This window comes from Miscanthus floridulus, chromosome 8 (genome assembly GCF_019320115.1).
Source record: "Miscanthus floridulus cultivar M001 chromosome 8, ASM1932011v1, whole genome shotgun sequence".
Lineage (NCBI taxonomy): Eukaryota > Viridiplantae > Streptophyta > Magnoliopsida > Poales > Poaceae > Miscanthus > Miscanthus floridulus.
In genome coordinates, this window is record NC_089587.1 from 62,644,311 (window position 1) to 62,715,578 (window position 71,268).

Here is a 71,268-nt window from a genome sequence, read left to right on the forward strand (position 1 = left end):
GGAACTGACAACAGGAAATGCTCTGTATACCTGAAAGTTCGTCTTTAATCTGGCAGATGGAAAGGACATATTTCCACTTGTTTTGGTTGGAGGGGTCCTTGAAGGAAATAAAAAGTGGGATATCAGTGGTGAGGTTATAAAATGTATTTCCAAGGTCTTCCCGGGCACTGATCCTATTTGGCCTGAGGTTAGTATACACATTACTATTCTTGTTCTAAACTTTATGTCTCTGTTGCACACATCCATGCTGGTTTCTGGGTTCAAAAGATTTGGGATGGTCTCACTTTTTATATCAGAAGACATGGTTTTTTCTCTGAGTTATTTGATATGATAAAATGGCATATGCCAGTAACATAGTTTCAGATTAAATGTGCATACATTTCTCTCGCCAAGAAAGCAGTGATATATCCATTTGAAAACATGGGGAAAAAATTAGTCCCAAGAAAATTGGTATAGGCATTAGTCATTTTTTTTTAAAAAAACATGGATGAACTATCATCCATTAGGAAGCTAACCTAAATGTCATGAAATTTCAGGTGGAACCAGCAATCGGTGCTGCCTTGCTAGCCAGGAGCCATCATCGCAAAGGATTGAAATTAGAGAATGGAAGTTGATTCTCAGCATTTAAGGGTTTCAACTGTATATTTAGGAGTTGGCCAACCAAAGGAGAAATTTGGTCCCAAGGATACATTCAAAGGCATGAAGGCTTTCCCAGCAAGTAATAAATCACGGATGGATGCAAACATAAGGTGTTTATAAAACATATTTCTGATGTAATTAGTTAGTGTGTCGAAAGAATTGTTCAATAGACCTCTGATTCTAACTCTCGGTGATTGTTGTATGTGTGCTGTTTGCGTTTGGGGGTAACATGTATGTGTGTACCATGGATAATAAATCTTCAAATGTGCAATTTTTTTAACTATACATTGTACTTGGCCTGATGGTGATGGCCTCTATAAACGTGTGCAGCTGAATGTCCAGTCCAGCATTTCTTTGCTGTTGGGGACACGTAGAGCTCCCTTCGTAACAAGGGAGTCAGGCAGGCTCCTCGTGATCCACTTGGCTCGAGCAAAAACAAGTCGGCTGCTACCAAGTAAAAGGTTTCATTTGTTTGCTATATGAATGATTATATTGAAGGGACGAGCTTGCACAAATTTGATTCAAATCAAATCACATGAATCCTGGTAACTGAGGTTGTCCATTCATCCAATCAGGATAGTAAATATTATGAATCGTCTGCATTATGACCTACTAGCATTTCAATACAAATGTTACTTTGGTGGCAAGTTTGACAACTGCCGAGGTTGAAAGTCTGAATTCAGTTAATAGCAAGGATCAAAGGATAGCAACTCCAAATCAAATCATCACAGCTGGCCAGACTAATGTTTGGATTCATCTGCCATTGTGCCAGGAAAAAAAAAGATCATCTGAAAACTCAGCCTCTCTAACATCCTCTTTGCTACCAATGCCGCTCAATACAGTACGTCACTGTTACAAGAGTTCACCTTTGCAACCCAGCATAGCAGGTTGCAAAGCCCATGGCATCAAAATCCAAACACAAGAACTAATAGCTACGGTTGGGCCATTTACAAATTGTTCAAAAGCTACCAAGACTACTACTGCCTGCAAAAGGGAGCAATCCACTCTGCATTACCTAGTCCTTGAGTCGGAACCAAAAGCTCGCTGCCACCTATAATTCTAACAAAGTTATCTCAAATCACTGGAAGCCTGCTGTCAAGCCTACAATTCTACATGTCAAGCCGACCAGAAGCATTTTACTTTGCCATGCTAATATGTTTCTTAATCATGTGCAAGGTCTCCATAACCTGCAAGAAAGAGATCAGTACAGTACAGTTAATGATATGATACATATCATATGATACGATATGATAATGATATGATATGGTTATGACATGATAACGATATGATATGATATGACTATTAACTTAATTATAAACAATGTCAATCTACGCATGATGGTTGAATGCTTCCTTGTATGATGTTCGGGTGAGATTTGGGTTGTCTCATTGCCTAGACTTATGTATAGGACACCTAGTCGATCGTCTAATAGAGTTTAATGCATGTCTAGCCTTCATGTCTAGATGGTCTTTGACTAAAGTTGACTGTCTAGACGGTATAACCGTCTAGCCCAAAATCTAGAGGCTAAACTAGTCGTTATCCCATGACTAGTGTCGAGACGTCATCTAGACGGTCTAGACTTATGTGTCTAGGTGAACACCGCCATTGATTAAACTTCTTTTGAAACGAACGGTAGGAGCTCTGCCTCTCAATTAAGGAAGGAGTAAAAGAGTTTTATGTACAGGTTATAGATCAACCGCAAGAGAAAACAGAGAAAGGCCAACAAGAGTGGCAAATATTAGCAGAAACCCGGGTAGAATACAAACTTCAGCTTGCTAGCCTTCTCTTTCGAGAGCCCTTTTTCTTTGTGCAATGTCTTCCTTGATTCTTTAAGCAACCTGCAAGGCCGATTCCTAGGCGTTGCTGAAAATTCTTCGATTTCTCTCCTTCCAAAGATTCCAGCATATGCAAATGACCAAGCCGTTGAAAGCGCCTTCTTTCTTCTTTTGTGACCTTGGTCACGGTCTCCTCCCACCATGAACTCAAGCGAGTGGGGTCTTGGCCAAACTGAGTCAGCTGGGTGTCAAAGTGCTCCCAGTTTAGGATTTGGTTCCATACCACCTTGGCGGATTTGGTTCCATACCACCTTGGCGAACGGGTAAAGTAGGGAAAGGTGTAGGCACGTTTCTAAGGGGCCATTGCACAGTGCAGCAGCGATCTTGGTGAGGCCATCCTCTTTTCTGTAGGTTCTCCGCCGTTAGTATTTTTTCCTGCACAAGAATCCATGCAAAGACTTTGCATTTATTTTTCGCCTAAGCCTTCCAAATGAGGTCGCTTTTGAAGATGACATAGGATCCTTTGAACTGAATCCTATACGCGGAGTGAGTGGAATAGGAACCATTTTCAGTCCATCGCCAAATAATGGAGTCTTGTACGCCCGGTTGCAGGTGGACGGCTTGGATTCTTATCCAAAGGAAGACAAATTCTGTAATACCCTCGGTGTTACACCCTAAATCAATTACTAAAACATGTCATGAGTATCGTGTTTATGTGTTAATGCATATGATGGAATGTGTACATAAATTTCTTATAACTTAAAATGATCAATAAAAATGTTAATCGAAAGTTAATTCAATAGTTCAGGTATATCAAGTAGGGTTTAAAACCAATTTTTATTAAGTAAAAATACTATAGAACATATGTGTGATACTTAAATAAAGTTTGAAGTACAAACTTGGTAGATGACAGTGAAATACTTGCTGTCAAAAAATAATATTACTAGCTAATATTTCTACTAGCCTAGAAATTGCAAATTAAAATCAAATTCAGCTCAAAACTTAGAAAAAATCCAAGTTGTCAACAGCTAGACATTGCTATGTTTAGCAAATTATTTTGAGAGATTGGGTTAAAGGGTGGTGCGGTGTTATAGCTCGATTTGGTAGTCTTATATGCCATCTTGAGCATGGTGAAGATGGTTTAGGTCCAGAAGCAACCGTTTAGTTTTTATGGGCGCTTTAAAATTCGTGCACAACACGGTTTCGGGCTGGTTGGCCAGCCACGACTGCTCTGGCCTAGGCTATGGCCTGGCCGCCGCTGGCTCCTGGTGCGCGGAGCCGCCGCTGCTGCTTACGTAGGCGGGCGGTTGAAAGGTCCTTGTTTGGTTTTGGTAATTGAGTGACAACCTAGGTGGACTAATTGTGTTTATGTGAGATACACAGGTGATTAGTCCACAGGTACATGTGTGTGAGCAACATATGTCATGAAGGTGAAAATGGCTTGGAGATGTTGCAAAGATCACACATGTGATGATGAAGGAGCTTAAATGCACATGAGACATGACATTGAGTCATGTGATCAAGGTGGAGAAGATCAAGACAAGACTTGGCTTGATGGACCGGTTGCAAGCGTGAAGGGCAAGTCGAAGGCTTTGGAGTGATGGACCGCGTGGCGGTGAAGCTTGAGCAAGACTTGGCGCCGATGGACGATGGCAACGGTGAAGAGCAAGTAGAGTCAAGATCAATGAACCAATATGATCATGTGATGATATGAAGTGGATCATATCATTGTTGATCGTGTTGGTGCATGTGTTGCATCGACGTTGAAGGAGATGGAATGGAATGCGCAAGGCAAAGGTATAACCTAGGGCATTTCATTTCACCGGTCATAGGTGTGTAGAGAAGTTTATGACCGGGTTTAGGATAGATGGCCGTACTATCAAGAGGGGCAAACTTGTTTGCATATCGGTCATCTAGTGCCACTCGAGTGATCTAACTTTGCATTGTCGCTAGGATCGAGTGGCGTGGCGAGTTGAGTGGCTAACATCCTTTGAGAAATGATTGTGAAAATGCTAACACACATACACATTGTGGTGTACACTTGGTGGTGTTGGCACATTTACAAAGGCGGTGGTGTTTGTAGGGGTGAGATGGGTTTGGGTCCCTCTCTCCCTCCCGCCGAGCTTGTGAGGCGGGATTCGGCGCTTTCGGGAAAATGGAATGTCTATTTTCTATTGCGTCGGATGCAAATTCTTGTGGTTAGCACACTTGAGCAAGGGTGAAGAAAATGGAGAAGATGCTGGCGTCGGTCAACTGACCGGACGCTGGATCTAAATGCACCGGACGCTGGCAGGCTGCGTCCGGTCGCACTGACGTGGAGTGTAGTAGTCGCTGGAGTGTGACCGGACGCTGGCTGCGTCCGATCGCGTTCGACCGGACGCGTCCGGTCATGCTCGGGAGCTTACTGGAAACGACCGGACGCTGGGGGTTCAGCGTCCGGTCAGTTGAAGCTGGAGCGTCCGGTCAGGTCAAGTGACCGTTGGAACCGGGACACGTGGTCGTCTGTGGGCGACCGGACGCTGAGGTCCAGCGTCCGGTCAACACGACCGGAGCGTCCGGTCGTCCCGACCGTTGCCCAGTGAAGGGGTAACGGCTAGTTTAGCCCTTGGGGCTATAAATAGAAGTGGCCCTCGGCCATGGCTGGTGTGGAGCACCTTGGGGGACTTTGTGTCCATGCTTGAGAGTGCTTAGGAGCCCTCCATCACACATATACTTGATAGTGATCATTCGATTGTGTGAGTGAGCGATTCTAGTGCGATTGCATCGTGAGGTTGCATCGAGTGGCACTAGGTGATCGAGTTGCAAGCCGGTGGTGCTTGTTACTCTTGGAGGTTGCCACCTCCTAGACGGCTTGGTGGTGGTCTCCGTCGAAGCGCGCAAGAAGCTTGTGCGGCGCTCCGGAGAAGTGCTTGTGAGGGGCATTGTGCTCGCCCCGCGGGAGCCGCAAAGAGCAACTCTAGTAAAGCGTGTCATTGAGCTACCCTCACTCAAGGAGTGGGTTCTTGCGGCGCCCGACGTGCGGGCTTAGCGGGTGATGCTAATTAGCCGCCGAACCACCAAGTGAGCGGTCGACACAACGGGGACTAGCGTGTTGGCAAACACGTGAACCTCGGGAGAAAAATCATCGTGTCAACCTTGTTCTTCCCGTTGGTTTGCATCCCCATTACACAAGCTTGCAATTACTTTTATACATATTAAGCTTGTGTAGTTGCTCTTGTAATTAGATAGCTTGTGTAGCTTGCTAATTACCTTCTTGCTTGTGTAGCATAGAAGTAGCTCCCTTGCGTGGCTAATTTGGTTTTAGTAACCTTGTTAGTCACATTGCTTAGTTTGTGTAACTAAGTATTTACGCTCTCTAATTAGGCATTGGTTGCCTTGTTATTGAGCATTGCTAGTGAGCTTAGTTAGCTTTGTGCTTTTGCTTACTAGCATGTGTAGGAGCTCCCTTGTTGCTTAAAGTACTAGTGGCATAGGTTTGTGTGACCTTGCTCCTAGAATTGTTTAGGAGAGCTCTAGCTAGCCCAGCACCTTTGTTGCATAATTGTTATCTTTGCAAGGTGCTAGTGAACATATATAGTGGGGTATAGTCTTGGCTAGACCGATAGTTTTAATTCCGCATTTATATCGGTTAGCCGACGCGATTAAGTTTTAGAAAAGACTATTCACCCCCCCCCCTCTAGTCGCCATCTCGACCCTTCAAGTGGTATCAGAGCCCGGTCTCTCATTTGTGGTCTTCACCGACCCGAGAGGATGGCGAACTTTGGGCTAGAGGTTGTTTGTGACACACACATTTTTGATGGCACAAACTATGCACGGTGGAAACGTCATATGCTTGATCATTTCCGTGAATTGGGTCCCAAGGCATGGTGGATCATTGTTGTTGGTTTTTCTCGTGATGCTTTGGATAAGGACAACCTAACCCAAGCACAAGAGGATTGCTTACAACTTGATCATCGTGCTCTTTATTATCTAATACGTGCTTTACATGATGATATTTTTAGACGTGTGTGGGACTTGGAAAGTGCTCATGAAATGTGGCTAGCACTCCAAGCCTTTTACGGTGACTCCTCCACATGGGATGATGGCAAATTCAAGAAGGAGGATGAGCCCAAGAAGGAGGCGCATGAGTGTGTTGAGCATAACCACAATTTGGTGATTGTGGAAGATTGCTCCACCTCATTGTCAAGTGAGGATGATGATGATCAATCCACTACAAGCTCACTTGACAAGGTTGATGATTATGCCACAAGTGTTGCAAGTGATGATGCTACCCCATGCACACTTGATGGTGATGATGGTTCATGCTCAAACCATGATGATGCTACTACAAGCCCATCCACTACACCACATTGTCTCATGTCACAAGGTGACACCAAGGTATCAAATGATAATGTGGTTGATCATGTTGATTCATATGATGAGCTTATTAGTAGACTTGCTAGCATGACCATGTCTTTAGAAAATGAGAAAGCTAAAACAATGAAATTAGAAAATGAAAACTCATTTCTAAAGAACTCTTGTGAAGAACATAAGAAGTTAAATAATGCTTATAAATCTTCACTTGATGAGCTTAAATTGAATCATGAGACACTACTTGCATCTCATGATGAATTATTAGAAAAACAAGCGTCTCTCATTAAAATATTTACAAAGAAACTTAAAAATAATGAGAGCTCATCACATGGGTCAATTGATCAATCACATACTATTGCTAACCCTTGTGATGTAGGCAAGAAGCATGTATCCACCTCTTGCGATGATTTATTAGATATGCCATGCTCTTCACATATAGATGCTTGTTCTACTCCTATGTCTTGTGAGACTAACCTTTTGAAGGAGAACAATGAGCTCAAAAATGAAGTGAAGAAATTGAGCAACAAGTTAGAGAGGTGCTACAACTCAAAAGTCACCTTTGAGCATATGTTGAAAACTCAAAGAAACTATGGTGACAAGTGTGGCATTGGCTTCAACAAGAGCAAGATCAAGGGCAAAAGATGGGGCAAGAGAAGATATGAAAGAGAGATGAAGAAGCAAGAACAAGAGAAGCTCTCTCATTTCATGTGCTTCAAGTGCCATGAAGTGGGACATCTCGCAAATGGTTGCCCCAATGAAGAAAAGCTCAAGTTGAAGAAAGAAGAAGAGAGGCTAAAGCATGTCAAGTGCTTCAAGTGCCGCACTTGGGGTCATCTTACCCCAATGTGCCCAACCAAGAAATTGGTGAAGCAACAAGTGAAGCCTCAACCAAAGCCACAAGTTGAGCAAGAGAAGACACCCCAAGAGCAAATCAAGATCAACCAACATGATGGTGATGATTTGATGATCAAGAAGAAGAAAACAAGAAGGGGTGGAAAGGCAAGGCATCCAATGCAAACTCAAGATGCCAAGATGATGAGCAAGAATGAAGTTGAGAAGAAAGTCTATGCTCACATCAAGTGCTTCAAGTGTGGAAGTACGGGACACTTTGCCTCTAAGTGTCCTAACAAGCTTGAGAAGAAGGCTCAAGCAATCCATGAGAGGCAAGGCAATGAGAAGCACCACATGAGCAAAGAAGAGAAGGCTCAAGCAAAGAGAAAGTGCTACTCATGCCGGGAAAGGGGACACATGGCACATTCATGTCCCCTAGGTAAAATTTCTAAGCCTATTTCAATTGATAATCATGATATGCTTAGAAAGGATGGCAATGGTACCTCATTGGTTGCAATTGCAAAGCATCCCGCTATTCATACTAAGGCATTGCCTAAGTATGTTGCTCCTAACTTGAGAGGACCCAAAGTTGTTTGGGTACCATCAAAAAGTGGATGATTGATTGTAGGTACCATCGGCATTGGAGGCTTGGTTCAAATGATATTCATCTTGTTGATCATATAGTTGAGCCAAGTATTTCTAAGTGATGATCATTATCCCAATGCCATGACAAATTGAATGAAGTCCAAATGTGCTATAACATACAAGTGTAAATTTCAAGTTGTTGGTAATTCCTTGGATATATTTGATGGCTTGCAAATAATTAAGATAAAACTTGCTAGTTGGATGATCATGAGCTAACCAAGGTATATCTCTAGTTGATCATTTCATTTGGGTGCATATGAGTTGATTGAATTAGATAAATATGCAATATTGCTTGCTATGAGATGTTTGAATGGATAATTGCTTAGTAATCAAGTTTGAATTGATTTGTGTTGGATAAATTCATGAGATAACATTTAGTAAGTGGTTTGAATGGATATATGTCTTATGGAAGTATTCAAACAAGTTAGTATCAAGTTTGATTCATATTTGGTCAAGAATAGCTCAATTGCTTGAAATCTATCCTATATTCAAAATCTGAGCTAGCTGTGATCATAGCCATGTTTGAGTATTGAAAACTTATTGGATTGGCATGAAAATTGGTGTACATGCTCTAGATTTATGGTATGAGATGCTGTATAAATTTCATGGAAATTAGATAAGAAATGCTTCGGTTTTGGAGTGGTTCTTGTCAGCTATAGTGCAGCAGTTTTCAGCATGTAGCAGTGGTGGAAGAATTAAAATTTGGCAGTCCATATGAGATCAAATGAAGCTAAAATTTTTATGGCTGCTAGATAACTTAGTGAAGCTCATCTCCACCAAATTTCATGGTATTTGGATTTGTACTTTGAGAAATATGCTTAGTTCTTTGGAGAGTACAGAATCTGCCATAAAAGTGACAAGTATTGGATTGATCTAGAGTCACTTTGATTGAAAGGTCCTCAAGTTGGAAATATGTTTACAAGTGTTTGAGGCACCTAAGTTTGGTTTTGAGATGATCTAGTAACATGGTAAACAAAAGAGTACAAGGCCATTTGATTGTGGAGTGTGTTTTGCACATATTTGGTACTCAAATTAGAAGATCAAGATCAAACTCAAGATGAAAATGAAGTTTAAGTTCTAGTTGTGATTGGAGATCATTTGGTAGAAAGAAAAGGACTTAAACAAGTAGAAAGAAAAGGACTTAAAAAAGGAATCAAGTTTACTCATCAAGATAAGTCCATCACTTGGATCAATCAATCAAATCATTTCAAGTGAGTATCAAGAATGGTTCTTGGAGAGAGGTCACTTCTCCCTAGTGTAGGGGCTTGCCGCCTATGTGTAGGTAAACCAAGTGTGGTACTTGGAAGGCTAACATGGAAGTGGTGATCCGAGGAACATTTGAGATGCTTAGTTGAAGCAATCAAAAGGATTGATCAAGAAAAGCAAGCAACACCCAAAAGAGAGCTAGTCATGATATTTCAAGTGGTATTCTCAAATTGATGCTCTTATGCAAGCAAAGATCAAAAGATAAAGCAAGTCAACCACAACAAGAAAGTACATTTGATCATAAGTGGTACTCATTTCATATGGGTGAAGAATGAGATTCAAATTGGTATCTATTGGTCTTCACCAAGCTTATAATTGGACTTCACATTGCTATTGGAGTAATGAATTGGAATCTATGTGACTATCCTCTACTCCAACATAGCAAAGGTATCATTGTAATGTGCATGATCATTTCATCCCTTACTAGTATGCGGTTAGTGCATATAGTACATGCTTCATAGGATCATGCATTACAAATGAAATGTTTTGAAATTCATATCCTACCACTATTGCTTGAATGATTACTTGATCTAGTGGTTAGTACATGAATTTGTTCATGAGCTAGTAAACCCAAGTACTTGACTTAAATTGGATTGCTAACAAGTGACAAGTACAACATTGGCAAGATAACCCTTGCAAGAGGTGTGAAGAAGCTTGTCATTGGTTCAAACCGAACTTGGAAGCTTAGGCAAATCATTTTAGCTCAAGTCAATCATAGAAGCTCATGATAGTGATCAGAGTACAAGCGCAAGACAACAATGCAAATGGATATCTAGTTTATATGTTTCAAATGGTATCTAGACCCAAGTATTTTATCAAGAATCTACAAATGATGTCTAGATCAACTCACAAGTGATATCCTATAAGTGGTACTCATGAAAATAGCAAATATTCAAGAAATGGTCTTTATTGATAAATCAAACAAGTGGTTCCATACTAGAAGATTCTTTCAAATGATATTCACTTCCTACAAGTGGTATCTATACATAGTAGATGATGGTTCCACAAGTGATCCTCAACTTTAAGTGATCATCAAATAAAGAATGCATCCCTCACCTACAAGAACTTAAGTGTATAAAATGGATGACCCATGCATAAGAATGATAAGATACAAGTAGTACAAGTTGCAAATTCTAAATGGTATCTACATGTGGTGTCATTCCAATATTCAAGTAATGTCCATCAAAAATACAAGTCTCAACCATCTACCCCAAAGAGCATACCTTTGCATCAATAAGAAGCACACCTTTTATGGAAATTGATGACAAAGGGGGAGAAGTTGTACAAAGATATGAAAGCTTGTATGAATGGGGGAGAGATTGTACAATGGGAGAAATGAGATATGAAAGTTTAGGAGGTTGGACATGGACAAAGAGGGAGCAACATTGAAGAAAAGAGATGGATCAAAATTCTTGGACAAGAGAAGCACACAAGTAGGGGGAGCAAGCTCATGAACTTTGATTGATTGCATTTGATATGTGCATAATCATGTGCTTGCTTGCATTGCATAAGCTTTAAGATTCAATATGCATGCTTGTGTGGTGTATGCTAGTTGTAAAACTTAAATGATGATTTGATAACTAGCATGCATAGGATGATAGGTAGACACTTGGTATGCTTTTCAAGTAATGCTAGTACCTTGCTTTTAATGTTGATCTCACAAGGTATTTAGTGTTTTATTATCAAGTGATATCTAGCTAACCATGGTGCTAAGGATGAACTTAAAAGGTGCAACTCTAATTGGTACACGCTTCAAAGGTTTATTCTATACACCTTAGCATCATTTTGTAGTATTTACTCTCCCACAATTTCAATCTATGCATATGTGCAAGCTTCAAATTAAAATACTCTAGCACATATGTAGGGGGAGCTAATACTACAATTTCGGGTTTATGGTACTTGTCCAAAATCATTTTGACATGGTAAAATTGCTTGGGCAAGCAACATGAATCCAAAAGAGCTTAATTTATATATCTTTGTAGAGTTGTCATCAATTACCAAAAAGGGGGAGATTGAAAGGTCCTTGTTTGGTTTTGGTAATTGAGTGACAACCTAGGTGGACTAATTGTGTTTATGTGAGATACACAGGTGATTAGTCCACAGGTACATGTGTGTGAGCAACATATGTCATGAAGGTGAAAATGGCTTGGAGATGTTGCAAAGATCACACATGTGATGATGAAGGAGCTTAAATGCACATGAGACATGACATTGAGTCATGTGATCAAGGTGGAGAAGATCAAGACAAGACTTGGCTTGATGGACCGGTTGCAAGCGTGAAGGGCAAGTCGAAGGCTTTGGAGTGATGGACCGCGTGGCGGTGAAGCTTGAGCAAGACTTGGCGCCGATGGACGATGGCAACGGTGAAGAGCAAGTAGAGTCAAGATCAATGAACCAATATGATCATGTGATGATATGAAGTGGATCATATCATTGTTGATCGTGTTGGTGCATGTGTTGCATCGACGTTGAAGGAGATGGAATGGAATGCGCAAGGCAAAGGTATAACCTAGGGCATTTCATTTCACCGGTCATAGGTGTGTAGAGAAGTTTATGACCGGGTTTAGGATAGATGGCCGTACTATCAAGAGGGGCAAACTTGTTTGCATATCGGTCATCTAGTGCCACTCGAGTGATCTAACTTTGCATTGTCGCTAGGATCGAGTGGCGTGGCGAGTTGAGTGGCTAACATCCTTTGAGAAATGATTGTGAAAATGCTAACACACATACACATTGTGGTGTACACTTGGTGGTGTTGGCACATTTACAAAGGCGGTGGTGTTTGTAGGGGTGAGATGGGTTTGGGTCCCTCTCTCCCTCCCGCCGAGCTTGTGAGGCGGGATTCGGCGCTTTCGGGAAAATGGAATGTCTATTTTCTATTGCGTCGGATGCAAATTCTTGTGGTTAGCACACTTGAGCAAGGGTGAAGAAAATGGAGAAGATGCTGGCGTCGGTCAACTGACCGGACGCTGGATCTAAATGCACCGGACGCTGGCAGGCTGCGTCCGGTCGCACTGACGTGGAGTGTAGTAGTCGCTGGAGTGTGACCGGACGCTGGCTGCGTCCGATCGCGTTCGACCGGACGCGTCCGGTCATGCTCGGGAGCTTACTGGAAACGACCGGACGCTGGGGGTTCAGCGTCCGGTCAGTTGAAGCTGGAGCGTCCGGTCAGGTCAAGTGACCGTTGGAACCGGGACACGTGGTCGTCTGTGGGCGACCGGACGCTGAGGTCCAGCGTCCGGTCAACACGACCGGAGCGTCCGGTCGTCCCGACCGTTGCCCAGTGAAGGGGTAACGGCTAGTTTAGCCCTTGGGGCTATAAATAGAAGTGGCCCTCGGCCATGGCTGGTGTGGAGCACCTTGGGGGACTTTGTGTCCATGCTTGAGAGTGCTTAGGAGCCCTCCATCACACATATACTTGATAGTGATCATTCGATTGTGTGAGTGAGCGATTCTAGTGCGATTGCATCGTGAGGTTGCATCGAGTGGCACTAGGTGATCGAGTTGCAAGCCGGTGGTGCTTGTTACTCTTGGAGGTTGCCACCTCCTAGACGGCTTGGTGGTGGTCTCCGTCGAAGCGCGCAAGAAGCTTGTGCGGCGCTCCGGAGAAGTGCTTGTGAGGGGCATTGTGCTCGCCCCGCGGGAGCCGCAAAGAGCAACTCTAGTAAAGCGTGTCATTGAGCTACCCTCACTCAAGGAGTGGGTTCTTGCGGCGCCCGACGTGCGGGCTTAGCGGGTGATGCTAATTAGCCGCCGAACCACCAAGTGAGCGGTCGACACAACGGGGACTAGCGTGTTGGCAAACACGTGAACCTCGGGAGAAAAATCATCGTGTCAACCTTGTTCTTCCCGTTGGTTTGCATCCCCATTACACAAGCTTGCAATTACTTTTATACATATTAAGCTTGTGTAGTTGCTCTTGTAATTAGATAGCTTGTGTAGCTTGCTAATTACCTTCTTGCTTGTGTAGCATAGAAGTAGCTCCCTTGCGTGGCTAATTTGGTTTTAGTAACCTTGTTAGTCACATTGCTTAGTTTGTGTAACTAAGTATTTACGCTCTCTAATTAGGCATTGGTTGCCTTGTTATTGAGCATTGCTAGTGAGCTTAGTTAGCTTTGTGCTTTTGCTTACTAGCATGTGTAGGAGCTCCCTTGTTGCTTAAAGTACTAGTGGCATAGGTTTGTGTGACCTTGCTCCTAGAATTGTTTAGGAGAGCTCTAGCTAGCCCAGCACCTTTGTTGCATAATTGTTATCTTTGCAAGGTGCTAGTGAACATATATAGTGGGGTATAGTCTTGGCTAGACCGATAGTTTTAATTCCGCATTTATATCGGTTAGCCGACGCGATTAAGTTTTAGAAAAGACTATTCACCCCCCCCCCTCTAGTCGCCATCTCGACCCTTCAGCGGTGCTACCGCCGGCCTCGCCGCGCTGTCGCACTACCGTTCCACACCGCGACGCAGACGCTGCCGGTGCCGTCACCTAGCCATCATGTCTATGCCTCCCTGTGCATCTCTACGCTGCTACTGGCCCAGTGCGTTGCTGCCACTGCGGCGCGCGGGCCACTTCGGTCGCGAACGCGCGCGCCTGTCTGCTAGCGCTTGCGCATGGGCCTCCACGATCACGTCGATTGCGTCCCACCAAGGCGAGGACGAGCCGAGCCTACCTATCGCGCCCCATCTCTCTCTTTCTCCCTCTGCTACTGTCGTCAAGCCGCACCATCAAATTACCCTACCAACAATCACCTCCATTCAATTCGTCGCATTCACGGCTTCACCATCATGTCCTCTCGCTGCCTGACCCTACCCAGCCTTGAAGCGCGCACGGCCAAGCTCTAATTTTGGAGTTTCCCTATTGCCGTGCCGATAAGGCCACGTCCGGCCGTGGATATGGGCAGCCCTCCTACCGTCTCTCCCGAGCTAATTCACTTGCACCACCAGCTTCATCTCGCCTCCCTCTCCACCTTACGCACGTCAAAGGAACCGCTACCGCCTCCCCGTCGTCACTGATGTGACCGTGCCGCCACGGTGCGCCACCGCATGGCTCCGCCGCACGTGGTCAGCCCTCCTTCATCATCCACCGCCCCAACTGTCACCTCGGCCTGGTTCAGGGTAGCCTCCTGATGCTCACGCGCTAACCAATTAGGCCTATAGCTACCCCAGTCCACCAAAACATTGGCGACGAAGTTGTGGATGACCGCGCGTCGCTGCAGCCTTCCCTAGCTAGTCATGTCACCCTGCACCGCCGCTTAGCATAGCCGCTCAGGTCAAAGATGGTGATCGACTCGTTTGGTAGGCCCATGTGGGTCCTAGGTGTTCGGCGTAGGCGCTCAGTGCCACCGCTCACCATGCCACCATGTACTGAGTTGCCAGGGGTGCACGCGGGTGAATTAGGAAAAGGACAGGGGGTTCTGAGAGAGGAGAAAATAGTGTTAGTACTTCATTGTAAATTAGGAGGAGTTTGAGGTCTCTTTTGCAAAGTCGTCAACGTGCGCGGGATTCCCCGACGCGGGCCATCTCCACGTGGGCCGCTCCTATGGGCCACCGCGCGCACGCGCTGTGTCGCGTGGGCCATGCGGGAGAATTCATTTTTCTTTTTCATAAAGAATTAGAAATAGTTTTCTAATTTAATTTTTGAGCTGTTCTTTAGTAAATCATATAAAATCATGTGTGTGTCCAAAATTATGAAATAAATTTTGTTAGGTTCCTAAAATTGTGCTCTATCTATTAGTGTATTTAGTTCATATATGTACATGTTAATACCAGGAGCTATTAAATCAATTGAAATTATGTAATATTGTTAAGAGAATTATTGTAGGATTCTTGTGATAAATTGGTGATAGCTTTAGTCCTAAAATTTTTATAGTAGCTTCATGGTATTATTATGTGCTCACTGTAATTTTTGTAGCTTTAGAATAGACTAAACATTAGGATAGTTAAATGCTCTTTGTTTCACATATACATTAAATTATTAGTAGAAATAAAGATATATCCTTCATTTATAAAGCTAGGTGTTTGTTAGTTGAATCCAACACTTTGCTTGGTAAAGATGATAGTTAGCTTAGTATCTTAGTCATTAGAGTTGGTGTTCCTAAATGCTAAGTGTTGCGTCATCATCGCATGCATGTAGAGAACGAGTTGGCGGAGATCGTGACCACCGGCGATCATGAGTTCGAGGAGATCATTGAGGAGTACGAGGAGAAGATTCTCATGCAGGAGGTCCTAGAGCCATCATTGACTAACTTAGCTGACACCACGCCTACCCAAGGCAAGCCCCGATGCATAACCCTTATTTTTTATAATCACTGAATATATATATGTGATGTGTATTTACATTACAGGAATTTTATGAAAAACACATGCATAGACATAACTGTCCTATGAGTCCGACTAGTACAGGTTCGAGTAGTTGTTATGCTTAGGTTTTCGGTAGCATGAGTAACCTGCCATTACTCACAATAGGTGATTATTATAATTACTCTTATGATAAAATGATGAAAGGAAAAATAGAGACAGGGCAGGGATATGGTATGGATATTGGTGGGTGTAACCGGTTGTGTCCCCCGTCCAACAGGGCTTAGCTTGGTTACACTATTTTCCTTGTTCGTGTCGATTAAGGACCGTTCATTGCTGTGGATGGTAGTCAGGTTACAGACTTATTATCCGTAGCACATACTTGCTTATGGGAGCGGGAAGGCTCGTTACACTCTTGTTGTGGGTTCCAGCTCTTTCCGGACCGACTGATCGGAGGCAAGGAAAGGTGGAGGTCTAAGCACCATACTAAGACAGGGTCTCAAGTGTAGGGGCTTGGAGTCCAAGTTTGGACGGGGACCTAGACCCCGTGACAGTAGTGGAATAGGTTGGTCTTGTTTGTGCCCGGTGTACAAACGAGGCATGTGTTTTGGGGTACCCAGCTGGGATACATTGGTTCGTGAATCGCCGTTTCCATGAGACGGTACGACTTGGCTATGGTCTAGCACTGTAGTAAGAACTGTAAGATGAAAGATAGTAAAATAGTTCTGATGGCTCAACCCTTGCTTGAAAGTAGAACTGGTGCTTACCTAGAAGGGTTAGCTAATGAAGTAATCATGACTGCTAATAAAACTTGACTGTAAAGATGAACTATTAGTAATGCTTTTCGCAAATAAAATGAAAACAACAAACCCATATTGTCTATCATATTCCTCGGAGTCGGGAAACTATTCTCACTAGTCGGGTAAGTCCTACGAGTACATTATGTACTCAGGGTTTATTTTACCCCTGTTACAGGTGTAGCTTGAGAAGTAGTTCTTGTGTGGAGGATTCTTCTAGTGGGCATAGATGGATCCTTGAATCATTTTTTGCTAGATGCTTATTTTTATTTTGCTGTTTAATTATCGCACTCTGAACTTTGGTATTATAATAAATAATTTCTAAGAACTCTTGTTGTATAAAATGGACTAAGTATTATAAGCTCATACTTATTATTGGATTCTAGATGTAAAACGTGGATTGTTTTGAGTTCTCCCTTGGGTGTGCTCGACGGAACTATCCGATGTAGCTCCCTTTCGAGGTGCTTAGTGTCTAGTGGAAGACAAGCGCCTTCGAAAGTGTATTATTTCAGACGGTTCTGCCACAGGTGATATCAGAGCCAATAATAAGTCTACAAGTTTAAAAACTCTTTTCAAACCTAAAATTTGACCAACAAAAGCTTTGCGAAAAATATGATGCGATAAATTACGTAAATAAATATAAGCCCTAGTAATATGGTCTATCTAGGATAGTGGCACTGGTTTTATCTAATCAATCTTCTATAGGTACACTAACTTACGCTGCGTAAGAATCGTTTAGTGTACGGAAAGTGAGTGTGCGCTGTGCCAAAAATTATATACGAATGTCGCTGATGTTGACTAGGCCCGATCTTCCGAAAGGTATGATAGCGTCGATTGGTGGAGACTCGACGTTCACGATCTAGGCTTCAAACCAAGACTGATTTGGACCCCCGCAACCATTACACCACTGCTTCGTTGGTTATCAACCACGCGAACACGATTGACCTCGCCGAGAAGGCTTTCCTACAAGCGAATCAAGAACATAAGCAAGAACAGGATAAACGTAATCTAAAATTACAAATAAATATGAGGCTTATGAAAATAAGGAGTTCAAGTCTTTATTTGAAAGGACTAATCGCCACAGGCAAACAAGATCAAGAACTGGGGCCCTGGTTCACAGCAAGCGACCTTGGTGGCGACAGTTGTAGCAAAACAACGTTTGTTTCACGAGGAAATCAAGAACTAAACAAAACCTAAACCATAAGGAGAGTGACGGCTAGTATTTATAGAGTCTTGGATGTCACCCCCTAGACGCGCCCCCTAATGGGCCCAAACACGATACACGGTCCAACAGATCAAAAGACGGTGTCGTAACACCCTGATAGATTCTGGATGCTGACTTGTTTCGACGATTCCCGTTGATTCTGAAGGCCTTTTGATGTGAGACCAATTGGGTTGGCTTTCTTATCCAATTAGCTTTCCATCCATATGTGGATCATCGAAAACGGAGTCTAGATGCATCTTGGGTGACCAGTTTAAGGCAGACTAGTCCTAGAGGCCGAGGCAGACTCAAACTTGAGTTGTTTTGGGCCTCCACCTCAAGGACTCAAACCGAATTAGCCTCGGGCCTCTTTCTTGACTTAGACACCCTTGTTGGCCTCCTACCCCTCCATACCATATGCCAAACATGGTCATATGCAGGGGTGTCATGTCCTCATCAGCCGCTATATTCTAGCTCGAGCGAACGAATAGGTCAATCCATGCATCATGAAAAGAGAATCTTGCTTAAACTAAACTCCCCCACATGTATATTTTTTGGGTAGTAAATTGATAGGATAATGAATAAAGAGAAATGCTCTAACTCTTAAGGAAAAGTCTTGCTAGTAACCATTTATTAGGCCTTATCATCTCTTTAGCCTTTTGTTTCTAAATATGGAGGCCTTGTCCTTAATGGTGGGTTCCTATCCGTTTATAGATGAACCTAAGGTCTGGTCGTGGGAGCACTAGTGCTAGGACGGGCTGTGGTCTTGGTGAAGACCAGGGCGAAAATGGTCATGGCAATGTCAACGGGGAGAGCCACGAGGCTCCATTCCTTGGTCCTTCTTCGCTACCACCACCACCTCCGATGACCCATGCCGAGATGATGGATGAGATGTTGCCTGCCCATCACGAGTTGGTCCGTGCCTTGGTGATGCTGGCATAGGCTATTGGTGGCTTCACCCGTGGAGGCCTCGGTGGCAATGGCGAGGACAGGGGTGGTGCCCGTGGTCCTGAGAGACCCTATTCCTATCTGGATTTCTTAGGGACACACCCACCCACGTTCACGCTGACTGCTGAGCCTCTGGACACGGAGCATTGGCTTCATATTCTGAAGCAAAAGTTTTAGCTGCTCAATGTGACTGATGAGCAGAAGGTGCGCTTTGCCGCACATCAACTTCTAGATTCTGCCAGTGCTTGGTGGAAATTTTTCAACGCCATGCATCCTATGAACCACCATGTGACTTGGTGAGAGTTTACCACTACTTTCTGTCAGTACTATATTCCTGCTAGTTTGCTGAACAGGAAGTTGTCCGAGTTCCTAGAGCTGAAGCAAGGAAACATGACTATGATAGAGTATGTGAACAAGTTCAACCATCTTGCATAGTATGCTAGGACTCCAATAGATACTAATGAGAAGAAGATGGACCATTTCAATCACGGTCTCTCTTGCATCTTACAAGAGAAGCGGTATACAGGGGGCTATCAGACCTTTGGTGCTTTGATGAATGCTACCATTGCTATGGAGGGACTTCAGCGTGACTCTCAGGTTGAGTGGAAGCACAAGAGGTTGATCACTGGATCTTCTAGTCACCCATAGTCTTAAAGGTATAGGTTGTGAGGAGGGTGTCCTATCACTCTCTGGGTGGATAGTCGTCTCGCCAGACTCAGCAGACTCACTAGGCACCTCCCACTCAGTATCGTGCACCTACTTAGCAGGTGCAACAGCTTCAGGGACAGCAAGTTCCACCTCATCAGGGATAGGGGAACAAGCCAGGTGCTTGTTTCAAGTGTGGCAAGGAAGGCCACTATGCTCGTGAGTGCCCTAGAACCATCTTACTCAGTCTTCTCAGCCTTCAGCCAACTCTCGTTTGGTCAAGAGGACTATCATCAGGAAGAAGGTGCCCGTGAGCCGCTCAGGATAGGTTAACTTCACCGAGGTTGACGAGATTCCACAGGGAGAGCCCGTGATGGCTGGTATGTTCACCATTGATTCCCACCCAACATATAATTATTTGATTCTAGTGCATCACATTCATTCATAAGTATGCGGTTTACACAAAGGCACAATATATCTATTATGGCTATTCCTATTGCCTATAGAATCAGAGCTCTGGGTGCGCAGTTGTGCGTTAAAACTTGGACGAACATGGTGAGACTAGTGCTAGCAACTCACTCTTATCATCTCCAGTTCATGTTGTTGCCTAGGCAATGCATAGATGTAATTCTGGGAATGATCTGGTTGAGAAATTATGGGGTAGTCCTGAACCTTAGGCAGAGAATTGTTGAGTTGAAGCTTACTTCTTCTGACGATAGAATGTCTCTCCTTATGCTTTAGTCCCCACCTTGCCAGTCGTTGCTTATACTAAAGTTTCTCCTGATCTTGCTTCTATTCCTGTGGTTTGTGAGTTTCCAAATATCTTTTCTAAAGATCTACCTGGGTTACCTTCGGATAGGGATTTGGAGTTTTCTATTGAGCTAGAACCTGGTACTGCTCCTATTTCACGGTGTCCCTACCGCATGGTTCCAAAGGAACTAGCTAAGATGATGAAATAGTTGGAAGAATTGTTGAAGAAGGGATTCATCTGTCCTAGTTATTCACCATGGGGTTGTCTAGCTATTTTTGTGAACAAGGATGGCACTCTTTTGGATGTGTGTGGATTAATGCCCTCTCAATACGGTAACCATTAAGAACAAGTATCATTTACCTCATATTGATACTTTTTTTTATCAGTTGACAGGGGCAAAAGTGTTTTCAAAGATTGATCTTTGTTCTGGGTATCACCAAATTAAGATCCGGCCACAGGATATACCAAAGATAACTTTCTTTACTAGATATGGCCTTTATGAATACCTAGTTATATCTTTTGGTCTCACCAATGCTCTTGCATTCTTCATGTACCTCATAAACTCAGTATTTATGCTAGAGTTGGATAAGTTTGTAGTGGTGTTCATTGATAATATTTTGATATACTCCAAGAACAATGAAGAGCATACACATCATCTTCGGATAGTATTGACTTGGTTAAGGGAACACAAGTTGTATGCTAAATTCAGCAAGTGTGAGTTTTGGTTGGATCGAGTACAGTTTTTAGGACATATCGTGACACCTGAAGGCATCTCTGTGGATCCTGGTAAGATGCAGGACGTGTTAAATTAGAAATCTCCAAAGTCAGTGCATCAGATTCGTCAGTTCCTTGGTCTTGCTGGGTATTATCGGCGCTTAATCTCTGATTTTTTCTAAAATAGCTCAACCAATGACCAAGTTGCTTCCAAAGGATGTGAAGTTTGTATGAAGTCTAGTTTGTAAAGAAGCTTTCCAAGCCCTGAAGAAGTTTCTTACCTCTATGCCTGTTCTTGCCCAACCAGATATTGATAGACCGTTTGATGTGTATTGTGATGCCTCTAGGATTGGACTAGGATGTGTGCTTATGCAAGGCGGATGTATGATCGCTTATGCTTCACATCAGTTGAAAAAGCACGAGTTGAATTATCCCACCCATGATTTAGAGCTGGCTGCAGTGGTACACGCTCTAAAAATTTAGAGACATTACCTGTTGGGAAATAAAGTACACATTTTTACGGTCACAAGAGCCTTAAATATATTTTCACTCAATCTGAATTGAATATGAGGCAATGGAGGTGGCTCGAGTTAATCAAGGATTACAATTTAGAAGTTTATTATTACCCTAGAAAAGCTAATGTGGTAGCTGATGCCTTAAGTCAGAAGTCGCATCAAGTTGAAGAAGAATCTTTGTCTCTAAACCATTATGAGGTGTTAGCCCATATTGCTCTAGTCTCGGATCTACTTGAGCAAATTATTATAGAGCAAAGGCAAGATGTTTTGGAAATTCTGCATATCAAGAAGTTAATTGCCGAAGGGCGTGGTCCTTATTTTAGTGTTGATGATCAAGGTGTGGTGAAGTTCAAGAACCGATTGGTGGTTCCCTAAATTGATGAGCTTAGGAGAAAAATTTTGGATGAAGCTCACAATTCTAAATTATCCATTCATTCGGGAAGTAACAAGATGTATTATGATTTGCGTCACTTGTATTGGTGGCCAAATATGAAACAGGACATTACCAAATACATCTCAGAATGTGACATTTGTGGAAGGGTTAAGGCAGACCTTATGCGTACGCCTGGATTTTTACAGTCTTTACCTATCCCTGTTTGAAAAAGGGAGGATATTTCCATGGACTTTGTTGTGGGTTTGCCTCGCATGGCAGAGGGGTATGACTCTATTTGGGTCATTGTGGATCGCCTTACCAAGGTCGCTCATTTTCTCCTGGTGGATACAAGGTATTCAACCAAGAAGTATGCCAAATTGTATTTTGATCGGGTTGTGACCCTACATGAAGTTCCTCTTACCATTGTTTCCGATAGAGGGTCAGTCTTTGTCTCTCGTTTCTGGGAGCAACTCTAGAAATGTCTTGGTACTCGTCTCCTTAGAAGTTCAGCTTATCATCCGCAAACTGACGGTCAAATAGAAAGAGTCAATCAGGTACTTGAGGATATGTTGAGGGCTTGTGTCATCTCTTTTCAAGAAAAGTGGGACGAATGCTTGATTCTAGTTGAGTTTTCTTATAACAATAGCTATCAAGAAATTATTCGTATGGCACCTTTTGAGGCCCTGTATAGCAAGAAATATAGAACACCTCTTAACTAGGTTGAAGTGGGTGATCATGGTTATTTTGGACCTAATTTTATCAAGGAAGCTCGAGAGCAAGTTAGTGTTATTCATAGTCATTTGAAGGCAGCTCAGAATCGTCAGAAAACTTATGCGGACAAGCGAAGAAGGCCCTTACAGTTTGAAGTTGGTGATCATGTGTACCTAAAGGTATCCCTGATGAGAGGTGTACATCGGTTCAGAGTCCGTGGAAAGTTAGCTCCTCGTTATATCGGACCTTATAAAGTTTTAGAACGATGTGGTTCGATTGCCTATTGTCTCTAACTTCTGGGTATTTTGTCAGCAGTACATAATGTCTTTCATGTTTTCCAATTAAAAAAGTGTTTATGAGTTCCTAAGAAAGTGGTGGAAATTAAAGGACTCCCTCTCCAACCTGATCTTTCTTATATTGAGCATCCTGTCAAAATCTTGGATGAAAAAGAGAGAGTTACTAGAAATAAAGTGGTGAAAGTTTATGAAGTCCAGTGACAAAATCATTCGGCGGACGAAGCAACTTGGGAGCAGGAGAGTTATATTCTGGATCATTATTCCCATCTTCTCCCCGGTGTGCCGAGGTAGTAGTTGATATTAAAAGCTCACTCTTACCCTTTTTCCTATACTAGGCACTCACACGAAAATCTCGGGACGAGATTTTATTTAAGGGGGGAGAGTTTTAACACCCTCGGTGTTACACCCTAAATCAATTACTAAAACATGTCATGAGCATCGTGTTTATGTGTTAATGCATGTGATAGAGTGTGTAGATAAATTTCTTGTAACTTAAAATGATCAATAAAAATGTTAAACGAAAGTTGATTCAATAGTTCACGTATATCAAGTAGGGTTTAAAACCTATTTTTATTAAGCAAAAATACTATAGAACATGTGTGTGATACTTAAATAAAGTTTAAAGTACAAACTTTGTAGATGACAGTGAAATACTTGATGTTGAAAAATGATATTACTAGCTAATATTTCTACTAGCCTAGAAATTACAAATTAAAATCAAATTCAGCTTAAAACTTAGAAAAATTTCCAAGTTGTCAACAGCTAGACATTGCTATGTTTAGCAAATTATTTTGAGAGATTGGGTTAACGGATGGTGCGGTGTTATAGCTCAATTTGGTAGTCTCATATGCCATCTTGAGCATGGTGAAGATGGTTTAGGTCTAAAAGCAACTGTTTAGTTTTTATGGGCGCTTTAAAATTTGTGCACGACACGGTTTTGGGCTGGTTGGCCGCGTGGGCGCGATCACCACGCTCGGGCGTTTGGCATCGCCACGCTGACTGTCCCACGCGTGCGCTGCCGCGCGTGGCTGGCCACGGCTGCTCTGGCCTAGGCTGTGGCCTGGCTGCCGCTGCTTGCGCAGCCGGGCGGTGGTGCCGCCAGCCTCGTCGCGCTGCCGCACTACCGTTCCACGCCGCGACACAGCTGTTGCCGATGCCGTTGCCTCGCCATCATGCCCGTGCCTCCCTCTGCATCTCTGCGCTGCTGCGGGCCCAGTGCGTTGCCGCCTCTGTCGCATCGATAAAATGATGAAAGAAAAAATAGAGACAGGGTAGGGACATGGTATGGATATTGGTGGGTGTAACAGGTTGTGTCCCCGAGGCCAACGGGGCGTAGCTTGGTTACACTGTTTTTTTCTGTTCATGTCGATTAAGGACCATCCATTGTTGTGGATGGTAGTCATATCACAGACTTATTATCCTGAGCACATACTTGCTTATGGGAGAGGGAAGGCTCGTTACGCTCTTGTTGTGGGTTCCAGCTCTTTTTTAACCAACTAATTGGAGGCGGGGAAAGATGGAGGTCTAAGCACCATACTGAGACCGAGTCTCAAGTGTGGGGGCTTGGAGTCTAAGTTTGGACGGAGACATAGACCCCGTGACAGGAGTGGAATTGGTTGGTCTTGTCTGTGCCTAGGGTATAAATGGGGCATGTGTTTTGGGGTACCCAGCTGGGATACATTGGTTCACGAATCGTCGTTTCCATGAGACAGTATGACTTGGCTATGGTCTAGCACCATAGTAAGAACTGTAAGATGAAAAATGGTAAAATGGTTCTGATGGCTCAACCTTTGCTTAAAGTATAACAGGTGCTTACCTAGAAGGGTTAGCTAATGAAGTAATTATGACTGCTAATAAAACTTGACTGTAAGGATGAACTATTAGTAAAGTTTTTCGTAAACAAAAAGAAAACAACAAACCCATATTGCCTATCATATTTCTTAGAGTCGGGAAACTATTCTCACTAGTCTGGTAAGTCTTGTGAGTACATTGTGTACTCAGAATTTATTTTACCCCTGTTGCAGGTGTAGCTTGAGGAGTAGCTCTAGTATGGAGGATTCTTCTAGTGGGCACAGACGGATCCTTGAATCGTTTCCGCTAAATGCTTATTTTTATTCTGTTGTTTAATTATCGCACTCTGAACTCTAGTATTGTAATAAAAAATTTCTAAGAACTCTTGTTGTATGAAATGGACTAAGTTTTGTAAGCTCGTACTCGTTATTGGATTCTGATGTAGCTCCCTTTTGAGGTGCTTAGTGTCTAGTGGAAGACGAGCGCCTCCGGAAGCGTGTTATTTCTGATAGTTCTGCCATAAATTCCTGCATGTGCTCGGTGGTGCTGACACGGTTTCTTAGATAGTGCATCCATATGCTGTTGTCAAGCTCCTGCTGCACTGATCTGTTTTTCCTTGCAACCAACTTGAACAAGTGCGGGGCGAGGTTTTTGGGGGCCTCGCCTTCAAGCCAGTTATCGTGCTAGAAATGAGCCTTGGCTCCATCACCATTCGTGATCGTGGTTGAGGCTTTAAAGAGGAGGCGGTCATCCTTATTGCAGGGGAGTTCAGAGCCTGCCCATGGTTTGAAGTCATCGGTCCAGTCTTGCCAAAGCCACCGAAGGCGTAGAGCTCTTCCAAATTTCTCCGGGTCGGGGATTCCTAGCCCGCCTAAATCCTTTGGTCTAGTCACTGTTGGCCAATTGACTAGGCAATGCCCGCCTTTTGCATTTTTCTCTCCCTTCCAGAGAAAAGATCTCCTGATTTTGTCAATTTTCTTCTTAGCCCATGCAACTAACGGGAATACTGTGAGATGATAAGTCGGTATGGATGAGAGTACTGAGGAGACCAACGTGAGGCAACCCGCTTTGTTGGGCCATTTTCCTTTCCAACCGGGGATCCTTTGGCCGATGTGCTCAATGAGCGGTTGTACATGGACCTTCTGGAGCGTCCTTGTGTGGAGCTGCAAGCCTAGGTATCGACAGGGGAAGGTGCTTCTGACCCCAGAGAAAGAGGAGAGTACTTGCTCCAGGTCAACTTCATCGCATCTAATCGGGTGTATGGAGCTTTTTTTGCAGGTTTATGTGTAGTCCTAAGGAGGTGCCAAATATTTGGAGAATCTCTTTGAGCGCTTCCAGGTCGTCCTTTGATGGATTTGTGAATATGACCGCGTCGTCCGCGTACATGGAGATTCTCCATCTAGCAGCCGATGGTGGAAGCGGGGAAAGGATCCCATGCTCGGTTGCAAGGTCGAGCAGACGCTACAGGGGGGTCCATGGCGTGGGGGAGAGCAGGTTGCCCTGACGAACCCCTCTGCCGTGGCTGAAAGTTGGGCCACGCTGTCCATTGAGTAGAGCCGCCGACGTGGCCGTGCGAAAAAGGATAGAGATCCATTCCCGTCACCTCTGGCCAAAGCCCAGTGCCTGCATGACCTCCAGAAGGTTGCTCCAATTCACCATGTCAAATGCCTTGTGGATGTCGAGCTTCAGGAAGAGGGCCGGCAATTTTAGCTTGTGCAATTTTCTGACCGTGTTTTGCACATAAAGGAAATTATCATGTATGCTCCGCTTTTTAATGAACGCATTTTGGCAATTTGAGACCATGGAGTTTAGCTTAGGCGCCAATCGATTAGCTAAAAGCTTGGAGAAGATCTTCGCAATGCTGTGGATGAGGCTAATAGGTCCGTAGTCTGATTAAACTTCTTTTGTCAAGGTGGAGAAGAGTCATGGATGTCACGGGCCTCCAGGAATAATCAAATAAACCATTTCAGATTTGTGATGAAACATTTAGGGGGTATTTTGTTTGAGGCGAGAATTATTCATCATTTTCTCACTTCTCATTTTCTTTTTGTTAGTGAAATAAATTGCATGAGGGATAGGGTGATTCACTAAAATTCATAGAATGAATTCACTACCTCATCTTGGACAGAATGGTCCCTCAAACCTAGCATCCTCTTAGAAACTTGCAAAATTTATTCACCATACATTTAGAACCCGGAGATGAAGATATTTCAGTTTTCAAAAAACAAACTCACATTTACGTCTTCTCTCACTGTCTCGCTCTTTTTTTAAAAACGAACAGCTGCCTCGCATCTTAACTCCAACCAGGTAAAAGCTAAGCACCTTTTTCACAGGCCTAAAAAATTAGAGTGGAATTGAACCAAAATTTGGTTCAAAAATGGATCTTTGCCTAAAAAAGCTACAAGTTGCTGGGTAGTTGAATTGCTGCTAAAATTTCCCTCTTCAGCTCCTCTCTTTTGATTTTCCCTGTCGTGGTTACTGGAAATGGCTGCCTCCACTGATAATAAGACCTTGGCACCTTAAATCTGTTACACAAAAAAAAAAATTTGAGGACTGTGATGGTAGCCCCATTGGTAAGAAATATTTGCTCTCAAACAGATGCGCATTCAGTTTCCAAATGCTAATATGTTCTCATGGGAAGAATATATGAGAAGATTACCTGCTCAGTTTTTTCATCCTGCAGTGGTCATGAAGGATCTGAGGAGACACTTCCATGCCTTTGCCTTGGTGTTCAGTTCTTGCATCAACCCACTTCCAGCCATCCCTGATGCTAACACAAGCAATAACTTTCTCCCCGAGACGACTATCTGGTATACCGACTACCACAACTCTTGCTACTCCTGGGTGCTGAGATAGTACCAGTTCAACCTGAACAATTCCAGGTGTTATATATTTTGTCAAAATCAGATGTCATTGTTAAAGGACTGAAGAATATGTAGAGTTTGGAGTAGTTATGGAACAAGTACCTCTTCCGGGTAAACATTTTCACCTCCAGTTTTGATGCGGCCCTTTTGCCGCCCCATGATCCACAGATTACCGGCTTTGTCCATCCATCCAGTGTCTCCAGTGTCAAGCCATCCGTTCCTGACACAATCCGATGAATCCACCTTGTTGTTTGCCCAGTACCCAACCATGGTATGCAAGCCTCTAGTTAAGATGTTCCCAGCTAGTGAAGAACTGGTGTTATCACCATCCATGCCGATTTGTATCTCTACATGCGGTGCTGGTTTGCCAACGCAAATGCCTCCATGATGGCTGCCTAGTTGGTTCTTGGGTTTTTGAAGTTTTGGTATGTTGAGAGCCATGAACGTCAGAGATGAGCAGGCCTCAGTCATCCCTGTTCCAAATTATAAGGTATTAAAATTCAGTATATGCATTTCCAAAGTGGCTAAATCGCGATGCCAGAGGGAATAACTAGCATGATTTTAGAGTACATTATAAAACTGTACTGTTCAGCCAATGCAATATTTCCCTCTTCATAGAGATGTTAGTTTGCATACAATAAACTAATCCTCATGACACTGCAGTGCTAAGTGGCAAAGAACGCATACCATAAGCTGAGAAAATGGCAGCATGAGGAAACAATTGTGAAGCTCCATTTATCAGGTCAAGAGACAGCCCACCACCCCCATTCAGAATCTTGGTCACTGTCTTCCCACAGTCTGATACCATCTCTTTTCTGATTGAAAACGGGACAAATGTTAGCCAGTTACCAACAGGTGTGCACTCCTAGGATTTCAGAAAACTGGAGCACTACTATCTCATACCGAGCATAGGACAACAGGTCAGCCATGATCGCAGGGACAGTGATGAAAGAAGTCACTCCTTGTTCCTGGATGGCGTCAAAGGCTGATTTGGCGTCGAATTTCGGTATCAGGACATGGCAACCTCCGGCCATCAGGATAGCCATGCATGAGGATATCCCTCCGATATGGCATAGAGGTGCTGTATGCAGGTAAACCTGCAGACCAACAAAGGCAAAATATTGAAGTCTAGTCATACACTTACTGTTTCTCCTGAATTGAAATCGAATTGCAGAGTCGTGAACATGACATAAAAATTTTGTTGGCGTTTTATCAAATCTGTCAACGACGTCAACATGGCAACACTGTTTTCAGGGGTAAGCTGTAATATAACGGCATGTGCTTGGATCCTGAAAGCATACATCATCCTCACCGTAGCCAACAATGGCAATTTTCGCAAGGGACTGAATGATCAGCGACGTATGGCTTATCGCTACACCCTTTGGCCGCCCAGTGGTTCCTGAATCCGAATATATACCGTAAGGTTATCAGCTATTTTGTACCCAAGTTTCTGAATCCAAATTTTCTGTAATAGGCAGAAAATTTGCAGAACACAATCCAAGATAAGGTAATACTGATTTACCAGATGTGAAGCATATTAGAGCAACATCCGCTGGAGCCGACATGGGTTCCGTCGCCGGAGCTCCTCTCAGGCTCCTCTTGATGTGGGCAACGGATTCAACTGAACCAATATGCCAAGACAAAAATAACCACGTGCAAATGCTACTACTAGATGTGTGCACAATCTCTTGTAAGGTCCACACTGTTCGATCAATCCAAAAAGGGAAAGAGTTTTCCTTCCTGGTCCAGCAAGAACCTTACAATCTGCAGCAGCATGGCTAGTACTGCAAGGATCGCCCAGGAGGATGTACAGGCCAATCGATGGAAACCTGTCGCTCTCCGTCAGTCGAAGCGCCCAAGAGGTGAACGCGCCGTCGAAGACGAACGCCGACGGCTGCACGAGCTCCACCGCCTGCACCGCCTCCTCGAAGCTCTGGATCACAATTCACAAGGGAGACGAAACCTTTACACTCCTCTGAATCAAAGACAATAAAACTGGAGAAGTACAAGTACGTACCCAGCGGTAGTTGAGAGGGGCGATGATCGCTCCGGCGTACGTGACGGCAAGGAACAGTTGGACGTACTCGACGCTGCACATATATGCCAGGCACAGCAATGGCTCAGCGAAAGCAACAACATTTCTGCCGCTCCGGCTGACCGGCTCCCTGCACGTACGGTACGTAGGTACCTGTTGAGGGCGACGGCGGCGACGACATGGCCCGGGCGCACCCCGCGGTCGACGAGGCCGGCGGCGAGGCTCCGCACGCCGTCGACGAACTCCGCGCCGGAGAGCCGTCGGCCGCCTGGGCCGGCAGCGGCGATGGTGGTGTCGCCGCGGCAGGCGAGGATCCTGCCGAGGCACTGCGCAATGTGGCCCTGGCAGTGGCGTGGCGGTGGCATCGCCGTCGGGCCGAATGCAACGGAAGGTCCGGTCAGAGACTGACTTTGAGTGCATGCAGGTTTGACGCGCGCGGCAAAGGAGGAAGGAGGAAGATAACACGAGGGGGGGGGGGGGGGTGCGTTACGGCCACATATTGCAATGCAGCGCTGACGACTGAGGAGATAGATAGGAAGGCTGTGCTGACCTCTGACTGCCACCAAATGGATAGCAGGATAGGCATGTCATCAGTATATGTTTAGTGAAAAAAATGTGAGAGAAAGTCATTTGTTTAGAATTTCAGGTGCCTTTTGTTTAGAATTTTTAGGCCATGTGCTTTCAACTTGCACCGTAGAACTTGCGGAGTTGCGGTGCCGTTTCACCTGGGTCTTGTTTCACACTAGGGGAGGCATAAAAAAACTAGAATTTGACGTTATGACCTATAAAATTTGCCGTTATGACCTATAAATAGATGCATCAGACTGACTCCAACAAAGAGGACCCAAAAGCAAGACGCATTCCCCGGTTTACATCGCGCACAGTGAAAGCGTCCGTGACCCATAAACTTCGTTCTCCAACCGTCGGGCGCAACAGGGCGTCCTCTTCCCTTCTTCCTCTCGCGAGCGCCGCCGCATCTTCCCTTCCTCCTCTCGCAGGCCCGCCTCCGGTAGCAGCAGCTCCGAGGCCTCCCTGACGGGATTTGGTGCTGGGGCGCCCCCGTCCCCGCGGCCCCCCACGCGCCCAACAACGACGACGTCGGGCACCGCCACCGCAGCCGGCGCTGCCACCTCCGGCGCGGGAGCGCCCCTGGGGACGTCCTCCCCGTCCACGCCGTCGATGGCGCCGGGCCCCTGCGCCACGGCCACCACCTCCAGCAGCAGCTCCATCGAGCCCGCCCCAGCGGGATCCGGCTCTGGAGCGCCTCCGCAGGCGGCGTGGATCTGGGCGGAGCTCCAGCGTGACGGCCAGGCGCGGAGGCAGGTGTGGCGGCGGCCCCCTCTCTACGACGCCCATCGCGCCTCTTGCGGCGGCGTCGCTCCTCCAGTCGCGGCGAGCGCGGCTCCTCCACTCCCGGCGCGCGCCTCCTCCACTACCGGCGGTCGCGGCTCCTCCACTCCTCCAGCCGCGATCACGGCTCCTCCACCGCCGGCGGTCGCGGCGAGCGCGGCTCCTCCACTGCCGTCTTCCCCGCTCCAAAGCTCCGACCCAGGCCGCCGTCTCCGCCCGCCGTCTTGTCCGTGGGCCCGCGCAAGATTTTGCGTCGTCTCTCGTCGACGGCGCTTTTTTGCCTTCTGGATGGCGTCGTACCCAAAATAGGTCCTTTGAATGGGTCTTCTGTTGGAGGATGATTCTGGCAAGGCAAAGCACTGTGTAATACCGATTTTGCGTTTGGGTTCCTTCATTGGAGACAGTCTCATTCGTTGATGCAACCATGAGACCCAAATACAACAGGCACAGGAAAAAACGTCACAACCCAAAAGTCAGCCTCTCCAACAACCGCAAACGTAAAATCCCCAAATCCGCCGAAGGTCGCCGCCTCGTCCGTCCTCGCCTCCACGCGCGCTCCTCCTCCAACACCGGCGGCGGGCGCGGGCGAGCTCCGCCTCGGCGCGGAGGACCCCGGATCCCCGCTCCCCGACGGCCGCACCCCGCTCCCCGCCTCGCCGCGCGCTCCTCCTCCAACACCGGCGGCGGGCGCGGGCGAGCTCCGCCTCTGCGCGAGCGAGCTCCGCCTCGGCCACGGCGCGGAGCTCTTCCTCTGCGCAGGCCTGGGCGAGCTCCGCCTCGGCGCGGGCGAGCTCGGCGATTTGCGTAGCAATGCAAGAGGGGACACTTTTTTGCCTAGCGTTTAGGGGAGCAGGCAAAATACGTCGGGTGTATGTTGGAGAACGTTTTCAGGAAGGCAAAGAACTGTGCCGGACGCAAAAATGAGTCTGGGTCTCCTCATTGGAGAGGGTCTGCTCTTGCAAAAGATTCAGCGCAATTATGTGCTAACTCTACTCAAAAGATTAGAGCATCGATTTACCATCTTCTGCCTCCAATCTGAGGACAACATATGCAAATACCCGCACAATAAACGCTCCGAAACCACAAAGGGCTATAGTGACACAACACAGGTGCTTAACATTAAGGAGATAACATTGTCGATTACACACTAGGTGGACACCAACATTCATAAGCAAAAGCCAAAACTTGCAGCAGATTGACGATAAGAGCAGCTCAGTCGTCGAACAGGCTGAAGCCCATTTCCTCGTCCGACTCCTCTTCAGGCTCTGGAGCCTTCTCTTCCTCCTTGGGAGCAGCCGCAGCACCAGAGTCCGCACCGGCAACCGGGGCAGCAACAGCAAACTTGCTCGGGTCCTGCAAACGAATCACAAAATTAGAACAGCTTAAAACATCAGCTTTCAAGACATTTCCACACTATCATGACCTAATGATACAGTACATATGGGCAAATAAACGTAGATATGCATCGTGATTAAAGCAGATTTATACAAGGGCTTAAATTGCTCAAAATAATTGCCATAGCACAAGCGAACATATATCACCTTGAGGTACTCCTTGATCTTGTCAGCATGTGGGTACGAGTAGTCCGTCTCCACCGCAACAGCAAGCACATTCTTGTACCCATTGATGAACATATGGGGCACAGCAGCAAGGGTCGGGTATGAGATTGCCAGGGACAGAGAGGCAACCATGGAGACACCAGTGGCAAATTTCTCAATCAGGTCCTCCTCAGAAAGGTCAAGCACCTCAGGGCTGAACACAGACCCATCCTCATAGACACTGGTGACCTGAAGACCGTATGAGAAGGGGCGGATACCCAGCTTGGCGAGCAGGGCGGACTCGGATGAGCCCACCTTGTCACCCTTCTTGATCAGCTCCACAGGGGTGATAATTTCCACAGTACCCTTGTTAATCTTGGTGGGGATGTTAAGCACCTGAAACAAATGACAAGTGAGACATTGCCATTATGTGCTTGAATTTAACTGTAGCACAGATGTATTGCTTCCAAGCTTACCTGGAAGAAAGAGGTCTGGGAGGGATCCAGTCCAGTGTTGCCAGGGGGCACAACAACATCAACTGGAGCAACCAGACCAACACGGGCAGGGGCCCCAACCTGTAGAAACAACACAAGAATTGCCATTACTATTCGATCTATATAGCTTGGCATTGATACTGTATCTGTTACAGAAACAATACTAAACAACATCAAAGAAGCATTGAAACACGTACTTCATAATGTCTAACAACAAAGACAGGATATGGGACATGAAAAAACTGACTTGTCATACCTCTATCAGAGATTCTTACTCAATCCTTAAAGCAATAACAGACATAAATGTGAATTTAAATTTAGTCTGGCAAGTTCAACAAGTGATATCACAATACAGTACAAGCTTTTACAGCTAAGTTACCAACAGAATGTGAAATGATACTATGAATATAAAATCTTCAAAACATCCTAACACAAACAATTTGCAAGTATATTCAACGTAAGAGAATAGCTTAACTGACCACCATCTACAGGTGCCACAGACTACACGTACTATCAGTGAGCTAGGTGCTGTACCAAAATAAAATCAGGTGACTAACCCAAGTAACACCCAGAGTTATATCCTGACTATTCGATGTGAATTTAGAATTTTAGATCTACTATATATGTGACCCTCCACACCTAAGGCACACATACGAGACAATTTGCATAAAAGAATAAATTTTGTGCTGTGAGCCATCGAGTTACTACTCCGAGCAAATTACCATGCAGTGATGAGCAGCAAATGGTAGTACATCTCGCAAGCTATTCAAAAATAATGACCGCATTGACAGGTAACAGCAAACAGGTGACTAACCCAAGTAACACCCAGAGTTATATCCTGACTACTCGATGTGAATTTAGATCTACTATATATGTGACATCCCTCCACACGTACAGCACACATACGAGACAATTTGCATAAAAAAATATTTTTTTTTGCTGTGAGCCATCGAGTTACTACTCCGAGCAAATTAGCATGCAGTGACGAGCAGCAAATCGTAGTACATCTCGCAAGCTATTCAAAAATAATGACCGCATTGACAGGTAACAGCAAACAACAGGTGCCGGAAAAACTTCAAAGTATTCACCTTGTACTTGGCGACCTCCTCGCGCACCTCCTTAAGGTCTCCCTTGGTGAAGATGAGGCCGACGTTGCCGACGAGGAGGTCCATGAGCGGGTCAAAGGTGTGGTTGCCGGTCTTCTCGGCGTAGACCTTGATGCAGCGCCTGATGAGTGTGTTCTTCCCCATGAGCACCACCGAGTCGCCCCTGAGGCCCCGGCGGATGTCCTGGAGCTGCTTGGAGCCGACGTTGTCGGCGAGGGCGATGAGCACCTTGGTGTACTCATCGAGCAAGCTGCACAGCTTCTTGTCGTACGCGATCTTCTTCTCCGCCTTGGTCCGCTTGATCGCCATCGCTGCAGAGGAACGCTAACCCTAGCGGGGGAACGGATCTGTGGCGGGGGGAGGTGGGGGTACAAGGAGGAGGACCAAGCCTTCGTGAAGGGCAAGGCGGACGGCTTGCGGCGGCGGCGGCGTCGCTTTAACCTAGCTGATAAGCGGCGGCGGCCGTGGCTTTTATAGGGGTTGGAGGAGCAGGGGCGCTAGGGCTTCCTCCTTCCGTGGCGGCAAAGATGGGCCTGCCTGTTGTTGGGCTCCTGTGGTCGTAGCTCGGCCGGCCTTCTTTTGCATATAAGCCAAGCCCAAGCGAGGTGACGCGAAGGCCCAGTGACAGACAAGCTAAAAAAAACAAATAGTGACAGACGGATAAAAAAAATGTTAATTAAGGTATGTACAATCCACAAACGCTTAAATGTGCTCTTATTAACAAAAGAGAATAATCGCGTAAGAGCCTTAATCTACAAATGAAAGAAAAAAAAAAGCTAAACTTGCGTGCTAATACTTATCCATTCTTAAAACTGTCACTTTTCAAACTACAAAAATCTCCAAGCGCCGGTTGCTTGTTTGAGCAGCGATGCCTGTGCCAAGCGCCTCCCCAAATTTACACGGTGGCAAAAAAAAAAAAAAAGGAACAAAATGCAGAATCGCTGATTAGCGCCGCCTCAAGTGCCTGTGTTGTATCTAGCCTTAGCACCTTAAGGGTCTGTTTTCAGGAGCCATTTCAATTTATCAACACTATATAAATTAGTGAACAATTTCAACTGTGAATCGTTTCAGGACTCGTTCCGAAGGAACCCTAAAAAAACTAAGTTCGCGTAGCTATGGTGGACGCTTCATAGACTCGTAGCCCGCGAGAGTACCACCACGCATGACTCTATGGTCCACTCCCCAAAGTTACCATGATCGGATTTTGTTGGCACTACTTTCATCTTTCGACCCACATGCCCATACAGTTCTCGATAAGATTATCATTCTTTATAAATATTATTTGTTTCTCTAGTAGTAGTCCATTAATAATCCACTTTTCTGCACCAAAAAACTTTTTATCTTCCCTCGATCGTATAACGCGTTGTTCATCTCATCTCTAAACCAAGAGGATTGGAGCTCTCAAAATCCTCTTGGTTTAAGGATGAAATGAATGAGGTCTAAACAGGAAGCTTCACAATGGCTATCATTTATTCTTTCTTGCTTGCTTCTGTGTCATGACTGTGCTAATAAGTTGTCCTCATCCAACAAGATCTCTTACGCTGCTAGAATTAATGCCGATGTCAACGACCTCTCTTGTTGACTAAGATTGGGGCATTATGCTCTCCGTTTATAACTACATCGTGTCAAGAGCTTGTACAAAGGGCTTGAGGAAGATGTGCAACTAGCAGGGACGACCGAACTGAGATGCGAAGAGAAAGATATGTTTGATGACATAAGGAAGATGAACAAAAACAAAATAATAATTAATCCATTTGCAGTGGACCAATCTGCCATTAGAACAAGTAATTTAGATGCACTATTGGCCGGTAAAACCACTAATGATTCTACAGAATAGTACTAAAATGATGTAATTTCAATATGGAATATTTATTGTAGTCGGTTGATATTTGCTCTAAAAAGGACTAAAGCTAACCCCACGTCCCCATCTCGCCCCACGTCCCGATCCCCCATCCCCCCGCCCCGCGCGGAAACCCAAGCTCGCGCGAAATCCAAGGTAAGAATCCATGGGGGGCGGCGGCGCCCTCACTCCCACCAGCACCCCTTCCTCACCGTCGAGCTCGTCGGAGCCCCTTCCTCCTGGTGATTGTCTTGCCATGCCTTATTGAGTTACTGTTCTCCCAATTCCTAACTTGAATGATCACTCTGTCGATTTGACCTGGTTGTGCGGTTGTAGAGTTCGCCGAGCACGTGACCGTCTCGCCGATCTCCGATGACGACGGATCAGATGAGTGCTGCGTTTGCGAGGACGACGAGGTGGAGGCGACCCTCTACTATAACCGCCAACTGCGTGAGGCGAAAGAGCTCATCAGGAGGTAACCTGATTGCTGTTGTTTTTTCTTGATATACAAGACGATGTGAAGGACTAGTGGAAAAGATAATTTTATTATTTTTTATGATTTTATTAATGAAATTGTGTTGCGTGCACGAAAATGGTACCATGGATTTGGGGAAAAACACCCCTTCTTGTATGTGACACTTCATCCTGCTTTTTAGACTGAAAATTTCCAGGATTACTACTTATTGGAAAGCATGGTCTGGTCTGATGCCATAGACATACTAGATTTCCATGGAGTGCATGTTCATTTCCTGATGTGTTTTGTTTTGCTGATTTTTCATGACATGAACGAAACGATGCCCGTAGGGTCTGAAAATATGTGAATAGTCAAAGATAGCATGTGCTTTTCAGCTCTGCATTTTCTCTTCTTTATACGCTATGCTCTGTACTTACAAAACTTTAAATATTGACTGTACTTATTCAATGAACCAACCAAAAAAAAATAGTGAACTAAGGGGGTGTTTGGATCCGGTGACTAAAATTTAGGGGGTGTCACGTGAGGTTGTCGCATGAGGTGTTCGGATACAAATAAAAAAACAAATTACAGAATCCGTCGTCGGTACTCCACGAGACGAATTTATTAAGCCTAATTAATCCGTCATCAGCACATGTTTACTGTAGCACTACATTGTCAAATCATGGACTAATTAGGCTTAAAAGATTCGTCTCGCAAATTAGTCGCAAGCTGTGCAATTAGTTTCGTAATTAGTCTATATTTAATACTCCATGCATGTGTCCAAACATCCGATGGGACAGCGACTAAAGTTTAGGAGGAGAAAGCAAACACCCCCTAAAAGGGTGCTACCTTGCACTATAAATCCCTAGCAAAGTTCACTCTATTATGTTCTTATTTAGTAAATGCTTCACTAGAAAATCAACCTATGAGCAGGTATAAGCCTGGTGACTGGGTTGAAGGAGTTGGTGGCGCAAAGGCTGGACATTTTCTCTTGCCTGAGATCACCACCTTGCTGCTGGTGGGGCCTAGAGGTTCTGGCAAGAGCACACTTGTAAACCGAATTACAAGGGTCTTTGACAAGGACGATGATCCTTTTGCACCAGATCGAGCACAGGTGTCATGTAAGTTTTATCCTTTTTTGGGATGCTATTTCGTGGTGACATACAACTGAAGTTGATTTCATCTATTACTGTTTAGTAATTAAACCTAAATCGATTTTGCTAGGCAATTCAAAATCAAATGGTACAATCTTTCTTCGCGAGTATCCAATTCCAAGGAATTCAAGTGCCATATGTGTTTATGATACATGTGGCTGGTCAAACGACCCAGAGAAAAAATTCAAAATGCTGCATCAATGGATGACAAAAGGAATAAGCCATGGGGAGACAACAATGTGGTAAGGGGTGACTTAACTCTTTGTTTTCTGTCTTGAAACTAGAAAAATATTGTACACTGTATGACTCTGTACAAACTGTTTATTATTTTCTGAGAGAGTAATTCTCATATTTCTGCCAACAGATTCGAGTAATCAACCTTTTGCCATTCAGTATGTTCAAATATAATCTCAGCTGTCACCAGCCATATACAGATTGCAGAATGTGGCAGATTCTTAGGGCTAACTATAGATTGTGACTGGATTTGTTGTCTCTCGTTTGTGCACGGATATGATAGAATTCAGGCATCAATAGGAGAGCTGTCCTGAATTACTTACCTACCTGCTGTATGCTTTATAAGAATTTAAGGCCTCAATGAGGATCACCATGAAAATTCTCCCATTCTCTTTCACAGAACATAGTATTTCTAGCCAGGATCTGGATATGTTTTGAATTTTATGACAATTGCACTCATCATTGCATGGCATTCAGAGTATTGTTATACTTTAATGTTGTTTCCATTTTTCTGTTTCAATTTCACAAACTTCCTTTATTATTTTAAGCTAAGGAAGTAACATATGAAGATTTACAACTCAATATATAACTAAGTCATTAAATTTCTGAACATTTTTAAACAGGGATAATGATGAAGGCAATAAGACAGGGGACATCAAACCATTGGGGAGGCAATACAGTTTTCTTCGTTACATAACCCGGAAGGTCAATTTCGTGATATTTGTTGTTGATGGTGCCGCTATCCTTGAGTCAATTGATAGCAACAATAAAGGATACACTGAGATACTCCATCAAACTTTTATGTATCCGTTCTTATCGATTGGAGGTGGGGATTGCTAAGATGCACACAAACCTTATATATCCATTTTATCATTATCGTAGGAAATTTCCTGAATACAGATTTATGTTCACATATACTGCTTTATGAATGAAATATATGTTTCGATCCTATTGTATTCTCTTTAATTCCAGATCTCACCTGCTATAGAATAAGAGGCTCGTATACAGGTTGTTGATTTAAATTGTTAGCTTCAATCATCACCTTGTTCATCAATGATGTTTGTTCTCTATTGATAAATTTATACTTGCTATCATAACCATCATATGATCATAACAAATTTTATTGCAGATGACAAACCTGTTGTTGTTGTCACACATGGTGATAGACTATCGATACAGCAACGTGCTCATGTTCAAAATGAGTTAGCAGAGCTACTAAACATTCCTGCCCAGCAAATTTATGATATACCAGGTATGGCATCAGTACTTTTTATCATGATGTAATATGAAACATTTTGAGTGCAGTATCTGATATATTCTACACAGGATCCGATGATTACCAAACTGATACGGCTGTATTGGATATGTTACATTACTGTGTCCGACATGCAGAGCAGAACCTCCCTGTTAAATTGAATTACCATTTAGAGGTTTGAGTTTCTTCCCTCTGCCCCTCTTATCATGGATTATATTATCTTTTGTTCATACAGTTTGTCAGCATACGGAATTAACATTTTCGAGTAAGTTGAATAGATTAGACCCGTTTTTCGATAGAGTACATGTTAGTGATGATTCACCTAGACGTCTTAGATTCTGGACGACGTCTAGATGCTAGTCGAGGCCGTGATGAGTGTCTAGACGGCATGGATGCACAATTAGACCATCTAGATAATGGTTAATCAAGATTAATCTCTAGTCATGGGATAGCATCTGTTTTCTGCAACTGATATTTTATTTACAAGGTGCTGTGTTGGATAGGGCTTTTTTTTATTCTCTTTTAATGTAAACAAAAAGGAGTTTCCTGACAGTGTGAAATAAAGATATATTATTGCCTAGCAGTAAAAAAGGAGATTATTGCTTATTTTCGCCTCGATATCTCCCTAACTAGTTAGAAGCACATGTAGAACAGTAAGTTGCCTATTGTTTTACTGTCATAATAGTTGGTTCTCGATTTTTTTCCCGTAAGGTATATATATCACTTGATTTATTGATACTTGGAAGATGTACCTACTCTAAAGTTCATGTTTTGACAGGTGCTTGGGCGTGAAACTCGTAATAAAATGGCAGAGCAATTGATGGGCTTAGATGCAGTCATTGAAGTCGCCATTATTTTCCTATGCATCGTAATCCTTCTGCTTCGATTTTCAGATAAATTGGTGCAGGCATAGCTATGTTCTACACTTGGATTGTAAATAAGAAAACAATTACGGTTACTAGTCTTCCTTAACTAGCCGAGGACTCAAGGTAGTTGAGCAAGTAAATGGTTTGGATGATTGTTTGTGGTTATGCGAGACATCGAGTACCCTATTATTACTTTTATGTGTGCATTGTATATATTGACATAATGCACTGTGATAGAACTTTGTATATATTTAATAATATATAATAGTTTCTCACGAACTGCCGGAGGAAAGACTTATCATACACATCTGCGGAGCCTTTGTGCTGTTTATGTTAACATCACCCAATACTTAATGAACTTGCATATGAAGCAGTTATAAAAAGGGACATCAACATCTAATTAAACTAAAACTAAAACAAGGGGACAAGGCTGTTTGGCCCCGTTCGCTGGTCTGAAACTTGGTTGAAAAACACTGTTCCGGCTGAATTATTGTGAGAGAAAAATACTGTTTCGGCTGAAAAAAGAAGCCGAACAAGCCATTTTTAAGATAAGCGAATGTGTTGATACCACCCGATACTTAATGAACTTGCATAATCAGTTCTAACAAGGGTTATCAACATCTAATTAAACTAAAACTAAAACAAGGGGACAAGGTTCAGCATAACATAATTCGCAATACAGATATAATGCTACCCTATGTCGCCAACTCGCCATGTGTGCATTCCACTCACACGAGCCTTGCACAAGCAACTGAAAACTAAGCGAGCACGGACCATATCACATTTTAACATTATCCCAAGTCCACCGGAGCCATGCAATTCGGTTCTTTGGAGTGGTAATGCACCTAAACGCCGCACGTCGTCCTGGTGACCTAAACCTTGGCGGGACGGCTCGATCTGCACAGAAGAGTCAGTAGTGCGCGCGTGCGGGCTCGCCGTCGCCGCGAGGAACGCCCGCCAGCGGTGGGGAACGCCGGAACGGGTGACAGAATCCGCGCGAGGTCGCCGTCGCCGCCCAGGAATGCCCCCCGACGTCGATGGGGGACGGGTGAGGGAGGCGTCGCCAACTCGATTTAGCGCCTCCTAGCGCCAGTGACCTGGCCGGAGGGCGGAGAAGTGGGCGGCGACTGGGGCACCAAACCCTAGAGCAGGCGAGTCCTCTCGAGACTCGAATCCGCCGGAACCGAAGGACGGAGAAGACGGGGAAGGGAAGTCTGTGTGCAGCTGCAGCCCAAACAGCCGCAGTAATCAGAAGCGAGCAGGCCTGGGCAGCTGCTTCGGCTGCAGCCGATGGGCTGTGCTTTTGTGCAGCTGCAACCCAAAAAGCTGCAATAAGCAGAAGCGAGCAGTGCATTGTTCACTGACATGCTTGAACATAACATAACACTTTCAGCGGTCCTATGAAATCATATTTGAATTCAAATACTAAAAAACGGCAGGCAGTCTCGTTAGGGTTTTCTCCCAATTTGATTTGAGAAGAACAAGTGACAAGGCATTTATCAAAATCAATGCGTATGTCCTCTCAAATTTGAGTTTTGAGAGTGTTTGAACCCAGAAATTTCACAAAAACTTGGTAGGATCCTACTAGTAAATTCCTTTCAGATTCATGGACATGTACAAGTACAACAGAAAACATGGAACAGCTGGAGCATATTCCCTTGAAATCTGGATGGATGTCAAAGTCCAAAAGATATTGGTAACGCTATGCATTTTCACTGAGCAAATGTCAAAAAAACATGAGGATCACAATTATATCGATAGTGTCTCCCTCAGTCGTGTTGATCCAGGGCCTATACTGTGTGTTTGTAGATATCTAACAGGCTGACAGGTTCATCTTGTGCTTCCTGTGCTTCAGCTGCAGCGCGCCATCACTGGCAGCGCCACCCTTGACCACGGCCAGCTTGTCCTCGCTCCCCGTCGCCACTGCCTTTGACTTTGACTTTGACTTCGACGTCTCCGGAGCAGCCTCCTTGTCCTTGGTGCTGCAGACGGGCTTTGCGGTGAGCGCGAACGGGAACCTGCTCTTGCCGGCGCTCCGGCTGCGGCCGAGCCGCTCGATGTCCTCTCTCATGGCGGAGCACTCCTTCTCCAGCTCGAAACACCCGCTGCTTCATGCTGTCCATGCCTTCCCGAAGCGTCTGATTCTCCCTGGCAGCCAGGGGCCAGCCGGCGCCACGGTGGTGCTCGCCCGAGACAGGCAGGCCGCCAAGCTGCCGCGAGACGCCGCCGCCGCCAACACCATCAAGCGGCTCTGAGATCATGAGGCATTCAGCGATGGAGCTCCAAAGCTGGAGCTGCTCGAAGAAGAGCACCTGCACGATGATGCGGAGCGGGAGGCGCTCGTTCTGAGCCGCGTGGGTGCAGGCCCCCAGGGACAGCTTCTGGCAGTCCATCACCCAGCAGAGCTCTTCCTTCTCGGATTCTGACAGATGTGGATGTGCCTACCAAACGAAAACAAAGTGGACTGTGAGCAAATTAAACATGAAGGTGATCGATCTGCTAGCATGATAAATGACAAACATTCTGTTACATAAATAGATACAAGGTAAATTATGTCCTAGGTGCAATTAAAATGCAACAACGATATCAGAATATGACTTGAATACAACAGTATGGAGTAAGCATCATCTCGATGCAACAAAAGTCATAGGTTTCTAAACCTCATCTTTCGAACAATGGACAGTGAGAACAGCCATGCACCGATTCCTTTCCAATGCAATGATACTACCAATACTGAAGGATATGAAAGAACTTTGAAATGCATATGCAGTGAAAAATTAACTTTATCTGTGTTCTTGAGGAAGTGAAAATTTTCACATACAAGGAAACTGCTATGTTCACAGAAACAAAGAGCAGATATAAACAATTGTTACCTTGAGATATATGTCAATAGCACGATAAAGCCCATCATCTATTGGACGAGCATAATCTGGTATAGCAGCAGCCAAAGACCGAAACTTTGGCAACTTCAAGTTCATGTCTGGTGCAACTTCAGCTAGATAACCATCAATCAACTTAGCAACCATTGTTATTGGCATTAAAGACGGTGAGGCTAACATTTGCCCATCTTCACCAATGCCAGGGGAGGCCCCACCAGTTTCTTGGTCCATTGCCAAGAAATGGTCTACAATCCTCTGCACACAGTCCACATCATACAGTGTTTCCACAGAATCAGAGACATTCGGTATCAAAAGATCTTCCAGGCTGGCCTTGTCAAGCTGCATACCTATCCGTCTCTCCAAGTTCGACACGCAGGAGGGACTGGCTTTCAGGAAGATTGCCTGTAGCGCAGAAGGCCAAACAGTAGCTTGCATGATGTAACACCCCTTTGGAAAGGTAGTAGTCGATCGATCTCCTCAAGAAGATACTTCTGGTCATCTTCAGAAGGGATGGATGTTAAACTAGTCATAGAAAGACAGTTGCTGACATCACCTGATGCTTTTACGCCGATTCAAACCAGGCAAACGCCTTTTGGCATAATGGTTAAGGGATCCAACGATAATCTCCTGACTGATGCCCCGATACTTCCATGGCTGAGATGAGTTTTTTGTATAACGGAAGGCTTAAACATGAGACATCATCATACCACCAATCCGGGCTGCTATTTCTTGGCCTTGCTCCTGTGCTAATACCATTCCACAAGAGGACTTCCCTCCAGGACTCTGCATGGGGCCTCCATACTGGGCTACATGGCCAGCCAAATAGATCAGGGTCACTGCATGATCTAGTTGCAATAGAGTCTACACACCTCTTTACAATTTGCAATCTTTCAGCAACTTCAAGGACATTGTCACAAGTTTGAAGCGCCTTGACTGAATCCTTCCAGCTCCTGAGGACTGTTTGGGTAAGGAAGTACTCTGTCTGTGCGATCAAATTTTCCTCAGATATCTCTTCGGTCATCTCAAGATAATCAGCAGCACAATGAAGGTGTACAACGTTGGAGGCAGTCATTTCAAACTTTACACCATAGCAAAATTTGGCAGCCAGTTCAAAAGCCTTTGCTCCACCAGGAATGTCAGATAGATCAATGGTACAGCTATCGTCCCCCTTATCGATTTTCTCTCTGATAAGCTTCTCCTAACAGGCCACTTTTTGATAATAGAGGAAACTGTAACAGACCCAAATTCAAAGAAATGAGTCAAGTTGCACAAATGGTGTGAAACGAATGGAAAATGGTACGAAAGAAAGAAACGGTTGTGGAATGATTCTGGTGAAAATTTACCTTGTGAAGATGGAAAGACTGTTCCCCAACTACCACAGTTATATCACTGGGAAGACCAGATGTGCAGTACCTGCAACATAATGGACATAACTTTTCATCATTCATTTTCTCTTTGGATAACTCAATCTTTAGTAAAACATGTATTTCGACAACTTTAACAGAGGGACATGCATGAAAATAAGTAGAGAACTCATCCCAGTAAACCATAGTACAAGACAATTTTCTTGCCCTCATGAAAAGGATCCACAATAGGCATCATGTCATTGTATCCCTGGTTATGGGCATTCAGTTGCTATTCAGAAACATTAAAGACTGTTAAAGAGTACAGATTATCCAAAACCATGAAGCTATCAAGGCCTGCTATTTCAGAGACAGATAGAGAAAAAACAAACTTCAGATTAACAAAGAGATGGCTAAAAAACGATTAAAAACACTTGATCAATTGTTATCAACACTACTGATAAATTTTGAACAAGTTAGGTCTTTGATTGAAGCAGCGATCACATATGTTCTTCTGCTCCTGATCCAAATAGGCAGTTCTAAGTAAGAGATTGTTCAGTAATAAAAGATAGTTCTTCAAAGCTCAGGCGTTGTACTAGGTAGAGCAATAAGTTATCTCAAGTAGCATAATTGCAGAAGTGTATTTACACGCTGCAGGGCCAGTATCAGCCAGAGTACCCAGCATAATGTGGTGACAGTGCAAAGTGTGAAGGACCAAATTCGGTCCATTTAGTGCTCACCATGTGCGAGGCACTTACAAGTCAGATCATAATACAAGCCCCCAAAGTCAACGGAAATAATTGGCAAATAAAAGGGGGATATCGCGGCTGTAAATACTAAACCTAGGACAAGATTTCCTCACTACACGCGCTCTATGTACCCACTACTGCCTTCACTTCAATAAGTTCCAAAGCAGTACAAAAGAAAAGAAATGTTGGCCTCCACCAACAGATCGAATTTCGTCGTTGCCTAGAATGCATCGAAACAGAAATTTTAGTGGGCTCGTATTAACAGGCTGTATTTTCGACCACTGATAGTAAATCTATCCAGAAAGTGGTAGCAGCCAAAAACAAAAGATAAGGTTCCAATCTCTTATAGCTGGTTCCCACTTTCTGATTGAATCCCAGCCATTCGAGAGAAATGGGTTATATACTATAAGCAGAGCCGCAGATAGAGCCAAGAAGAAGAGGTTTGGCAGTGGATGTACGGCAGCTTCTAGTATCATGCATGGCACCTTTGATTCGGCGCATAGACAAATGCTAGTGGTCTATTGTGGTCGTAGGTATAACAATGATACATAATAACTGTATCATCAAATCAGTCAATTAAACATTGCGCAAATCAGTCAATTAAGCATTGCACAAATAAATCAATTAGTACGCCAGTAAACACTGCACAAATCAGTCAATTAAGCACTGCATATATTAAAAATTAAATAAACAAATGACTGTGCAGATTAGGCATGGCAAGGCAACTAGGCAGGGGAAAGTGCGTACCACTCTTGCCCTTGCTTCCGGAACACATCAGCCCTGGATCCCAGCTTGAGGCAGGCCATCATCCCGGACGGAGCTGCAGCTGGTTCCAATTTCCAACCTCTGCGGCGGCCACCCAGCAGGACAGTGGACACCACCACAATGGGCGCGCGGGGCGCGGGGTTCCTTGTGTGAGACGGACCAAAGGCAGCAGCGTACCGGCTTTCCGCCGCACCGCACGCGACGCGCTTGGACGGACCGAACTCTACAGGAAACCCCACCGACGGAAAACTTTCTTTCCCCCGCGAAAAGAGGCTCAATCAGTTATCAGTCCACCACGGGAGCCGCCGCCGGCGGCCGCAGCGAAGTGGAGAGCAGAGCACGGGGGGTGGGAGCACTGGGAGGTTGAGGCTCAGAAGGCGACGCTGAGGATCCGCCAGAGCACGCGGAAGAGCCAGACGAAGTTGCACATCTGCAGAGAAGTGATTCTGATCCAGGAGAGGGGAGCGGTCAGGACTCAGGAGGAATTCGGGGTTCGCACGCCGGAATTAGGGAGCTTTATTTGGAAATAAAAAGGGAACGAGAGATAAAGTGAGCAATCGCGTACCTGAACCGGGGACAGAGAAATCCGTGGCCTGTTCACACCACACCGCCGGCGGCGCCGTCCGAAGAGGACGCTCTCCTTCCAGACCCTCGCGGCCTCGCCGGCGCCGGCACCTACGGCCGTCCACGCGCCAAGATCCAAGCTTTACGCGGGGAATCAACCGACGGCGCTTGCGCGCGCGCGCGCGCTAAACCCACTGGTCAGGGTAAGGAGGAAGAAGGGAGGGACGGACCCCTGGAGGCAAGAACCCCGCGGCGTGGCGGATACAGAGGAGAGAGAGGCAGGCGGCGCGGGCTTGGCTTTTGTTTATGGAAGGGGCGGGCCGTACAAGGGAAGGGAATGTTGCGGGCGCGAGAGCATCCAAGAACTAGTAGAACATTCTGTTCTATGGCGTGGCGCGGCGCGGAGGGCAAGGGCCGGGAGGAAAGGACAGGGGGCAAGCAGGGGAGGCAATGGTAAGGAGGGGCAGCTGGCCGGAGAGAAGGGGAATGGAATGGAAGGTGAAAGGGATTGCTGGTGGTGGGGCCCGAGTCCAGCAGGACCAGTCCACTTTGTCGCTGTGCTCCCTTCCTTTTTATTATTTATTATTTTCGGAATCTCTCCTCTGTCCCTGTACGTATATACGAGTGTTGGTCCATTGACAGGCGGCACGGCACGGCAGCCATGCACCAAGCAGGCAAGCACCATGGACCATGGTCCATGCCTGCACGGCTGCACCCGTCCATGGAGGTACTAAGTAGAACCAGTACAAGTCTAGAAGGCGACATGGCCTTGTTTAGTTCTCTAAAAGTGCATTATGTAAAAAGAAGATTTTTCATCATATCAAACTTACGATATATGTATGGAGTATTAAATATAGACGAAATCAAAAACTAATTATACAGTTTGCTTTAACTTTGCGAGACGAATCTTTTGAGCCTAATTAGTCAATGCTTGAACAATAATTCACAAATACAAACGAAATGCTACAGTGAAGAATTATGCACTATGTAAAATTTGCGGTGCAAACTTTATCGAACTAAACGCGCCCATGAAGAGGCGCCGGCTGGCTGGCTGGGGACTGCCGGACTTGGGGACGAGTAGTAGGGCTCACACACACAGCTTGCCTGGCATGTCACCCAACCAGCCGACCTAGCCCCGGTCACTCGGTCAGCTTGCGATTGTGACCAGATGTTGGCTGCTGCTTTGCGTTTTTTTTTCCCTTTTCTTTTTTCCCCATATAGGAGTACATACAGGTCGACCATTTCAGCGAATTGGGCGTGTCTTTGTTACCCGTTACCACCAGCCACACCACAGATACTGGTAAAACTGTTGTTTGGTTCTTTTATGAAGCTGGCCGCACCACAACCTTCCATACTAGCTATTGATTCTCGCCACAGGTAATTTTTTTTTTTTTTTTTGCGATTGATTCTCGCCACAGGTGTGACGTTAGTTTTTGCTGCCCTAGCTTAGGCGCCGTCGTAAGCTCGGTGTGGCTGGCGAGCAAACAGGCTCCCGTACATATTAACTCGACTTATTTATCTACCGAAACTCGGCAGAGCGCAACCGGAGGTGAAAACGACCTCTTGTTCCTTATTACAGCCCCTCCCCCCTCCAAAAAAAAATATGACTATAAAATCTATACAAATCAAACTAGCTTGACTTTGATTAAATTTCTAGTGAATAGTATTAATATTTATGTATCTAACTAAATTTAATATAAAACATAGTCTATAATTATTTTAATAATACTTATCTTATATCATAAATATAAAACTTTTTTTATATAACTTCCATCAAACTTCAAATCGTTTCAATCCTCAAAAATTACTAATTACATCCTTTCATGGACGGTGGAAGTTCATAGGAACGATCAATCATTTTTGCGGGTTGCAAACTTGTAACCGGACACTCCCTCAAGGTCCGACACCGGTGTACGCTACAGTATTCGTTACATCACGTTCAGCTCCAAACTAAAAAAACGTGTTGTACGGTTGTACCACCTTGAGTTTCTCCGGGGCTCCGTTCGAGCCGGGGTTCGCTACTGAGTGAGTGAAAACGGCCACCAAAACCCGCCCGAGACTTAGGCAGCGTTTTCCTAACGGAGAAAACCTAATGAATCATGTGGGTCCACGTGTATCCACTTTAATCTATGTGTTGTAGTGGATTGGAGTACAACTTTGTTTAGTTTTTACTTTAATCCATTTCAATGGCCCCCGTTCGCTTGTCTTAAAAATGGCCTGTTCGACTTCTTTTTTCAGTCGGAACAGTATTTTTCTCTCACAACAATTCAGCCGGAACAGTGTTTTCAGTCAGTTTCAGCCAAGTTTCAGACCAGCGAACGGGGCCAATGTGTTTAAATTAAAGTAAATACGAGTGCAACCAAACAAATTTGTCTCACGTCCTGTTGTCTTGCAGCAGGGGCGAGCTACATGGAATCCAGTCCATACTGCCATCCTCACACAAAAATAGAAACGTAGTGATAAATTTTCACTATATTTACGTCCCTATGGTCCCGTTCGCTTCACTGAAAAAACAAACCGAAACACTGTTTCGATTGATTCGTCGTGAGAGAAAAACACTATTCTAATTAAAAAAAGTTAAAAAAGATAAATTATAAGATAAGCAAACAAGGCCACGTATCACAAATTCTTGTATGCACTCCTCGGATTTGCTCGCTTCGCCCCTGCCCTGTCCTGCAGGGATGCGAATGGAATGGATGGGTCGACGAGACGAGCATCATCGGCCGTGCCACGCTACGGGTAATCATCACGGCAGATTGTGGTGGTGATGATGTCCGTGCTACGGACGGACAGAGTGCCGTGCCGGAGTTCAGTTCAGTTAACTTAATTACTGCTGGGCTCGTAACACTGTCCTCGAGCTATCCTTTTTGACTCGAAATCGAAAGGTGTTTGGGTGCCAGCGTCACTGCACTTGATGACACTGGCTATTTGGCTTTGGCTCGCATGGCCCTGCCATACTCGAGCTTCACGCACGCGTATGCGTTTGCCTTGTGTTTGAAGGCAACAAGATTCTAGCTACGACACTGTTAGACTTGATTTTATATACTTACGTTAGCTTCGTTGGGCTTATAAATCATACTTTTTCAGTCAACGAATAATATTTTTCTTTCACAACAAATCAATTCACGATACTTTCAGCCATGACTTAGCATTAAGCAAAAGGCAGCAGCAGTCAGCGGACCAATGGAGCTGAATGAATGAACCAGGTGTAGCGTCGATCAATTATGGCTTATGGGTAGGAGCATTATGTGAAATCCAGGGGATTGATGGGCAATTGATGACCATCGTACACGTGTCAGCTTGCTATCATTCAGAAAAAACATCGCAGCCCAAAAAGCTATGCACAATGTCAGCTGAATCAAGCATATCTCTCTGATCATGGCTCCGTTTGCGTGTCCTTAAATCCAGCTTGATCTGTTTCTTTTTTTCGTCCGAAACAATATTTTTTTCTCACAGATTTCTGCAGCATTCCTCTGAATCATCCAAATTCCTCCAGAATTTCTACAAGCGAGGGCCTATTTGGCACAACTCATAACAACTTCATGAATCGTTGTGAGTTTTTTTTATCAAACACTCATTTTCAAAATAGTTGTTTTTCTCCTCCTCTCACAAAGATATGAGTTGGGATGAAACTGAAAAAAAAGTAGCTTATCATATCTCTCTCCTTCATTTCTCTCTTATCCATGTATGAAGCTGTTTTGCTTAATAGTTTTTACAAAACAGCTCAGCTTCACTTAGAAAGTTGCTCATAAAACTTTTTTTAAAAAAACAGCTTCACTGTGCCAAACACATCAATTTGCAGCACTATGGACAGCTATAAATGAGGTGACAATTGACCCTGGACAGAAAGACAAGAAGCCTGGTCGCTTTGCCGTATTTGGCTTATAAGGCATGACTTATCAACCAACGAATAATATTTTTCTCTCATACCAAATCAGACAATAGTATTTTCAGTCATAATTTATTAGCCAAATAAGCCCAAACGAACAGGGTGAAGATTCGTGGTGCCGAACGCCAGATGGCACTTACTCCACTAAAAGTGTATACCTCATCCAGTTCAAAGAAAATTATACAAGAATGAATCTATGTTCAATCTGGAAAGTGAAAAGCGGAACTGAGACGTAGGTTTGCTTGGACCTTGGTGCATCAAAAAATATGAACGGTAAATAATCTGAAAAAAAAGATGATGCCCAATGAGGCAATGACCCAATCTGCAGCCCAATCAGAAACACACGAGCATCTGTTCAAAGACTGCACTTATATATACTAGAGAAGTCTGGGCATCAATCCTACCATGGTTTGACTTAGGGCCTGTTTGGTTTCTTAAATCGAATTTTAGTTACTGTCTCATCGGATATTTGGACACATACATAGAGTATTAAATATAGATTAAAAATAACTAATTACATAGATTACGACTAATTTGCGAAACGAATTTTTAAGCCTAATTAGTCAATGATTTGACAATGTGGTGCTACATTAAATATATGCTAATGATGGGTTAATTAGGCTTAATAAATTCGTCTCGTAAATTAGTCTCCATCTATGTAATTAGTTTTATAATTAACTCGTGTTTAGTCCTTCTAATTAACATCCGAACGTCCGATGTGACATGAACTAAAATTTAGTCCGTGGAACCAAACACCCCTTAAGACGTCTGCAAATCTTAGACAACATCAGGATCTATTGACAAGACTACAAAGATTGGAGGAAAGGGGACACACGATCTGGAAAGGAGTGGAGGGAATTTGATGCTGGCATCTAGGACTATTTTTGGTGGAATATCTAGAAGGAGCGAAATCAAAGAATTTTCCTCATGCATCTTTACAACCTTTTTGTTGGCACTCAAATTGGTTCTAGGCTGTTTTTAGAAACAGCCCATGCTAGTTTTGGCGCAATTGATGGACAACTCCACGAAGCGACATGAATTTGTATCATATTGGTTCTCCATACTCCATATAAAATATGAGGGATACGGCTGATTGAAGTATCCAACTACACGATCGATTTTTACTAATTTATTTGGTTGATACATATATTTAGATTTGTTGTCAAAGGATCCCATCGGTAAAGACCAGTATTTGGGTCAAGCCATCGGTCGCTATAGCCCCTTCTCCTTTCGGAGTGCTCAACCTAACCCAATTGCGTGTAAATTTTTTTAGGGTCTGTTTGTTTGGCTGAACGATATTGGCTCGTGTAACATCCTAGATGTTAAGCTTGCATCTTGCACTTGCATTGCATGAGCATAAGCATTATTCATTCATTCATGAGCATAAGCATGTGGTGATGCATTCACTTGTCTATGTTTAATTCCATGAAATGCTTAATTTATTTATGTGTACGCTTTTATAGCCATGTTTGTTAAAGCAAGTGAGTGTTGTTTGATCACTTAACCAACCTAGAACCACTTAGGATCAGAAATGAAACAATGTTTGTATTCATGACCTGACTAGAAATTGCTTCTATAGTTCTACATGTGTGAATAGCTAAAAATGCCTTTTTCATGATGCTAGTTTGACCTTAGTTGATCTGTGATTTAGAGTGCTCTAATGATGTTTGGCCTTAAATAAGAGTTGTAGTTTAGCTTGAGTGCAGCAACCTTTGTTTAAGGACCAAGACCTAGTTCAGCCTCGAACCTAGCCAATTAGAGACCTCAAGATCGAACCCGGTGTTGTTTTAAAGTGTTGAAACCGAAGTTTTCAGTCTTTAGTTTTCATGTAGCCATCTTTGGGGATTTATATCTTGCAAACTAGTTCGATTTTGACCAAACTTATTTAAGCAAAGTTGTAGTACTCATGAAGCTCTACAACACGGTGTAATTAGTTTAGTTTTTTATCACTCGGTTTAGGAGTTAGAGAAGGTAGAAGATGGGGGGTTTCAGTCGGATAATGGAGCCTAAAATTGTCATCAGGGCCGGACGTGGACAACCGATCGCAGCGCTTCGCTGTCGCATGCCTCGCGTGCTCGCCTACATGTACGCCACCTCGCCTAGCCCATCGATTTGGAGAAGTCGACGCCCTCTGCTCTCTCTCTCTCTCTCTCTCTCTCGCTCACTTGCTCTTCCTCCCTCTCACTCTCTACTCGCCATGCCCGAGCAGTGCAGCAGCTCCGCAGCCATGGCCCTCGCTCATCTTCCGAGCCTCCTCCATCCTAGCCGACGTCACCCTCAACCTCCCTGCTCCGCATTGCCTCCCCTGCGCTGCCTCCCTGGTCGCGTAGTTGCCTGTAGCCCCGGGTCACCAGAGCCGCTACCGCTGTGGGCCGCCTGCCTCCGTGGCCAGCAACCTGCTGACCATCACTGGCTAGACTACGCCCCTAGGTGCACAGGCTCCGCCTCGCCAGACCCCTAGGTCGGGGCCCTCGCCTTGCCCGACCTCTAGGTCGGAGGCCCCGCCTCTCCCAACCTCTAGGTTGGGGCCCCACCTTGCCCGACCTCTGGGTTAGGGGCCTCGCCTCACTCGACCTCTGGGTTGGGGGCTCCATCTCGCCCGACCCCTCAGGCGCGGCTCCTGACAGAAGCCCGTACTGCCGCCAACTACTATGGGCCTGAAAGTACAACCCAAGGTCAAACTTCTGGCATCGTGCAGGGAGCAGACACATCTCAACATGATCATGCTTGTGACATGTCACTCTAGGGAACTCACATCACCAACAGTGAGGGATGCGTGGTCACTATGCTACCTACTCTATGTACGGCCGCTGACTAGCACGCTGGTTCGTCGTGTCGCCCGCCGGAACAGAATGAGACGTCACGACCCGCTGACAACGCTGGGGCATGGCATCAGTGGCGAATAGGCCCCCGATGTGGAGCTATCCCTATCACCATCTGCAGTGTCGGTGGGACCCACATAAAGGAGAAGAAAGGCCCGGTGGTCCTAGAAGCCTTCCTCTCCTTGGCTCTTCTCCCTCTTTCTCTCTGTGTAACATGCTCTTCCCCTTCATCTATGAAAGGATCAAGATGCCCAAGAGGGGGAGTAAATTGGGCTAATTCTAAATTTTCTTGTAATAATTAAATCATATGGCTAGCCCAATTAACCCCTTATGCCTAGAAAAGTGTTTCTATCAATCTAACACACAAAGGACTTGCAACCTATGTTCCAAACTTACTCTAGCATGGCAATTCTATGGATGTAAAAACAAGTATTGAATTACTCAAAGTAAATGCTCAAAGTAAATAGAGAGAGAGGAACACGGCGATGTTTTGCTGAGGTATCGGAGAGTCGCCACTCCCCACTAGTCTTCATTGGAGCACCCACGCAAGGGTGTAGCTCCCCCTTGATCTGTGCAAGGATCAAGTGCTCTCTACGAGTTGATTCTTCAACACTCCGTCACGGTGAATCATCCACAACCGCTCATAACTTGAGTTGGGTCACCCACAAGCTCCGCTGGGTGATCACCAAGCTCTCAATCACCACCAAGCCATCTAGGTGATGGCGATCACCAAGAGTAACAAGCACAAACTCTCACTTGACCACGCGAAGCCTAATGAGAACGGTGGATGCACACTTTGCTACTCTTGATTCACTAATGAGGCTACTCTCTTGGATTCTCAAATCTCCATCACCTCACTAGGACCTTGCTCTTCTTGGCACTCACAAACGTGTTTCTCAGCTGTTGGAATGAGCAAAAGTGACTCCACACACGAGTGGAGCTTCTATTTATAAGGTAGCCTGAAAAACGAACCGTTATGTGCCTCTACGGGGTGACCGGACGCTCTAGTCATGTTGACCGGATGCTCGGGTTAGTTCAACCCGCACACCAGTGATTAAGTGTTGACTGGACGCAGGCAGGGTCCGATCACCACTGATCGGACACGTCCGGTCGCATATAACCCTCACTGAAACCTTACTGTACTCGACCGGATGCTGGATCCTCAGGGTCCGGTCAGTATTGACTGGACGCGTCCGATCATAGATTTACTCTTCTAGAACCTTACTGGAGTCGACCAAACGCTGCCTCTTAGTGTTCGGTCACTTGACCACTCAGCGTTCGGTCACGCCAGACGTAATCTCCTTGATCAAATGAACTGACTAGACCCTATGGCCAGCATTCGGTCACACCAAAGCCAGCGTTAGGTCAGTATTTGACCCTCCATTCACTTCCAACTCTCGATCATATATGAATGAAGTTTGCTCCATTGGATCTTAGGCATATGTAGGGGCTACCTAGTGCTAGTTTTAACAAGTGTGCACCATACCTAACTCACTAGACTCATCTAGGTCAAGCTACCCATCCATACCCCCCCTTAATAGTATGGCTAAAGGAAAAACAAAGTCCTAAACTACTCTAAGTGTCACTCCAACTCCAATCGACACTTAGAACTAGTCATCCTTAACCTTGTCGTCCATTCTTTGAAAACCAAAACGATTTCCATCATAGGGGCATGACCACCTCGATTGCCCAATTGATCCCCATTACCATGACCTAACTTAATTGCCTCTACAAAATACACGTTAGTCATAGTAATCTTGTATTATCATTAATCACCGAAACTCAACTAGGGGCCTAGATGCTTTCAATCTCCCCCTTTTTGGTGATTGATGACAATACCACCTCGAGTATGTGAAAGAGTGAGGTTTTTGACATGCTTGATTCATATAAGCTTTTGTCAATAAGAACAAAAGAGTTAGGCAAGCTTATATGACCTAAGCCAACATGATGTACTCAAAAGATATGAAATAAGCATGAGTACAAGTAATAACGCTCATTTGCATCAGAGTAAAGCGTGGAAGCAAAAGCAAATAAGCATAACACAAGTGATATGACATATAAAGAAATTCAAAGTAGAGAGCACACATGTCATATATCACAATCACGTAGATATCAATATCACATAGATATAATTGTATGCATAAAAATAAACACATGAATGCATAAAAGTAATAGTGTATCACACAAATAAAACTCCAAATGTATATAATAGACTAATAGCTAACTAGACTCCCCCTAAAAGATGCTCCCCCTGAGTCTGCATACTCGAACACTCTCCCCCTTTAGCATCAAACACAAAAACCTAAGGGCCGGTCGATGGGGCTGCAGCGGACGAGCCGGGTGCTGAGGTACGAGGGATAAGCTGGAACTAGGCGCCATCATCATCTGACCTTGAGCTCTGTACTGGCTGACCCTCTGTGGCTGGAAGCATCGCTGAAGAGGTCTGGGTCTGAGCTAGAGCAGGTGCTGCCTGTGATGCTACTAGTATATCTGTCGTAGGATCTGAAGATGCGACAGAAGAAGGGAGCCTCTGAGTAGTCACGGCGACAGGAGCTGCTGTAGAGGGACCTAGGGCATACATATATGGCAGTGTAGGTATCCCTATCAACTCGCTAAAAGATGCTCTAAGACTCCTAGAGATTGACGTGTTAGGCACAAATAGCGAGGGTGACTGATCTGGTGTGAAGCCCGTCTAAAGTGGTGTAAACTATGGGGCTACCACTGGCGAGGATAACCACTAGGACATCTGTACTATGGGAGAAGCAAACAGAGCTAGAGGCTATCCCTGACTCTGAAGCTCACTAGGTTGTACTGCTAGAGTCGTCATAGTGGTAGTAGACTAACCAATCTAGGGCGAAAGCTGTGGCTATGGGGCCCTAATGGCTATCACTACATGCTGCATGAATCCCAAAAGTTGCTGCTGTATGAGTAACTGCTGCTGATGCATTTGCTACTGCTGCTGCTAGAGGACCTACTGCTAGCGCTAGAACTCATCTTGACGAGCCTAAAACTGTGCAAAGTTGGCAGCGGTCTCCTGAGCCTATCTTGCCTAATCCTACTGCATTCGCTCAAGGATAGCAATCAAAGCGGGGTCCGTCTATGGTGCAGGTGGAGCGGAGCTAGAACTATCAGCCTCTGCATCATGTTTGCATGGAGGCATATGAGGAATAGATAGGTAGTCGTCATCCAAACTATCACTAGACTCACTCTTCTCCTCCTAAGCCTCAAGCTGCTCCTCCTCAGTAGCGGCTATACCTCTGATGATCTCGTCCTACTGAGCTACGGACTCTGGTACATTTGGACAACGGCGAGGCTAAGTGGGTGCCTATGGTGTGCTATGCCTAATCCTCTGTGTCATGTTATAAGCTAGAAACTCTATGGTGGCACCCCTATACTCTGCAACCATCTCAGGAGTCCTAACTTGCACAGCCTTGAGAATAAGGAATGTGATCCAATGTGCATATGGAAGCTACCTGTGACCCTTGAAGCCCTCAGCTATCGTGTCCTCCATCTCAGACAGAAGAAGATCACAAATATCAAACACTGTCTGCTGCATCAGGGCATTAAGGAGCCAAAGCAAGAGGTGAGTCAAGCCCTCTCTGTATCCCATCCTGGGAAATAGTGTCCTTCTTATGATAGCCTCTAGCACTCTAGCTATAGGAGTAAGGTCACTGGGGTTCCTCCTCAACCCCTCACCAAAGGGCTCCTTGAAGCAATGATGCACAAGATCTATAGGGAACACCAAACCACCATGAGGACGCCTAGGAGGCTCTTGCTGTCCATAACATACCTCATGTAACCTGACAAGCTGCTCCTATAGCCTCAGTATCTCCCTGGCCCTCTGACTCATCACCCTGTAGTCTCTGCCTCTGAATACAAAGTGTATAAAGTTATGATGCGGGTTAACGTAGAGCGAAGCATAGAACTATCGAACCCAAGATGGTGCATACAATCTTGTCCGGTCAATCAGATCTGTCAGCCTCAGCAGATATGCAAGGTAGGGGTGAATGTGCTCTCCAGCTGCTGTAACTATAACCTCTATGCTGTAGACTCTCTGAGATCTGAAGACTGCTCCACTGTTCAGATAGGCATTATAGAAATCCTCCTATAGTGGCGTGTAGAAACCCTCTGCTGCTCTCTCATCCCTCCTGAGTGGAAACCACACATCAAACTCCACAAAGCAAAGCTGCTGAACCTGCTTGGTCATGGTGGCCCTCAAGTCAAGGTGGGTCACTAGAGGTGGACCCTGTGGTCTAGGTGGTGGACGAGATCCCCTCTGCTGTGTCGGCGGCCTCGGTGAGACTGGAACACAGGAATGACCAGAGCGGCATAGCTATGGCTAGGGTGCTTGCTCGGTCTCCTCGGCCTGCTGGCCCTCCTCACCCTCCTGAGGCTGCTGTGACTATTATCCCTCCTATGTCTCCTGAGCTAGCTGAGGCTCTGCTGGTGGGGGCTGCTGCTGTGACTCCTGCTGTGATTCCCTCTAAGGTTGAGGATCCACAATAAGAAGATGTCATCCTACCATCATGACAGTCCTTGTTGGAGCACTCACATAAGGGTGTAGCTCCCCCTTGATCTGTGCAAGGATCAAGTGCTCTCTATGGGTTGATTCTTCGATGCTCCATCGCGGTGAATCACCCACAACCGCTCACAACTTGAGTTGGGTCACCCATAAGCTCCGTCGGGTGATCACCAAGCTCCCAATCACCACCAAGCCATCTAGGTGATGGTAATCACCAAGAGTAACAAGCATGAACTCTCACTTGACCATGCGAAGCCTAATGAGAATGGTGGATGCACACTTTACTACTCTTGATTCACTAATGAGGCTACTCTCTTGGATTCTCAAATCTCAATCACCTCACTAGGACCTTGCTCTTCTTGGCACTCACAAACGTGTTTCTCAGCTGTTGTAATGAGCAGAAGTGACTCCACACACGAGTGGAGCTTCTATTTATAAGGCAGCCTAAAAACGAACCATTATGTGCCTCTGCGGGGTGACCGGATGCTCCGGTCAGTTTAACCCGCACACCAGTGATTAAGTGTTGACCGGACGTAGGCAAGGTTCGATCACCACTGACCGGACGCGTCTGGTCGCATATAACCCTCACTGGAACCTTACTGTACTCGACCGGATGCTGGATCCTCAGGGTCCGGTCAGTATTGACCGGACGCATCCGGTCGCAGATTTACTCTTCTAGAACCTTACTGGAGTTGACCGGACACTGCCTCTTAGTGTCCGGTCACTTGACCACTCAGCGTTCGGTCACGCCAGACGTAATCTCCTTAATCAAATGAACTGACCGGACCCTACGGCCAGCGTCTAGTCGCACCAGAGGCAGCGTTCGGTCAGTATTTGACCCTCCATTCACTTCCAACTCTCGATCATATGTGAATGAAGTTTGCTCCATTGGATCTTAGGCATTTGTAGGAGCTACCTAGTGCTAGTTTTAACAAGTGTGCACCACACCTAACTCACTAGACTCATCTAGATCAAGCTACCAGTCCATACCCCCCTTAATAGTATGGCCAAAGGAAAAACAAAGTTCTAAACTACTCTAAGTGTCACTCCAACTCCAATCGACACTTAGAACTAGTCATCCTTAACCTTGTCGTCCATCCTTTGAAAACCGAAATGATTTCCATCGTAGGGTCATGACCACCTCGATTGCCCAATTGATCCCCATTACTATGACCTAACTTAATTGCCTCTGCAAAACACACGTTAGTCATAGTAATCTTGTATTGGCATTAATCACCGAAACCCAACTAGGGGCCTAGATGCTTTTAGTCTATAAAAGAGGAAGTAGGACGCCCTAGGAGAAAGGATGATGGTTCACCACTCTATATGGCTGTAGACATCAAAACACATGCCCTAACATGCCTTAGGAGCACACACACATCAGACACTTGGGACATGTCCCTCTCTCACTTGTTTATAACCCATACTACAAACTTTTAGTGATAGTAACACGAGCAGTAGCGACGAACTAAACATAGAGACTTTCTGCCCAAACCAGTATAAATCTCGTGTCCTCTAAGCACACCATCCGATCCAGACACGTAATACTAAAAATGTACTAGTTGATAACTCGAAACACGGATAGTTGGCGCGCCATGTAGGGGCTTTTTGTGTGTCTCAACATCCACATCAGGCCTCGGATGGTTAGTCATGGCGTCAACTAGGCCTCGTGCGCACACATGCGCTTTAGGAACCTAGACTTCATCGTCACGACGGGGGAGAGTTGGTGCAGTGTGGCAGAACCGCCTAATCTAATGCCTTACAGGAGTGCTTATCTTCCATTAGATACTAAGCACTCAAGGGAGAACACTAAATTACTCGATTCCGTCGGGCACACCCTAGGGGAGAACCCCAAAATCCACATTTTTGCCATCAGGATTACAAATGAGAGAATAAAGCTTACATCATTCTTAACCATTTCTTATATCACTTTACATGTACATCAGAGTATAACATTTATTGTTACAACAGCAAAATAAAATCATATTATCAGAGTTATTAATAATTTAATTGAACTGCGAAATATAAACATGTGATCAAATTATAGCAGAAATAAATATCTAATCATGATATGATGAAGTATTGATATATAAACTATGACTACAGATTATGAAACTTCCATTTATAAAAGCATTTAGTAAGAGTTATAAATAACAACTACGATCGCAGCGTAAAAGAATCCTCGCTGAGCCCACTAGGAGGTATCCACACACAAGGGTCAGCTCTAGCATCCACCTGTCACCTATAACAGGGAAAATAAAACCCTGAGTACTTAATTGTACTCAGCAAGACTTACCCGACAGGAGGAAAGAAAAGACTCCAAAGATATGTAAGGCTATCTGGCTTGTGGGTTTATTGCATCTACAGAAAGCATTACTAAAAGTGCATCCTTATATTCGATTCTTATTAGGAAGTCGTATTAGTTCATTATTCTATATAAGCACATGTACTACTTTCAAGCAGGTGGTAAGCAATTAGACTTCCTTTTTCATTCTATTTTTCATCTTTCAGTTCTTACTACGGTACTAAACACAAAACAAGCCATACCGGATCGCCCGGCGATTCGCGAATCAATGCCCCCAGTTGGGAACCCCAAAAACACATGCCCCGCTTGTACCCAAGGCACAAGTAGGACCAACCCATCGCCCTCCTATCCTAGGGTCCTAGGTCCCATCCAAACTAGGACTTCAAGCCCCCGCTCCTGAGTCCTGGACTCAGTGCGGTGCAAGGACCTCCTCCACCAAAAAAACCCTGACGGTTGGTCTGGAAAGAGCCAGAACCCATGATAAGAGAGCAACAAGTCTTCCAAGCGCCCATACCCATGTATGTGCTCGGGATAATAAGTCTGTGACTTGCCTCGACGGTTTGTGCAACGATCGGTCCTTAACCGGCATAGATAGGGAAAGCAGTTTAACCAAGCCATGCCCTGCGTCCACGGCGACACAACCTCTTACACCCACCAATACCCAAACCATATCCCTACCCGGTCACTATTTTTCTTTCCACCATTTTTATATTTTCCAAGTGACAATAATGCAGTAATATTTTTTCTATCTCTCGTGAGTGATAGGCAATCACTCGACTTCTACAGGAGTCCTGTAGCATAGCAATCTACATGATCCTATCATACTAGTAAGACTCATAGGATAAAGATAATTATATGCAAGTGGGTTTCAACCAACTCCTTAAAACTTAATGCATAATTATAATTTAAATTGCAGAAAATTAGAGGTTATGCACCGGGGCTTGCCTGGGTAAGATATATATTAAAAAGTTAGTATCTATATCTTCAGATCATCCACCATCAACTGAATAGAAAGCCCATCACATCATCTTCGAATTCTCAATCATCCTTCAATTGATCCGTTGATCCATCATCATACCTATATGATATGCAATGCGACGCAATGCAAAGACGTAATTAATCAACTACAACTTTGACTTGTAAAATACGATTTACTCCTCTCAAGTTAACGAGCTAGTTCTAACGATGACCGTACTTAGGCTACATATCTATGTTGTCGAATAAGACACTATTTCCCAACAATTATTTTAGTTATATAAACCCAAGTTGTTTCTTTATTCCGTTCTATCAATTTAATCTTTATTCAAAATAGGACATCATTATCTATCTAGCTAACTAATTATCCTAGAGCTACAACAATTATAATGAGTACCTAATATTGCTAGGAATCTACTGTAGAAATTTCAGATTCAACAATATTACCAATTTATCATGGAAATTTCTACAAGTTTATATTTTACAATATCAAGTACCGTAAATTAATTATATAGCTTTCAAGAATATTATCAAACTATATGAACAAAATATACTAACAGGTATATCACGATTTTAGAGACTCAACAAAACTGGTTTTACCATTTTTGGACAACTACACAATTTTACATTGATTTTGCAAGTTTATTTCCGAGACTAAATTAGCTAAATGTTCTCTAGAACAAAAAGGCCGACAGTGGCAAAGCGGCCCAGCAGTGGCGATAACCATGCGGGCGGCCCAGGCACATAGACATCCGACCGGCCTAGCGTGGGGTGAACAGCCAGTGACCCAACGATGGCCCGGCGGATGCGCGGCCCAGGCGCACCGCACAGCCCAGGACTGCCAAGTGGCACGGCGAGCCCAGCTGGCGCGCGAGCGGCCCACCAGCCGACCCACATGGCCAAGGCAGCCCAGGCAACAATCACAGGCCGGCCTAGCGCAGACAGAAGGCATGGTACATTTGCGAATCGGTCCCTGAGCTTCTAGCAAATCACCCCGTAGCACACCAGCACCATTTACTCGGGTCACGTATTTTGCGATAAGAACCATGTACAAAAATTCGGCTTGGATTCTTACCCTTCGCACCTTTTCTTCTCCCACAAAAATAAAGCACGGTAGGGAACATCGGCCGACGATAAGCTGCAGCGGCGGTGGTGCCGCTGCGGGGCTCAGTGACTGGCATGGGTGGACCCCTCGGCACCGGGCGAACAAGGTACGCCCCCTGGCTAAGCCCCACGCGTGCCGGCGTGGGACGCAGTGGCCCAGCCGCATGCGAAGCACGATGAAGGCCCGAGCAGGGGCCGCGGCAGCGCTAGGGTGACGGCGAGCGTAGGCCGCATGCATGGGCAGCCATGGCGGTGGTGTAGGGAGAGGTCGTGGTCGCTGCGTTGGTTCCAGACGCGACAAGGAGGGGGTAACCCAGCGACAGTGATGGAAGGTGCGGCACATGACTGTCCCAGCACGGATAGGAGTAGCAGTGCAGCACGGAACTCAGGCGGACAACGCCACTAGTTGCTGCTTCGGCGCGGCCATGGAGGCACGCGTGTGCATGGGGAAGCTGAGCGATGGGGCGACGTGGGGAGACGCGTGGCTACAATCGGACTAGCCTGGCCATGGCATGGACTAAAGCATAGGAGGCACCATGGGGCAGGGCAGCAAGTCCAGCGTGAACCAGGGCTCGGTGGGGCAGCAATGGTGGCTGGCCATAGTGGTCGCTCGCGTGAGGCAGCAGTAGCGAGAGGAGCCAGGCGAGAGAGCAGGCGAGGTTGTGGAGCTTACGTGCGCGGGGAGACGAAAGGAGCCATGGTGGCCTAAGTGATAGGGAGAGTGGCCATGGTGAATGCGGCAGCGGCCGAGTCACGTCTAGCCAGGCGCTCAATGCTGGTGAGGAGCAGGGAAGAAAGTCACGCGTGGGCTTGGTAGGTGGAGGTACGAGCAGCTCTGGTGAATGAGCCGAGGAGCTTTGCACATGGGGAAACGCCAAGGCGACGCAAGCGCCGTGGAGCTACTGAGGCATCATTGAGGCTTGCACGCATGATGGCCGGCCGCTGAGGGTGCTCGTCCTGATGGGTGTGGTAAAGAAAAAGAAAGAGCAAAGGAATAGGGCGAGCAGCGGGTCTACAGAGGCTGACATGACAAGGCAGGTAGAGGTAGTGAAGGTAGCACGGCAAGATAGCATGGCAAGATTATCAGCTCGACGAGACAACAGAGGCAGAGTGGTAAGGCATAGCATGGCCATGAGTTATGCGCCTGCGCGCGCACAGAACATGAAAAGACATGGCAAGGACAGGGGGAAAGAACCACATGCTCCAAATAAAAATTCGGACCAGATCACCAGTTTCGCAAGCAAGAGATGAGCAGTCAGTCAACTTGTACTGTCTTATAGAGACGACAGACAGGGATAGGTTATCACTACACTAAGCGCCACTATTACACATAGGAGTACATTTTAAACCAAAAATCAGAGAAACTCGTTTCAGAAATTTCTCTTAGGCCTAAATCGTGGTACTAAATAAGCTCATAACACCAGAGGTGTTACATATAGGCTCCCATTGCCATCTAACCTCTCCACTCCGCCAGCCTCAATGTGATCGCCAAGGCGCTTCAGGAGCTGCGACTACACGCACCGGAGGCCCACACCCTTGGGAGCGACCAGCTCCTCGGCTTCGATTACGGGAGGCTAGATCGCTAGCTCGGTGCCTTCCTAGGACCCCAACTGTCCTAGGAGGAGTTTGGCTACCTCACCTTCTCGTTCGCCAATGTCATGACGTAGCTTGCTGGAGGAGAGCCGCTTTCCCTAGAATACCTCATCCAGAGCACCTAGACAGCACTCCTGTCTAGTCTTCGCAATGCCACAGAGACCGTTGGCCACCTTGTGGTGCAACGCACGCCTCCATCCCCCACAAACGATGGGTTCATGGGGATGATTGAATATGTCATGGAATCTTTCCACGACCTCTTCGTTGGAGAATCGGGGTCACCCTCTGACTTTGACTCTAGCAGGGGGAGCCATCACCCTTCTCGTGAATGTTTCATGGTAGGTACCCCTGAGGGATATGTCAAAAGCATCCATGAGGGATAGGCTACCCCAATGAACAACCTCAACAATGATCTCGAGGGGGATGTAGGGGCCCCACCTCGCTTGTAGGTTGAGCAGCTGAAGGTTCAACACTAAGAGATCGAGGAAGCACGGCTCTAGCTCAAGCAGGAACATGTGGAGCTCAAGCGAGAGATCGAGCGCCATGGAGACGGTGGGCATGCGTGCATCATGGAATGTGATGTGAACCGGAGGATCATCGAGGACAACGAAGCCCTCCCACACTTCACCTAGGCAAGTTAGAACATCGCTGCTATGGCGACCTTGCTCTGGGAGCTTCTAGGACCTACGATGCCCAAGGATCATCAGCCCATTGTGAGATTCACACACTACTCAAGCGTGCGGCAGCATAGTAGGCCGAGAGCTCACTGTCCCGATGACACAAGCTTGACGCCAGCTAGCGCACGCCATCAGAGCGACCTAACAAGGACATGTCGGTCCACCAGGCACAGCAAGGTGGTAGGGCACACACCATGGTCTCGGTGCATGAATGTCTTAGCCTCCACCATGACACGCATGACACCCTCGACACCTGTAGGTGTACTCATGGTGATGCGAGGTAGGAGGCTAGCCATGGCTACCACCCTCATCATGGTGGACGCTACGATAGTGGCGAGGACCAAAGCCTGAGCCCTGACTTGCTAGAACCTCTGGCCTTTGGCCGACACATCCTCAACGCCGTCTTCCCACCGCAATACCGACCACCGACGAACATCCCATAAAACTCTGGGGAAATGAATCGCAGACTGTGGCTCAAGGATTATCGGCTTGCTTGCCAAGCCGATGGAGCAGATAATGATGATTTCATTATCCACAACCTTCCATTGTTCCTAGTCGATTCAACGCGAACGTGGTTGGAACACCTTCCACCCAACTAAATCCAAAGTTGGGCGGACCTAAAAGAGATCTTTGTGGGAAACTTCCAGGACACATATGCACGTCCTGGGAACCCATGGGATCTTAAAAACTACCGACAGAAGTCTAGGGAAACTCTTCACGTGCACATCTGGTGCTTTTCCAGGTAATGCAATGAGCTACCCAACATCGCTAATGCCGACGTCATAGGAGCTTTCCTGTCTGGGACCACCTACGAGCCCCTGGTTCACAAGCTTGGACATAAGGGCCCACGAACCACCAAGGAGCTCCTCAACATCACCACTAGCCATGCCTCAGGCGAGGAGGCGGTTGGGGTGATTTTTGACTGCCTCAAAGGCAAGGCAAAGCAGGACGAGGGCGCCGGCGAAGGCGTCTCCAACCATCCCAACAAAAAAAAGAACAAGCAGCAGCGTGAGGGCTCTAGTTTGATTTTGGTTAATTGATGAAACCCTAAGTGCTAACCTAGTTTATCTAAGTGATTATGAGATAGGTAGCACAACTCCAAGTGATGAAGCAATGACGAAGATCATGACAATGGTGATGACTTGGTGATGATCAAATGCTCAAAACTTGAAAAAGAAGAAAGAGAAAAACAAAAGGCTCAAGGCAAAGGTATATTTGATAGGAGCCATTTTGTTTTAGTGATCAAGACACTTAGTGAGTGTGATCACATTTAGGATTGATAGTCGTACTATTAAGAGGGGTAAAACTCGTATCGAAATGTGGTTGTCAAAGTGCCACTAGATGCTCTAACTCATTGCATATGCATTTAGGATCTAGTGGAATACTAACACCCTTGAAAATGTTTGTGAAAATATGCTAACACATGTGCACATGGTGATACACTTGGTGGTTGGCACATTTGATCAAGGGTGGTGAAGTTTGGGTGTAAGGGTAAGAAACTCCACCGGCGGAGTGTCCGCCCGTAGAGTGCGGACAGTCCGATGGTGCCACTGGCACCCTAGATAGAAAAATTGGAGGTCACTGTGAGTGACCGGACGCTGGCCTCGGTTGGACCGACGTGTCCAGTTAGTGGCAGCAGAGGGTGTGCGTTTCGGTCTTATGACCGAACACTGGGTCACTTAGTGACCGAACGCTGGCAGGGTGCGTCCGGTCAGTGCTGACGTACGCTGACGTGAGGCGCACAGAGGAGATGTTGAGTGACTGGACGTTGGGTGCGTTCGGTCAAGCATGACCGGACATGTCCGGTCGTGAATTTTCACGTTTGGATGCTTACTGGAAATGACCGGACGCTGAGGTCCAGCGTCCGGTCACTTTCTTACTGACGTGTCCGGTCATCTCTTGACCATTGAAATTAGGCGATCAGCGTTTGAAGCTGATGACACGTGGCGCTCATCGCACGATCGGACGCTGTGGTCTAGCGTCCGGTCAATATGACCAGAGTGTCCGGTTGACCCGTGTTCAGACCAGTAAAGGGGTACAGTGGCTCTATTTCATAGGGGCTTCTATTTAAGCCCCATGGCCAGCTCAAGCTCACTCTCTTGCACACTTTCATTGACATAGCAACCTTGTGAGCTTAGCCAAAGTCCTCCCACTCATCTCCATCATTGATTCATCATCTTTGTGAGATTGGGAGAGAATCCAAGTGCATTGCTTGAGTGATTGCATCTAGAGGCACTTGGCATTCGTGTTGCACTACGAGTTTTGCTTGTTTCTCTTGGTGGTTGCCACCACCTAGATGGTTGGAGCAACAGTGGAGGATTGGCACAAGTTGGTGATTGTTTGTGGCCATCTTCGGTGATTGTGAGGAGAGTTGTACCTTCCCTAGTGGAGCGCCGAAGGGTAACTCTAGTAGATTGCTCGTGTCATTGAGTTACCTCACTTGTGGGTTGGTTCTTGCGGTGTCCTATTATGTGGATGAGGTTTGTGAAACACCTCTTAGCTGCCGAACCACCAAGTGTTGGTTGACACAACGGGGACGTAGCGTGTTGGCAAGCACGTGAACCTCGGGAGAAAATCGATTGTCTCTTGTCTTTGGCATTCTCCTGGTGATTGGCTATATATTCATCTTGTGATTGGTTCATCCCCTACACGGCGGTATAATCACCCTACTCTCTTATTTATATTCTTGCAAACTAGTTGATACAAGCTCTTTAGTGTAATTAGAATTGAGAGCTTGCTTTATTACTTACATTCATTTAGTTGAGCTCTTTAGAGTAGCAAGTTTGAGAGCTCTTAGTGAGTAGTTACATAGAAAATTTATGTGCCTAAGTAATCTTTGCAACTAGAATTGTTGGATAGGTGGCTTGCAACCCTTGTAGAGCTAGAGTAAGTTTGCATTACGCTATTTATCATACTAATCAAATTGCTCTAGTTGATTTGTAGATTTTAAATAGGCTATTCACCCCCTCTCTAGCCATATTAGGACCTTTTAAGTGGTATCAGAGCCATGGTCACCGTTTGATTGAAGGCTTAACAACCTCGGTGTCAAATTGTGGCTCAAGTTGTGTTTAACCATGTAGGGGGCAAACCACCATCCTTTGATGGCACAAGCTATGATTATTGGAAGAGAAAGATAAGGGTGTATCTTGGTTCAATTAATGATCAAGTATGGGATGTAACAAAGAATGATTATGCTATCATTGATCCCGACAATCCCACCAACCAAGATAAGTCTAACACGCAATGCAATATAATGGCTCTCAACACCTTATACAATGCCCTTGATCCAAAGGTGTTTGAGTAAATCAAGGATTGTGAAAGAGCAAATGAAATGTGGAGGAGATTGGAGGAAACCTATGAGGGCACACCAGAGGTGAAGAGTGTCAAGTTATATATTCTCAAGGACAAGTTGATAGGTTTCAAGATGAAAGATGATGAGAGCATACCAGAGATATTCCATCGCTTGCAAGTCATTGTCAATGATTTGAAGGCTTTGGGAGAAAAGATCAAGAATAATGATGTCTCTTATTGGTTCTTGATGAGTCTACCTCCAAGGTTTGAAATGTTGAGATTACTAATCATAAGAGGAGGATAAAAGGAGGTCACCCCCAACCAAGTACTAGGTGAAGTCATGACACAAGAGACATACCGTGTGGAAAGGGAGAGGGGTGACAAGGAGGACAAGAAGGAAGATGAGGACAAGAAGAAGAAGAGTATAGCATTCAAGGCTAGCTCATCATCATACAAGAACAAGGGCAAGTCAAAGAAAGAGTCAAGTGATGATGAGGATCTTAGTGATATTGATGATGAAGCTATGGCTCTCTTTGTGCGTAAGATGGGCAAGTTCATGAAGAAGAAGGGCTATGGTGCAAGAAAGAGAAGAGACCATACCAAGAGCAAGGAGTATGTGAGAAGATGCTACAATTGCAAGAGCCTTGATCATGTTGTAGCAAATTGTCCTTACAATAGTGACAATGATGAAGATGAGAAGAACAAAAACAAGAAGGACAAGAAAGAAAAGAAGGAGAAGAGGATGACCTTCCAAAAGAAGAAGAAGGGTGGAGGCTATGTGGTCACTTGGGATAGTGATGGCTCATCGGATAGTGATGACTCTAGTGATGGTGGCAAGAAATCAATCAAGAAAGCTCTAGCAAGCATCGCCATCAACGACAAGCCCTCCATCTTCGACACTTCATCAACATGCCTCATAGCCAAGCCTACCAAGGTAAAATATGATGAGAGTGATGATGATGAATGTGAAAGTGACTCTTGTAGGGATGACAATGATGATGATGACGATGATGAGTACTCCAAGGAGGAGCTCATGGACATGTGTGAGCAAGTGCACGCTTGTAATGAGATGAAGAGAAAGGAGTGCAAAGAATTACGCAAGAGAGTAAAATTTCTTGAGCAATCCTTTGATGAGCTCAATGTCACTCATGAGGGGCTAATGGATGCCCATGAGAAGCTTGGCAAAGTTCACTCAAAGCTTGAAAAAGCTCACTCCTTTCTCATTGAGCAAGTCAAGAAGGAGAAAGCCAAGAAGGAGCAAGTGATAGTTACATGTGATGTGGGACTAATATGTGATCTTATTAATGAATCTACTTATAAGCCTATTGCTATTGCTCCCACTAACTCTCCTTGTAGCACTACCACCTCCACTCCATCTATAAATGATGCATCACTTATGGTGGAAAATGAGAACCTCAAAAAGGAGGTGAATGAGCTCACTCGTGCCTTAGGCAATGCCTATGGTGGAGAGGCCCACTTGCTAAAGTGCTTGGATAGCCAAAGATTTTCTCTGAACAATGAGGGATTAGACTATACCCCCAAGAAAGGCAAGGCGGCCTTTGTCACTCCCAAAGCTAGCTTTGTGAAGGGCAATGGTCGGTTTTGCAATAGATGCAAGCAAGTTGGACATATAGAGCAACATTGCAAGATTAACAAGAACAAGCTACCTAATATATCCTCAATCAAATTTGATTCTTGTTACATGCTTTATAAGGGTACCAATGGTGTGAAGGCTAAGTTCATTGGTACACCAATTGTGGGCCCAAAGAAGAAGGCCATTTGGGTACCAAAGACCTTGGTAACTAACCTACAAGGACTCAAGCAAGTTTGGGTACCTAAAAGGAATTGATCTTCTTTTGTAGGTAAATTATAAAGCCGGAAGAAGGCATTGGGTGCATGATAGTGGGTGCACACAACACATGACCGGTGATTCAAGAATGTTTAATTCAATCAATGAAAGCAAAAGCAATGGGATTGATAGTATCACATTTGGTGACAATGGCAAAGGCAAGGTCAAATGGCTTGGTAAGATCGCAATATCTAATGACTTGAGCATTTTCAATGTGCTACTAATAGAGAGCTTGAACTTCAACCTATTATCGGTAGCTCAATTGTGTGATCTTGGTTTCAAGTGCATATTTGGTATGGATGATATAGAAATCATAAGTATAGATGGCTCTAACTTGATATTCAAAGGATTTAGATATGAGAATCTATACTTAGTTGATTTCAATGCTAAAGAAGCTCAATTGTCAACATGTTTGATCACTAAGTCTAGCTTGGGTTGGTTATGGCATAGAAGGCTTGGTCATGTTGGAATAAAACAATTGAACAAGTTAATCAAGCATGACTTAGTTAGAGGCTTGAAGGATGTCACTTTTGAGAAAGATAAGCTATGTAGTGCATGTCAAGCCGGAAAGCAAGTTGGCAATACACATCCTAAGAAGAGCATGTTGAGTACATCTAAGGCATTTGAGTTAATGCACATGGATTTATTTGGACCAACCACATACACTAGCATTGGTGGAAATAAGTATGGATTTGTGATTGTGGATGATCTCACTAGATATACATGGGTTTTCTTTCTTATTGACAAGAGTGATGTGTTTGCAACTTTCAAATCTTTTGTCAAGAGCATTCACAATGAGTTTGAAACAACAATCAAGAAAGTAAGAAGTGACAATAGTAGTGAATTCAAGAACAATAGAATTGATGAGTTGTGTGATGAATTTGGAATTAGACATCAATTCTCGGCCAAGTATACTCCTCAATCAAATGGCTTAGTTGAAAGAAAGAATAAAACTTTGATTGACATGGCAAGATCAATGTTAAGTGAGTACAATGTGAGTCATTCTTTTTGGGCTGAAGCAATCAACATGGCTTGCTACTATAGCAACCGACTTTATTGTCACCCCAAGATGGAGAAGACGCCCTATGAGCTATTGAATAGAAGAAAGCCAAACATAGCATACTTTCGGGTCTTTGGTTGCAAATGCTATATATTAAAGAAAGGCACTAGATTGAGCAAATTTGAGAAGAAATGTGATGAAGGCTTCTTGCTTGGTTACTCCACTACTAGCAAGGCTTATAGAGTTTGGAATTTGGCTAGTGGTACTCTTGAGGAGGTTCATGATATGGAGTTTGATGAAACAAATGGTTCCCAAGAGGAAGATGAGAACCTAGATGATTTGAAAGGCACTCCATTGATCAATGCAATGAAGCACATGGACATTGGTAATATAAGGCCTAGAGAGGTGATTGATGTTGAAGATGACAAGAATCAAGTGCTCTCTAACTCAAATGTGCAAGCTAGTGGTTCTCATGATAAAATCCAAACAAGCACTAGTGATGGCAATGTGCAAGATCAATAAATGGCTAGTTCATCATCTCAACCTAGTGATCAATCAAATGCTAGCATCAAGTGCAAGTGCTTTAACCAATGTTGTAAGAGATCATCCATTAGACACTATAATTGGTGATATTTCAAGAGGTGTGCAAACTAGATCAAGATTGGTATCATTTTATGAGCACTTCTCATTTGTGTCATCCATTAAACCTAAGAAGATAGATGAAGCTTTGAATGATGTTGATTGGGTTAATGCTATGCATGAAGAGCTAAATAACTTCATAAGAAACCAAGTATGAGAGCTAGTTGAGAGGCCTAAGGATCATAATGTGATTGGAACTAAGTGGGTCTTTTGGAACAAGCAAGATTAAGATGAGATAGTAATAAGGAACAAAGCAAGATTAGTGGCTCAAGGTTATACTCAAGTTGAAGGTCTTGACTTTGGAGAAACATATGCTCTGGTCGCAAGATTGGAAGCAATAAGGATCTTGTTAGCCTATGCTTGTGCCCACAACATCAAGTTGTACCAAATGGATGTGAAGAGTGCATTTCTAAATGGGTACATCAATGAGCTTGTGTATGTTGAACAACCTCCCAGATTTGAAGATGACAAGAAACCCAACCATATATACAAGTTGAGAAAAGCTTTGTATGGATTGAAACAAACACCTAGAGCATGGTATGAGAGATTGAGGGATTTCCTACTCTCTA

General features: G+C 45.0%; 5 protein-coding genes and 1 pseudogene across 5 annotated transcripts in view; 3 read left to right on the forward strand and 3 right to left on the reverse strand.

The window, feature by feature from the left end:
* Positions 1–936, forward strand: part of LOC136472299 (uncharacterized) — a 4,900-nt gene extending 3,964 nt beyond the window's left edge. Inside the window, exons 6-7 of the mRNA XM_066470023.1 lie at positions 57–187; positions 537–936. Coding sequence (XP_066326120.1) covers positions 57–187; positions 537–614 — 209 coding nt within the window. The 3' untranslated portion in view covers positions 615–936. The remainder of the gene's footprint in view (positions 1–56; positions 188–536) is intronic.
* A 25,738-nt stretch (positions 937–26,674) lies between these two features.
* Positions 26,675–29,880, reverse strand: LOC136472300 (2-succinylbenzoate--CoA ligase, chloroplastic/peroxisomal-like). The gene is made up of 10 exons (XM_066470024.1): positions 29,596–29,880; positions 29,425–29,497; positions 29,169–29,340; positions 28,930–29,028; positions 28,709–28,806; positions 28,311–28,504; positions 28,095–28,222; positions 27,510–27,880; positions 27,203–27,411; positions 26,675–27,068 (listed from the first exon to the last, which is right to left on the reverse strand). The coding sequence occupies exons 1-10, from the start codon at positions 29,805–29,807 to the stop codon at positions 26,942–26,944; spliced, it is 1,683 nt and encodes a 560-aa protein (XP_066326121.1). The 5' UTR covers positions 29,808–29,880; the 3' UTR covers positions 26,675–26,941.
* LOC136469210 (vegetative cell wall protein gp1-like) lies at positions 29,861–31,637 on the forward strand. Its single transcript, XM_066467498.1, has 3 exons — positions 29,861–29,866; positions 30,379–31,018; positions 31,237–31,637. Exons 1-3 carry the CDS (start codon positions 29,861–29,863, stop codon positions 31,635–31,637), a joined length of 1,047 nt encoding a protein of 348 aa, XP_066323595.1.
* Positions 31,638–31,883: 246 nt separating this feature from the next.
* On the reverse strand, positions 31,884–34,372 carry LOC136472302 (large ribosomal subunit protein uL10). Its single transcript, XM_066470025.1, has 4 exons — positions 33,913–34,372; positions 32,807–32,905; positions 32,334–32,726; positions 31,884–32,145 (listed from the first exon to the last, which is right to left on the reverse strand). The coding sequence occupies exons 1-4, from the start codon at positions 34,237–34,239 to the stop codon at positions 32,005–32,007; spliced, it is 960 nt and encodes a 319-aa protein (XP_066326122.1). The 5' UTR covers positions 34,240–34,372; the 3' UTR covers positions 31,884–32,004.
* Positions 34,373–35,836: 1,464 nt separating this feature from the next.
* On the forward strand, positions 35,837–40,008 carry LOC136476515 (uncharacterized). The gene is made up of 8 exons (XM_066474386.1): positions 35,837–36,012; positions 36,107–36,245; positions 37,158–37,345; positions 37,449–37,620; positions 38,236–38,438; positions 38,742–38,864; positions 38,939–39,042; positions 39,646–40,008. The coding sequence occupies exons 1-8, from the start codon at positions 35,937–35,939 to the stop codon at positions 39,778–39,780; spliced, it is 1,140 nt and encodes a 379-aa protein (XP_066330483.1). The 5' UTR covers positions 35,837–35,936; the 3' UTR covers positions 39,781–40,008.
* A 1,307-nt stretch (positions 40,009–41,315) lies between these two features.
* LOC136476514 (BTB/POZ domain-containing protein At1g30440-like) lies at positions 41,316–46,472 on the reverse strand (annotated as a pseudogene).
* Between the last annotated feature and the right edge of the window lie 24,796 nt (positions 46,473–71,268).

Bases quoted from the DNA above. Each gene is read 5' to 3' on its own strand.
- LOC136472300 (XM_066470024.1), bottom strand. From the start codon at position 29,807: ATGCCACCGCCACGCCACTGCCAGGGCCACATTGCGCAGTGCCTCGGC. The intron at 27,881-28,094 runs GTATGCGTTCTT...AATTTGGAACAG, and splicing joins TGCCATTTTCTCAGCTTATG to GGATGACTGAGGCCTGCTCA. The intron at 27,412-27,509 runs GTACTTGTTCCA...GGAATTGTTCAG, and splicing joins AAAATGTTTACCCGGAAGAG to GTTGAACTGGTACTATCTCA.
- LOC136469210 (XM_066467498.1), top strand. The intron at 31,019-31,236 runs GTCCGTGGGCCC...CAAATACAACAG, and splicing joins CCGTCTCCGCCCGCCGTCTT to GCACAGGAAAAAACGTCACA.
- LOC136472302 (XM_066470025.1), bottom strand. From the start codon at position 34,239: ATGGCGATCAAGCGGACCAAGGCGGAGAAGAAGATCGCGTACGACAAG. The intron at 32,727-32,806 runs GTAAGCTTGGAA...CATTTGTTTCAG, and splicing joins CCCAGACCTCTTTCTTCCAG to GTGCTTAACATCCCCACCAA. The intron at 32,146-32,333 runs GTGATATATGTT...ATTCGTTTGCAG, and splicing joins AGATCAAGGAGTACCTCAAG to GACCCGAGCAAGTTTGCTGT.
- LOC136476515 (XM_066474386.1), top strand. From the start codon at position 35,937: ATGGGGGGCGGCGGCGCCCTCACTCCCACCAGCACCCCTTCCTCACCG. The intron at 36,246-37,157 runs GTAACCTGATTG...ACCTATGAGCAG, and splicing joins GCGAAAGAGCTCATCAGGAG to GTATAAGCCTGGTGACTGGG. The intron at 37,621-38,235 runs GTAAGGGGTGAC...ATTTTTAAACAG, and splicing joins CATGGGGAGACAACAATGTG to GGATAATGATGAAGGCAATA.